This window comes from Acomys minous (genome assembly GCF_964271855.1).
Source record: "Acomys minous genome assembly, chromosome: 4".
NCBI classification, from domain to species: domain Eukaryota; kingdom Metazoa; phylum Chordata; class Mammalia; order Rodentia; family Muridae; genus Acomys; species Acomys minous.
In genome coordinates this window covers 122,133,407-122,205,495 of record NC_140486.1, presented here as the reverse complement: position 1 = coordinate 122,205,495, position 72,089 = coordinate 122,133,407, and positions in this window count along the sequence as shown.

The window sequence follows — 72,089 nt, the reverse complement described above, 5'->3', positions numbered from 1 at the left end:
AGAATTATCCAGTGTGTCAACTGTATTCAATTCAATATCAATGTACAAAGTTACTTTTCTAAGCAATATTAGATACAATGAGTTGTAAATATTACTATATATAAATGACGGTAAATTTGATACTTGTCTTGTAATTTTTCCCATGCTCTTGTAAATTATCTACTGATACTACCACTCCCTATGCTGAGCTACTTCTTCCTTTTCTGCAGTCTTTTATACTTAAGAAAGTTGACCCTCCCTCCTCACACTATTAGTAATGACATCTCACCTCTGCTAGGGAAGATAGTCTCAGAAATGCATACATGATTTAATATTAACCCACTCAGTGAAATCAGCATGGTTCTCTATGTTTATTTTCTGCTTTCACACTATGATTCTCAAACTGTAGACTGTGATCATTACTGATTCATCCAACATAATTCAGCAGAATGAAATGGTCCTATGTCATAAGTTTTGTTTAACTCAGATGCTCAACCTTGCCCAAGATTTTTCTGGAATGGTATATACCAGGGACCCTAAGTTGGTGTGCTTGATAATCCTCAGCAGTTAAGAAATAGAAAGAATGTGCTGTCCAGGACATTTCCAGGTTTCATTTTGGCTAGTGGCTCAGCTTTTACTTGGAAGTCATACAGTAAGAGATTAAAAGTAATTTATGAAAGCACTACAAGAGGAAGGGAACGCTTCTAATCCTTGGGTGCCTTTGGTACAAGAAAGCTTTCACTGCATGGAATATGCATACAATTAATAAGGATGGTGACAGAAGTAAGATTGTGCTTGGCATAACCATTTTCCCCTTTCAGTAATTAGAATAAACATATTTTCAACAATTAAAAAAGAAAAGAAAATGGTACCATATCTTTAAACAATTTATACACGTATAACGGATCGTGAAGTAGATACAGCATAGTTCTCAGGGGCTTCTTCGCACCAAGGTAACAGACAGGTGATGGGCATGACATACAGTTCAGCACTAAGGGGACAGGTCTGATGGATCCTAAGTTCTAGGGCAGCTTGGTCAATTTACGGAGATACTGTCTCAAAATACAACCAAAGGTAACAATAAAACATGGCTTCAGCAGGAATAATGAAATTTACACTCTATTGGAGCAACAAATTCCTACTTGATTTTTAAAAATATATTTTCCATTGCTCACTAAATATCCTGATTGTCGTGCCTCCCCTCATGGCCTTCAGATTCCATCCTCCATCCATCATACCCTCTCCCTCCCTCCCCTTGTCCTCAGAAAGATGAGCCCTCCTCCCCTATCATCTGACCTCAGCCCATCAAGTCTCATCTAAACTGCCTGTATTCTCTTCCTCTATGACCTAGGAAGGCCTACGAGGGGGAAGTGATCAATGTTTGGGGGCAGAGCCAGAGTCCTTTTCAGAAGTAGTCCCTATTCCCCATATTATGGGACCCACAAGGAGACTGTGCATCCTACCTATTACACCTGAACAGGAAGTCTATCTAGTTCCTCACCAAGCATGGTCCTTGGTTGGTACATCAGTCTCTGCAGTACTCCCCTCCTCTACTGGGATCTACTGGCTCCATTGGTCTCTTTGTGGAGCTCCTGGCCTCTGTAGGTCCTTCTACTCCCTAACTCTTCCACAAGACTGTGTGCGCTTTACCCAGAAGTTTGGCTGTGGTCTTAGCATCTACTTGGATCCCCTGCTGGGTGGAGTCTTTCAGACCTCCATGGTAGGCTCCAGGCAGACCTCCATGGTAGGCTCCCTTCCTGTTCCTCTTTCTGCTCTTCAGCTGCTTCTGTTATCTTTCCCATTTGTCCTTCTGAATAAGAAGTAAGCATTCTCCTTAGTGTCCTCCTTGTTACTCGGTTTCTTTAGGTATGTGTATTGCAGTGTGGTTATCCCGTATTTTTGGCCAATCTCTGCCTATAAGTGAGCATAAATTATGTGTCTTTCTGGGTTACCTCAGTCAGGATAGTCTTCTCCAGTTCTATCCAGTTTCCTGCAAATTTCAAGATTTCCTTGTTTTTTTAATATGTGAGTAGTAGTCCATTGTGTAAATGCACCACAGTTTTCTATCTGACCAAATAATTCCATTAAAATTCTGAGGTCTGGGGAATAGTTTAGGCATGTAAGGGAATATCTGACACCAGATAGCCAGAACCCATGTAAATTGCCACGTATAGCTGTGCAGAAGGACCTCTCGGACTTACATGCCAACCAGGCTCACCAGAATAGAGTAAGCTCCAGCTTCAATGACAGACGTTGCCTCAAGTGGATAAGAGAATAATAAAACAGCACATTCTACATCCTCTGCACATGCACAAGTGTGTAGGGCCTGAGAGAGATACAGAGAAAGAGAGACGGGGGGGGGGGAGAGGGAGAGAGAGAGGGAGAGGGGGACAGAGAAGAGAGAGAGAGAGAGAGAGAGAGAGAGAGAGAGAGAGAGAGAGAGAGAGAGAGAGAACTTTGGGAAAACACTCTTTATGAGCTATAATTCCACTCTATGGCTTTATGAGAGATTTATTCCATGGTTGTCACATAATGTGCAAGTTAATTCTTTGTGCCAATTTGTTTTATTATAGGTGATGAAATAGTTGCTAGGTTAAAACAGAGTGGTCAATACCATTTTAAACCATTTCAAAGAGAAGTAAAAAAAAAAGGTGGAATTGAGGAATAAGGAACAACTGCACGCCTGTGTTCCTAACTGCACATCTGTTACCTCCCCAGTCCGTGTAATGTTACTTGTGTGCATATGAGTTCAATATATGGCTATTTGGTATTGGATAAGCAATTGTGTCTTCCCCTTCCGGTTGCTTCTCCCACTCTCAGCACTCCTTAGTTGCCTGGACTTCCATGTGTATGTTAGAGGATGCTGAGGTCACTGACAATGAAATATACACTTTATGGACGACAAGGAGGGACATTTAGACACTTGGGACTCACTATGTTAGAAACTCCCTTTCAATTTGAAAATTATTTCAAAATTACAAAGTTTTTGAAAATATGTTGATGAATACATTAGCAAGTACAGTAAAATTTAGGAAAATTACAGACTGGGTACAAAACACCATAAATGTTATGGATCTTAACATACATATTTTAATAATTATTTTATTTTGTATATATTAGTATAATTGAAATAAACAAAAGTTAACACTAATTAGGATGAGTTTTTTTTCAAAAGCAAACTGAATAAGAGATCCTAATTTCTCAACCAAATTGTGCTAATTTGTGAAATGGTGAATAATTACATTATCATTTTAAAAATATGAACTTTTCAACAAACAAGAATATATCATTTTGGTATTCCTGTAGCAAAATTGTAGAATATGATGGATCCTTAATCAAGTTGAGCATGTAAACCTGAAACTATGGAAACTAAAATGCTCCAAAGACCAAACTAGTCTATACATAGTGAATTCCACACCTATTTACATGTCAAATGTAGATGTACTGAAAATCAAATTATCTAAAATTACTTTCAGTGTATCTATAACATGTATGTATTCAAAACGAATGGATGGTTCATTTAGTCGTAGGTCACATTTTAAAAATAACTCATTATTCATATGCAAATGTCCAAAAATCTGAAAAAATAATTTTTTAAATCTGAAGCATTTTTTATCATGAGCATTTTGGATAAGAGCTTCCCATCATATAGAGTAGCTTCATTCCATTTTTGTTTATAGTTATTATAAATGTAGAGAGGTGTAATTACAGCACTGGGAGGGCACAGGGTGGCAGTACAGCATTTGAACTTTCCTTATTACTACTTTTGCTCAACTGCATTCATTCTTTCAGATTTTATTACAGGTAAAATGAGAAACATAAATAGTAAAGCAAAAAGCAAGACACTCAAAACATTTAAATACTAGTTTCCTTTTGTTACAAAATTCCTCCTATACAAACGGAGATTGTAAGTTATATTGAATACACAAGAATTATGCAAATGTCTTTAATTAGAATGCTAGTGAAATAAGAAGGCTAAATTTGCCTACAGAACAGCTCCTCTCCGAGGGGGGAACTGGCACCATATGTAAAGTTCTGGTGGTGGGGCTTTCTTTATCCTTCCTCTTATAGGAGTTCTAAGAAGTTTTAGCTAAAACTAAGTGTCATGTTACTCTTTACTTATGTGAATGTATGTACAGAACATGGAGTAAAATAATGTCTCTGCAACACAGCTATCAGTGGGAGTTCTATGCACTTTCAAAGCATAGAATTTCAAGGCTGAAGTCAGCTACACTCCAGGAAAACAGACAAAGACCTTTCAAGAGAATTTGACAAATCATCAAGTGTTATTAAAACAATAAATCACCAACAGAAAATCTGAACATTTCTTTAAAGCCAACACTCAAGGCATCTTTTCTCATAACCTTCATGGCTATTTATCTTTACTGTACACCAAAGACGTATGTATGAACTGTGTGAGTGTTTCCAAGGTGGTGACTAAATCTACCACCGATCTCACCACTGATCGCAATATTCTCAAGGGAAGTTCAAGTGTTGCTCTCTGGCTCTCTCTTAAGAAAAAAAAAAAAAGCTTGTACTGTAAATAGTACACTTACATACTTTTAAAAATGAACACTGGAAAATAAATGTCTGTTCTAAGAAGAGCTTACCCATCATTCATTAAGACACAAACATATTTGTAAAATATAATTTTCATTTGTTTGTTTAGACACAGAGTTTCTCTGTGTAGCCTTGGCTCACTGGGATTAAAGGTCTGTGCCACTATGCCTGGCTTTTAAAATATAATTTAACACAAAGCATTTGTTTGTTCTTCAGCTGTACCTCTGTGGATATCTTTCATAGAACTTCTGAGACAAAACGCTTCTTGTGGACAAATGTTTTCCTCAAATGTTAGGAGAGTCTAACTTCCTGCAAAATCCAACTTAGTGTACAGGCTGTATCTGGTTTTCTTCTTTATACCTCCCATTGATGGAACCCAGTTTTTGTTGCTTTATTTTTATTAACAGCTTTGTAATTTGTTTAGTTTTGCTATTATTCTGTTTGGCATTCATGTAAATTTCTTATTTTTCTTTCTGTTTTCTTAAATATAAAATATATTCTTCTCTCATATATTGCATCTCAGTTTCCCCTCCCTTCTCCTGCCTTCACTTTCCTTCCCCTCCCTTGCTCTCCCTTTTCCCCCAGATCTACTCCCACGCTGTTTCCTCTTCAGAAAAGAGGAGACCTCCACGAGACTATAACCAAACAGGACAAAAGAAGATACAATACGAGAAGGCAAAAACCTTTACATCAAGGGTGGACAAGGGAACCCCAACAGAAGGAAATGAGCCCCCCAAAAGGCAAAAGAGATAGAGATATACCTGTTGTTGCTACTTTTTAACTCTATTTTATTTGACTTTTCTTATGCCTCAATCTCCCATCTCCACCCCTTATCTCTCCTAATACCTTCCAACCCCAAAAACTAGGTAGGAAATAAAGGAAGTTAATGGGGAGAGAGGACGGAGTTCTCTTTAGCTACTTCTGGCTGCTTTGGGTTGTTGGGTTCTTTTGGGTAATACCAATCAGTCTTCAGATTAGCCAGCAGTCCTCTCTGTCTGTCTCTGTCTCCTTCTGTCTCTGTCTCTCTCTCTCTCTCTCTCCCTGTCAGGAGCCTGTTGTAAATGTTCTTTGTCCATATGCATTGCTCTCCTGCTCTCCTGCTCTCTGCTCCAGCATAAGATTCACACAGATTGCTGAGACCGTGATTAAGCAAGATATTCTGCCATGTACACTCAGGGTCTTCAGATTAGCAGAGAAAGTCCACTGTGGCCTCAAAGCTGAGAGTTGATTTAGATTACACTGCCTGTCCATTGAGAAGGTCTGCATTGTCTCCTGAGAGAAACCTTCCGCTTTGATTCCCCATGCCTGAGATGTGTATCATTTGAACTGATGAATAAAGTTGAGGTGTCCTGTGGTATTGACAGCAGGCCCTCTCGAGTCTATCCTGTTTTTCTGACTATTTCTTGCCTCAGTTTCTTATGTCTGATCTTTTATTTCTCAGCCTCACTCCCTTCTCTAGGACCTGTTCGATATTGTACAGAGCAGGCTCTGGCACTAAGTGTCCTTCCTCTGGCGTTTATCCTCTCTCCCCTCTCTGAGTCCTCAAAACTGAACTAACTGCAGCCGGCAAATACCAAGCCCCTCTGGTGAGCCTCACAAGCCAGTTATTAGCTGTGGGTAAACTAAAAGAAGCTCCATATCCTGCACTTGGGACTAAAACAAAAACATATTTACATAACATAACTCAGTGTTAAAGAAACCAAAACTTCCTCTACACCCCCACCCACCCACTGGCTCCCTCTGTTATGAGTCCTGCGAAACCACCATGCTAAGAGACATAATACATATGTAGAGAACCTAGTGTAGACCCTTGATGAACCAGTGCTTGCTGCTTCATCCTCTATTGTTCGTTGATTCTGTGGGCCATGTTCTCTTGGTGTCCTCCATCCCCTCTGACTCTTAAGATCTTTCTTCCCCCTCTTCTGCAGAATCCCTGGGCTCCAAGAGAGGGAGGGTCCCAAGGAACTCTCTGTCTGCACAATGCCTGACTGTGCATAACTGCACCAGCTCCTATCTGCTTCCAGAGGAATCCTCTCACTAGCGTGTCAATTTCAAGTCATCCTCCCACCTCCAAATCTTCCAGTGGTCATGAGCAGTGCATTGGATGAAGTTATTCTTGAATAACTTAAATAGAATGATCCTTTTTTAAGCCTATCACTGTGGTTTTGCCCCTAATGCTGCTCATTGCTACTTCTGGGAGCCTAGACTAAAAACTCTGAGTACTACAACAGACCCTGAACATACATCACACGGGCTGCTGCACGTGTTGTAGAAGTGAATGCTTTTTCAGGAATGGATTTACAATTACGAAGCACTATGTGCTTGATTAAAGTCAGAAAGTAACAAAAGTAGCTTAGTTCTTATTTTCTGAAAGATGTCAGTGAATATGAAATAACTGTCTTGCCATATTACAACTTGAAACTGTAATTTGTTTGGAAAATAATATATGCATGCATGTAGACCACCTATATAACTAAAAGACTTTGCCTGAAACAATAGGAACTATTTCCTTAAATCACAAACTATTTTTATTGAAAGAAATTTGATTTATTTTTAAAGGTTAGAAAATCATGGGACACATATCCAGAAATGATTTAGACCATAAAAAAATGGTTCTTAAAATGTTGAAAGACTGTCATTAGGAAGAATGGCAGGGCGTACATTGTATATTGCCCAAGATTACCAACAGAAAGGAAAAGGCACATGCCTTTTATGTCAGTTTGAGGCATGCTAAAGTCATCTGAGAGGAGGGAACCTCAATTAAGAAAATGCTTCTATAAGATCAGTGGCAGGCAGGTCTGTAGTGCATTTTCATAATTAATGTTTGATGGAGAAAGACCGAGCATATTGTGGGTGGTGCTATCCCAGGACTGGAGGCCCTGCGTTCTATAGGAAAGCAGGTCATGGGGAGGAAGCCAGTAAGCAGCACCCTCTATGGCCTCTGCTTCATTCCTGCCTCCAGGTTCCTGGCCTGCTTGAGTCTCTGCCCTTCCTGCTTTTGATGAGGCTCTATTACATGCAACTCTGAGTGAAGTAAATGTTTCCCTCTCCAAGTTGCTTCTGGTCATGGTGTTTCTTTATAGCAATAGTAACCAAAACTAAGACAGAGTTGAAGGGTTACAAAGATCATTTTCTGCTTCACATGAAGAAATACACCCTAATAATCAACATTTTATAGAAGGTGAACTTCTTTTCTGTTGTTATTTTTTTTTTTTTACATAGCATGTCCCTAACACAATTTCCTCCCATCCAGATCTACTTTCTTTCAGTTTCTCTTTACAAAACAAATAGGCTTCTAAGGGATAATAAAAACATATAACAAAATAAAATGTGAAATAAACCTTAAACTATCACATCACAGTTGGACAAGACAAACATAAGGAAGAGAGCCCAAAAGAAGGCACATGAACCAAAGATCCACTCATTCTCACATTCAGGAATCCTGTAAAAACCCTGAGCTGTAAGACATCACATACACATTAATGACATGTAAGAAAAAAGAATTAAAATACATGCAAAAAATGAAATGAAAAAAAAAAGAGAATAAAATTAACAACAAAACAAACTAACTTCAAAGTAACACGCAATAAAAAGCAAAGCCTTGACACCACATTGTGAGATGAGGGACTTCCAAAGAGGCTGCTGAATTTGTCTTAGGTTGACCATTTACTGTTGGGCATGCAGCCTAAACTTAACAGTAGTTTGTTTTCCAAGTGAGACTCCTTTAGAAGAAACTCAAGTGGCTTCCATTGAATATGACTTCTAAGTTAGGCATAGACACATGAATGTACTTCCCCTTTCAGCTGTAAGACCTCATCTGGTGCAGGCTTTTCTTTGCTGAATGGTATAACTTGTTATGAATGATTTTGTATATGTATACAGTCATAAATATCAGACACTATTCTAAATGGTAAAGGCATAAAGTATCTCTTCCCTTAGAGTATGCATTGTAGAGAAATGCAGTAGAAATAATAAATATTTTATTAGGTCTAAGGATGAATAAATATGTCACAAAATAGAAAAGAGTTACTCCACATATCTGACAAAATGATAAAGCCCACTAGACAATATAATTTACATTTACTTGTGTGGATTGTTACTAAACAACAACAGCTTTACAGACTTTCAGATCTTTAATTTGTAACTGTTAAAACCTGTGTCACCTATAATTTGCTCCCTTATTTAAATATATGCCATGATGAAGCCACTGTCCTCTAGAAGAAGTAGCAAAAACACTGGCCAACTTATTTCGGGCTTTATTAACCACACAAAAACACTGTTCTCTTATACCAATGAAGAAAGAGTAAGGGCTATTAGGAGTCAAATGTTAAAGGGAGGTTTTTGCTGGACCCATGTCAGTGCTGAGGATTAGCACAAATTCTCTGAGTCACAACGTGAATGGTTAGATTGCACACTTTTCAGAATACCTACGCCAGCTTATAGTAAGTAAAATGGGAGTTATTGCTATAGGAAAGGTTTGTTAGTCAGGGTTCTCTAGAGAAACAGAACTCGTAGAATGAATATATATATATTGGCCATCCTAGACTTGCTTTGTAGACCAGGCTGGCCTCAAACTCACAGAGATCCTCCTGCCTTTGCCTCCCCAAGTGCTGGGATTGCAGAGGTGTGCCACCATGCACAACTGACCCTCTCAATTTTTTGCCACTTTATTTTTTAAAATATTTTTAACTTTTACATATATTTATATTATTAAACGTATATACAATAATCTGCCTATGGCAAGAAGAACCATGAAACAGTCAGGAATTATATATATATATATATAACATTCATAGTGTTTTGGCTATTTTTATTTGGTACCCTTGAAGAAAAAAAAATTTCCTACATTGGTACATCTAAAATTCTGGATATAAACCAGTGTGTATCATATCTTATCTTAATCAACTTAAAAGATCTACCTACAACTAAATATATCTTACCCCTTAAACAACTAGGCTTAGCTGTAGGACTAAATCTCTGGTCTTCAACCCCATCAGAGACTTAGGAAGGAATAAAATTAATTATCTCAGTAGGCAGGAAGTGCAGGTTAACAGCTTCCAACATGAGAAAATGACAGGGACAGTTTGCTGCCTGAACAGTCACCTAAATCTTTCTTTAACATTAGCCCACCATGCTCAGTCTTCTGCCCCGATATATTTGACAGACATATTTATGAGGTGGGAACTACTGAACACTTGCTTATCTTGTCTTTGCACCCATGCTTGGCCATTTTTAGGCAGAATTCTGTCTAGTATGAAGTATTGTACTCATACAACTCAGCTATAATAGAAGGTTGACTTTCAATACTTTGAAAGTGCTATTGCAGGCTGCTTAAGAAAATTAAGTAATACCAGTTGATCAAATCATGATCATGTCAATTACTACTCTATTTTGCCATAAGAATATATATCTTAGGTATAACACATAGATATTATTCTATAGAGAGAGAAGGTAAAATAGTCAGGTAAGGTCTTCAAAAATATCAGAAACCTATATAATATGGCATTTAAAGATGTTTTAATATTTTAAAGATTCATTGACAATAAGACAGTTTAACTCTTGGCAACATCCAGCCTACCTCAAAGAAGCATTAATGAGTCTTCTTATGGAGATGGCTTCAAAAGTGGCAAGCTAGCCACTGGGAAAAATGTCCTCATTTATGCCACAGACCCTCCAAATTTTAAAAGCAATTTATGTCACATTTAGTGAGCTGTATAAAGATATTTGATGAAAAACCACTACACAAAAGAAGATGAAAGAAAGTAGCTTCTGCCATGACAAGTCTTGTAAATATAGTCAGGACAGATGGTAATAAAAATTATAATCTAAAACCAATATGACATATATTGTTTTGGACCTTCTTTAGAAAATGACCATAGAGACTCATACAGTTTTAAAAGCAGCTATGCTTTCCTTCATCTTCACATTATGCTTTTCTAATTTTTAAAATAATTCTTTGATTTGTTTGATATTATAATTACATTATTTCCTATTCCTTTTCTTCCTTCCAAATGCTCTGAATGTCCAAACTTTCCTGTTTTTTTTTTTCAAATTCATGTCCACTTTTTTATAATTGCTGTTACGTATATGTATATATACACATTGTTAAATATATATATTCACCATGAAAGATATTATTTGTAAGTATGTTTTTAGTGTTCACTATATGGTACTGGATAAAAAATTGTTGTGCTTTTTCCTGAGAAAGCATATTTGACTTCTACATATCTTTTTAAAAGCTATTTAATCACTTTTCAGCCTGTTCCCTGCCCCCTCCCTCCTCTCCTTCCATTCCCACCATCAACCCTCTAACTCTATTCCCCATTCTCCATCTTCTCAGAGAAGGTAAGGTCCACAAAGAGTACCAACCCACCCTGGCATCTCAGATCATAGTAGTACTAAGCACATCCTCTCCCTCTGAGGCCTGGCAGTGCAGCTAGATAAGGGAAAGGGATCCAGAGGCTATCAACAGAGTTAGAGACAGCACCTACTCTGATTGTTAGAGGACCCATGTGTTGACCAAGCTGCAACTCTGCTACTTAAGTGAAGGGAGTCTAAATCAAGCCTGTGCACGCTCTTTGGTTGGTGGTTCAGCATCTGTGACCTAACCCCCCTTGTGCCCAGGTTGTTAATTCTGTAGTTACCAACAAAAACAGATAGAAAACAAATTACAACGTGCAAGCACTTTAGCAAAAATATTATGTGAAAATGTGTATGACTATTACATTATGGCAATGGAGATAGATTTACATTCAAAATCATAGACAATTACTGGGATATAGGAGTGAAATTTCACTGTCTACTGAAGTTCAATTTATTAAAAAAAAATCATATTTGTATATGTGGCTAGTTGGTAGTTACTTATACTCCAAATGGGTTGGAAAAGTATGCAGATTTTTTTCTCAGATGGTTCTACATACAATATTTTTGTTTCATTCTGAAGATAACAGCTGAAGCAATATAATGTCTTACTTTGAGAATGATTTACTCCCAGTTCAGAGACACCAATTTGATGGGGGAGAGACAGAGACAAAAGGATCCACAGTGTTTCTTGAGCAACTGATAATGATGTGGCATTCAAGAGAGTAGCTGTCCTACAAATCATGATCTTGGTAACAAGATAAATGGAAACAAACTTATTATTGAGGACGGCAGCCCATTCTCCTTCTCGACTATTCAATTAATGAAAAACAGTCATGCTATTATTCTCACAAAGAGTATCCAAGTACTGAGTTAAAAAAAAAAAAATCAAAATCACACTCTGGCAAGATAGAAATATGAGTGGTGATTTTTTAAAATGGGAAAATCTTCTAATAGGTAATAACTAGTTAGGCTGTTTAAAAAAATCATAGCAAATAAAGAGTTTAGCCAGTACTAGCAAAGCTACAGCATCTGCAAACTATTGAAACTTTTAATTGTATAAGTACTTACTGAGAAGCATGTCAGAAAATCCCTGCTTGAATTCAGGTATGTTGTATATTTATAGAGACACTTCAGACTTCAGGTGACATAGAACATCTTGAAAAATACATTTCTGATTTTCTCACTGGGTCAACAGACGTGATAAGTACATCAGCTAAGTATAACGAAATCGTGGAAATAAGGGTAAATAGGAAAATAGAAAAAATAATGTGTTTCACCATCTGAAATTATACAAATCTTGAATATTTTTCAGCTTATTTGAAGTACATATGTTGTGGTTAATTTAAAAGTATTGCCTATTAAATGTTTATTACTGGGTTATAGTTCTTATATTACAATTTCCTTACCCACTATCAATCAATAAAAACACAGACACCTGTTATATTTTAAAACAGCCTTGGTTCATCTTGGGTGGGGCAGATATTAATCTCCTAAATTACCTCCCATATCTCTGTCAAAATCCCATGCCATCTGCTTCTAATGATTTCTATCGAACAACTTCCCACCCATAATCCCAAATATTTGTTAAGGTTCCTCATCTGAGCCAAATACTCCTCCCATGCCAGCCGTGTGCTTCTTCCTCCACCTAGCCTGTGGCAGCAGCCTTCCTCTCTTCTTCTCACTCTTGTCTCTGTCCCAAGATCCTCCTCTTCCAGTATCTGACTGCTTCTTTTCCTGAGAACATCTCTGTCCCCAAAGCCTGCAAAACTTAGCCACGCCTATCCCACTTGCCTTGCCTGTGTGTGTGTGTGTGTGTTGGCTTTTTATTGGTCAAACAGAAGTAAGTTTTTAGGCAAGGTTACAAACATGTTGGGGCATGTGAGTCTGTCTGTTCATTTGGGCAGCCACCAGAACAACCCCCAACATAGATGTGCTACCCCGTGATCTCGCTCAGCTAGCTTTCTTATGCATCCCAAGGCCAGTTGCCTAGTGACAGTTCTGCAAACAGTGAGGTGGACCCTCTCCCATCAATCATCAGTGAAGCTAGAGGCTCGTACATATAGTCACAGGCCAATCTGATTGAGAAATTTCTTCAATTGGATTTTTTTTTCTTCCCAGATGACTCTCGGTAGTGTCAAATTGACAATGAAAAATAACCAGGCTACTCCACCATTTTTCAAGTTTGTACATAAACGTTAAACAATGATCTTTCCTTTTTTGTTTGCCCTCAAGATCTCATGTTAATTATTGTAACATAAAATGTAGCAAGTCATTAAAAATACCAATACTTTAATAGTTCAAAGTATTTTTCAAAAACCTAGTCTTTTATCCATGGGTCTATTCCTAAAAATAAAAAACAAGTTGAATATCTCTTATTCAAAAGAGTAGAACAAGGGCACAGAAACAATCAGATCAATCAAAAAACCATATTGATACTCTGTTTTTCTTCTTGGAGTCACTTATCTTGGTGGCCCCAAAGGCTATGGCAGTGTCTCCATCTCTGCTGTCCACAAGGGATGCAGCCAGTCCAAGGTTCCCAATCTTCTCACCAGAAAATCCTACCTACCAGCCATCTCCAGTGTTTGCAGTCCACTCCTGTATGTGTGGCTGCACTTTCACCAATGGTTCCTCTGGCTTCTTTAGGTATCAACACCCCAACATAGTGTTTGTCTTCTGCTGTTCTCTGTAACCCCTTGTGGAGATCAAACAAAAGCCATCTTGCACAAATTCTCTGTCTGGCCCCCCTATCCCCATGTTCCCCAAGTCTCAAAAAGCCCACAAAAGTAATCCTGGTAACATCTCCATTACACTTCGGGACCAATTCATAAGGTGAAAAAGCCACAAAGTTACAGTAGATAAAAAATTAGATAAGATTCCCACTGCAGCTTGGCCTGAAACCCCTACACTATCATAACCTATCAGTCTTAAGGCCTACCTCACTATAACTCCCTTACCCAATCATGAAAAGCCAAAGCTTGGAAAGTTTTGTTTGTGGTTTTTGCCTTTCTAAACCCTGTGCCCCAAGGTGACGGAGCTGCCACCTTCCTAAGTTCCTTGGGAACTGATGGTCCTTGTTCCAGATCTTGCTCAATAAAAAGACCTTGTGTGAATTGCATTGGGCTGGTCTCTGGTGGTCTATGGGGGTCTCATGACTTGGGCATAACACCTTCAACCTTGCATCTTCTATATCTTGAAAACCAGATATGCTACTCCTTCACCCATTGCCAATATCTGCTACAAGCTGGAGATGCAACATTGACACCCACTCCACTCCCTCAATGACCACTGCTTCTTTGTGCATTTTCAACAAAATGATGCTGTCATCTTATTATGCATGACTCTACCTGATGCCTCATCCCCACTGACCAGCATACATTGTTTTTCCAGTAAAGAAAATACTTCCCTTCAGTAGTTCTTACTTTTTGCATTCATAGCTGACTTTTTCAGCCCCAGACTGTTTTTAATTGAAACTATCACAAAGATAAGTCAAGTAGAGTATTAACTTCTTTTTGAGATATCAATAATGAAGCCTCCATGGTCCACTTTTCCCTTAAAATTATTATCGTGCAGTGTCCCACAGAACAGCTCATATGTTGTTTACTTTTCCTCTGCTGATGTATATATACTGATATATATTCCAATGTTCCAAAGTACTGCTACTCAAGATTTTACAGAAATTATTGTGGTGTAACATCTAACTCAAGCTCCGTTTAATTCTAACGTGACTTTAAAAATTTTTTTCCAAGTAAGTGGAAGCTTAAACTGTCCACAGGATACAATGAATATGCAGTTTTAGACACCCATTAAGTTGTGTCAGATTTTGGTTGTCTAAGGTAGCATTACTGTTGCGTTGAGACACCATGACCAAAACTAACCTGGAGAGTAAAGGGTTTATTTGCTACTTCTTCTGCATCATAGTCCATTGTTGAAGGGTCAGGTCAGAAGAGAGGAGCCTGGAGGGAGAAGCTGATACATGGAAGACCATGGAAGAGTACTGCTTACTGGCTTGTTCCTCATGGGTTGTTCAGTCTGCTTTCTTATAGAACACAGGACCATGATTCCAGGGATGGCCCTATCTTCAATGATCTGGGCCCTCTAAGCAATCACTAATTAAGAAAATGGTCCACAGGTTTTCATGCAGACTGATCTTGTAGAGATATTTTTCAACTGATGTTGCCAACTCTTGGATAACTGTAGCTTGTGTCAAGTTGACATAAAACTCGTCAGAATGCAGGTACTCAAGCTAATCTTAGAAAGTTGAAATGGGTCAGAATCTGAATCCATGCATCTAGAGCCTGTTTAGTACTGAAATACTCTACATGATATATTTTTCAAATTTTACAACTACATTATTAATAAATGAAAACAGCAAACTAGAAATTGATATTCTATTGTAAATATATCTGGTCATAATCAGTGTGATTTTGGACTTGCTTATATGTGAGACTATTCTACTGTGAAGTTGAATTAATCTGTGCTGTTCTGGGAGTCCCATAGCGGCACTCTGATCAAGTATCTGATGGGGTTGAAGACCAGAGACTTTTTTATAATTTTTTTATAATTAAGATTAGTTGTTTAGGGGATAAGATGTGTTTGGGTGTAGGTAGATCCTTTAAGTTGATAATGACAAGATATGATAGATATTGATTTACATTCAGAATTTGGAAAGATGTTTTCTTCCAGGCTGCCAAATACAAATAGCTGGAACACAAGAATGTAACACTTGTATAATTCTGGATTGTTTCATGGTTCTTCTTGCTGTGGGGAGTGCATAGTATATGTGTAATAATATAAAGGTATTTGTAAAAAAAATAAAAATATTTAATAAAAAAGGAACAAAAAATAAAGCAAAGAAAAAGAAGGAAGAAAGAAAGAAAGAAAAAAACTAGGCCCTGATGTTCTTCTATGACTCTAGAAATATCATCTGCCATCATTTGTGTAATTAACTGATAACATAGACAAAAGATACATGCAACAACTCTGAGAGACTAATGTATTAAAATTAGAAAACTGTTGCTCTAATATAATGTGCAACACTTATCACGATACTTACATTTTTAGTCCCTTTCCTGCTTATATCATAGTACCTTTTCACAAACAAAGTTACAAGGAAAGTTAAACTGCAATCAGAATTATCACTTCATTTTAAGCAATTATAACAACAGGCAGGTTGTTTCTTCTCCATGGTTAATTACATCAAGTCATGAACCCTGGTTATATCCATCTATTACATTTTGGAAAATCTCCTGCATGACCTACAGAATATTTTCATGAGTCTTGTCATTAATTTATAAATTTCTGTTCCAGAGAGTGATGGACACACATTGCCAATTTTGCTCTTTTTAAATTGGTTGCCTTTAAAACATTGTGCATAGCATGTAGCATCTGCAGTGCATTCTTTTTTTCCCCCCTGGAGTTCCCTCTTGGGTTTAAAAAATATTTTATTAATTTATTCATATTACATCTCAATGGTTAGTCCATCCCTTGTATCCTCCCATTCTTCCCTCCCTCCCAATTTCCTCTTACTCCCCTCCCCTATGACTCTGACTGAGGGGGACCTGTATATGCTCATAGGTTATCAAGTCTCTTCTTGGTAGCCTGCTATCCTTCTTCTGAGTGCCACCAGGTCTCCCTGGGTCTGACTTTCTGCAGTACATTCTATCATCAACATGGTAGCTTGCATATGCAAACCATCAACCCACACACCTTGCTTGCCTTTTAGGAGATGTGGCAGGTGTCTTGTCATACCTCAATGTAAGTAATGAATTCTTATTATAAGCTTATATATATTTCAGAATACATATATGCATTATATATATATATATGTATATCAATTGTTCAGTGGCTGAACATACTGATTCCTTATTTTTTTGTTTAATATTTGTTTATTTTATTTTGGGGAGTTAGTCATATGATGAACTTTATAATCATAACAATTAACATATTAACATAAAACAATTACATTATTTAAGGCTAGTTTTAAGTTTAAAAGAGATATTTCCTTCTTGTTCCATATTAAAGTAATAATTTATGATAGTAATATATGACAGGAGAGTTAGTTACAACAAATGGGTTGCAACACTATTAAATAGCATTTACAAGCATATTATAGTTTTACAACTAATTAGCCATTACAAAATTAATTGAAATTGCATATTTTTAGAATCAATTTGCATGGATGATACATTATTAAATTTTAAGCTTGTCTATTTTAACATGTTATCTTTTAATTAGAGGTCCTCTCTAAATTCTAGAAATAATGGGTCTATATCATTGGAATAAGTACAATTGTCAGTGAAATTGCCATTTTTAAAATCCTTAAGAACTAAATAGATAAATACAATGGAATGTTTTCTTCCTTCACTATATTGCATGGGAATTGTCATTGCTTTTGGAGAATTTCAGGTTCCACTGAGCTATAATTGAGATGGTATGGGGAATGCTTGGGACTGAATTTCCCAAAGTTTGGAGTGCCCCTATTTTGATGCTGTCAAAAGAATACCTTTAATACCTCTAACAGATATGCTAGACTTTACATTTATGGAAATATATTAATTATTTTTACCTTTTCTGAGTATGTAACTAACTCCTAGAAAATACAGGTATCTGTAGTTAATTTCCATAGGTAAAATCTGTTTATGATTTCTGATTTTGGTGTGTGTGTGTGTATGTGTGTGTGTGTGCACGTGCGCGTGTGTGCGTACATTCTTCACATTGATAATACTTCATGAGAAAAAATACTTAGCAAGAACATCTAAATTCATTGTTTCCCTGAAAGTAATACACACTTGGCTTTCTAGAGGTTGTGTTTTAAATACAACTTTAATTGTTAGTTTGACAAAGCTTATAAATAAGATCTCTTATATGATATAAACAAGTAGTCAAATGTTATAAATCGATTTAGGACCACAACATAGCATACCAAAATGAATAGGCATAGAGCCCACTGTACAACTTGTATTCATCTCATATCTGTTAGGACAATTTTACAAGTACTATTTGAAATTATATTATACAATCTGAAAAAGTTTATATATTTTGCATTGTTCCTCCAAAAATTATTCTAGGAAGAAGTCTAAGAAGCCCTAACAAACATTCAAAAAATGTAATCGCTCTAAAAATTTACCATTCAAATAATCATATAAAATAATCATCCTGTCTGTATAAACTCAGAAGAGAAAAAATACTAGATGAAATAGGTGAGAATATAAGACTGCTTCTCCACATTTACCTATTATTCATTTTGCCCATATTAACTATGGAGATTAGTAGCCTAAGAATATGTTGATTAGGACTAGTAACAAAAGCTCTGGTGGTTTTATTGAACGTCATTAAATTTTATCACCTCTGGGAAAGTAATGCCTTCAGATACGTCACAATTTGTTATTCAATGTTAATATTTAATTGAACAATATTCTTCATTAATTAATTATGTTTCAGTTCAGTTGTTCACTATGGAAAATATCTATGTAAATTAATAAACTTTAAAAGTAGTTTTCAGAGCTTCTTATCTTTCTCACTCTGTGTTCCATCTATGCATTCATTGAAAAGAAATAAGATCTGTATGACTCTAATTAATCTCATACCACACTAGAACTGTTAATCCAGATATTGAAATTCTTTTCTGATTCAAAAGCATTTTAAAGCTTTAAGTTATTACTAGTAATGAGTAATTTAATTTTCTTAATTTAATTAAACTGTTTAGTTACAGGAATACATTCTAGCAGGCTTTGAAAACACATACGATGATAATATCCATGGATTGAAAAAAGTTATGTTGCAGATTCACTTCATTATTTTGTAGAATCATTGAGAGATAATGGTTCTTGAGTTCTGAATGAAATTCCAAAGATGATGATTAAAAACAAATCACAGAACAAACAATAGAGTAAAATTACCATAAAGTACAGATTTTGATTGAACAAGAAAACCTAGATGACACTTAAAACTCACCGCAGAACACTATCAATGGGACGGAAGAAAAGCTTTTCCAACAACAGGAATAAATTAGAAGTCAGTAAAAGTGAAACAAAAACCTAGCAAAGTCAATGTCAGCGTGCTTTATTCTAATTTCCTCTCAATGAATTATGCATGGTGGCAACAATACCCTGTAAAAGTTTCTACTAGGTTCCCCTCTGTAGTGTGTGCATGTTTTTTAAACACATATTATTGCCAAGGCTTATCCATATTCATGCAGGAAAAAATGATAATGGCTTTTTATGCTTACATGGAGCTCACTCACTGAGTTTCTCTGTGATACAGAACACTGAGGTTACTTATGAATAGTGTCTGTGTGGTGGCCTCTGGGTTGAACACAGCGTGTAGACTGTGAGCTGCCAGTTCCACTTCATCTGCCGAAGGTGTTTAACACGCAAAACTCTTGGGGGACAAAGTCCGGCTGAGCTCATGGGCAGAACAGTCACGGCCTTCAATGCCTGAGAACGGCATCTGTTTCCAGTATTTCTCATGTCATTGTTCACACGCCATTTTGTATATTTGGAAATGAGTTTTCTGTCCCACAATAAGGAAGGATTATCTTGCATTTTTCTATACTAACTTTCACTTATAAACTATACTGTATATCCATTCTCCCATTTTGCTGTTCACCTGCCCTAATCTCTTCAAAGTTATTTTTAATTTTTCCTGTTATTCTTATATTATTTTACTGTACTAATACATAATAGGCTATTATAATATTTTTTTAATTTTACTAATTCAAATGTTTTTTTTCCTCCTTTATTAATTTATTCTTGTTACATCTCAATGGTTATCCCATCTCTTGTATCCTCCCATTCTTCCCTCCCTCCCATTTTCCCCTTATTCCCCTCCCCTATGACTGTTCCTGAGGGGGATTACCTCCCCCTGTATATGTTTACAAGGTATCAAGTCTCTTCTTGGTAACCTGCTGTCCTTCCTATGAGTGCCACCAGGTCTCCCCTTCTAGGGGACATGGTCAAAGGTGAGGCACCAAAGTACGTGAGAAAGTCATATCCCACTCTCCACTCAACTGTGGAGAATGTTCTGACCATTGGCTAGATCTGGGTAGGGGATTAAAGTTTACCACCTGTATTGTCCTTGGCTGGTGCCTTAGTTTGAGCAGGACCCCTGGGCCCAAATCTGCCTATCATAATGTTCTACTTGTAGGTTTCTAGGACCCTCTGGATCCTTCTATTTTGCCATTCTCCCATGCTTCTCTCATCTAGAGTCCCAATAGGATGTCCTCCCCTCTGTCTCAGTTTCCTGGTAAGTGAAGGCTTTCGTGGGACATGCCCCTTGGGCTAATATGCAGATATAAGTGAGTATATACCATTTGAGTCTTTCTGCTTCTGGGTTAACTCACTCATTATGATCATTTCTAGCTCAATCTATTTATCCACAAATTTCGGGAATTCCTTGTTTTTAATAGCTGAATAGTATTCCATAGTGTATATGTACCACAGTTTCTTTATCCATTCTTCTACTGATGGACACTTAGGCTGTTTCCATGTTCTGGCTATTATGAATAAGGCTGCTATGAACATGGTTGAGCAAATTTTCTTGTTGTGTGCTGGAGAGATGGCTCAGCCGTTAAAGGCTAGGCTCACAACCATAAATATAATATTTTCAAAATAAATGCAGCAAAGTATCCTCAGTAATTCTTATCAAAGAACACTATAGTTATTTCCTTCAAGTACCTCATAAAGGAACAACACTGAAAACAGAAGAGGTACCAGCCTAAGACCAGTCTGTCATGCTTCGGCAAAATGTACCCTTGAAACTTCAGTATTGTTAGAAGGTGGGTGGTTGGATTGATGGGGAAAAATGATTATAAAAGATAATTCTGTTCTGCCATAGTTTATCAAAAATGACTAAACAAATAACAAATCATAAGTTAAAACACATGTTTGGGCACAACAGAAAAAAAATGAAATGATCTATGTTCAGGAACAACATGCACCTATGCCTGGCTACTGAAATCTGTATAAATAAAGAAGCACTCTGAGTGCCGTTGAGTCAGGCTGCAAATGTCCTCCTGATCCCCAGACCTGGCTCATCCCTCCCTTTCCTCCCTTTGTCCTTCACCATTCTGTGTCCACCCTTCTTCAGGCCCTGACCCTCACCGAGAGGATGGACCCCGGTATAATACATCCTGGCAATTTTTCTTTAGGCCACTCACACCACAAAAGTGAAAAAAAAATCAACACATGGACCTATAAGCAAATGTTTGTAGTAGTTTTATTTATAGTAACTCAAACTGAAATAAGAAAGATAGATGACTTTCGATTGGGTAAATGTTAACAAAATGCTAAACATAACTGGCAAAAGTCAACAAAATGATTCCTGATGATATTCTGTTTTATTCATAGAATGGGGCTTAGCCCAAACATTATCAAAGATGCTTCTTCCAGCAGCTAATTGGAGCAGGTACAGACACCCACAGCCAAACAGTAGGCAGAGCATGGGAATACCCACAGTGGAGGTAGAGGAAGGATTATAGGAGCCAGGAGACTTGAGAACATCAGGAGAACAAGGCCCTGAATCAACTAAGCCATGCTCATAGGGGCTCACAGCGACTAAAGTGGCAATTACGGAGCCTGTGTGTGTCTGCACAAGGCTCTCTGCATGGATGTTTATTGTTATTAGCTTGATGTTCTTATGGGACTTCAAACAGTGGGAATGGGAGTATCTCTGAGTCTTTTGTGTATCCTTGGGACCCTTTTCCTCTTATTGTTTTCCTCACCCAGCTTTGATATCAGGGTGGGTTTGCTCCTAGCCTTGCTTGCCACATTTGGTCGACATCCATGGAAGGTATGGTGTTTTCTGAAGGGAAATGGAGCAGGAGAGGATCTGGGGGAGAAAGAAGATGGAGGTTGAACTCAGAGGAGTGCTGAGAAGTGAATTGTATTATGAGAGAAGAAAATTTTTTTAAAAAGTAGAAAAAACCTTACTCTACACTTATTTGGATGTTAAAGATTGCTTCTGGATGATTCCTGGGTCCTCAGGGCTACACATGGATAATATTCTATCCATGATGTAAGCATAAAGGAAGTAAGTAGGGTAGTGTATTCTAGAGACTGGGAATGGTGGAGGCTGGAAAGTGTAGCTGAAGAAATAACCTGACATGGATCAATGTGTTCTTAACTAGCTATGTCTGGACTGGCTATGTTTTCACAAATTTGTATGTATCACTAACTTCAACACAAGAATAAAAATACACTGCTTCAGAACATTCCTGGATCCATTATTATACTATAATCATGTGCCCCATGTAAGAGTTCTCTATCATATTTACAATTCCCCAAGATAACTATATTTTCATGGATTTAAAAATGTAGAATAATTTTCAACCTTTGTAATTGTTAACTGAAGGACTGGACTGTAAGGTACAAGTGCACATATATGCATAATGATTCTCATGAATTGTCCCCAATGGGAAATAGAGCCAGTCAGGTAACAATACATCTGAGGAAAAGAAACCTGAACTTTCAGCAATCTTTTATATAATATCAGTTCATACCTTATAGAGATTCCTAAACCTGATACATCCTGTGCTCCTAAATAAGATGAATCCTACAAGAAAAAGTAGACAGTGGCAACTTGGCTCAGGTCTAACTCACTTTAGACTGGTGCGTATACATAATGTGTATTACTTCATATTTATTTAGATGATTTATTTAGGGTTTCAATTAAGATCTTTTATTATAGGGAAAGCCATTTGGAAGCATTGAAAACTCTTTTTTTTTCTGGATTTAATGGTAAATGGGTATGGTATTGTGTACTATAGATGAACCAGAACACACAACAGCCTCTTTAAGAATCTCAACAATGTAGGAATACTGATCCCTGCAATGTATCTCGTCATGTTTCTCTTGAAATATCTGGAAACTGATCTGGAAACATCTGGAAAATGAAGTAGAATTCTGTAACAATTTACTAAATAATGAGTATACTTGAAGATGCTGTGGCTGCTCTGTCACTTTGTTAGGGGAAACATGACAAGATCTTGGGGAGTAGGGCTCTTCAGATATTGATCTTAAAGATGTTATTTCATGTCTTTGTCAGAGTATGAAATGAACTATTTCACATTGATTTGGAATATAATCTGCTGCAAATTTCTGCCTTTTGACTGAGGTTCTCACCTCCTTACATTAGTTGATTATATAGCAGTTCAGTTGCTTGGATATGGATCATTATTCATTCAGTATAAAAGATAAATGTATTTTATCCTCTCACCTGAAAGGATGCTATATATTTTTTATACCATATATATATACACATACACAGACACACATGTCCAAAGGACTGCCAAAATAGTATAGACTATTGATATTGTCCCTGGCTGTCCCCCAAGAGGGGGAAGGTAAGTATGTACTATGAAAGACACTATGCACTTCAGACAAAGGGCACAGAGATTTGGAACTGAACTGAGTACCTGCTCCCTGAGCAGTAACGTTTATGGTACCAGAAAGTGGCATGCAAACTTCAAAAGGAGGGAAGCAGCTACCAGTGCTACCCAGATATGACACCTATAGAAAATAACAGTCAGTAGAATGGCATAGTAACCAAAAGGCTATAAGCACATATCATATAACTTGACACATGGTAACCTACAGAATACAGGCAAATATACATTGGCATTAACCAATCGCTCTCATATTGGATTGAAGACCCATTCAAAAAGATGGAAACCAGGCCTGGTACTGGAAACCTGGCAGATTTAATACCCAGGGCTAGTGAAGTTGTGGATCTTGGAGGAGACCAACAATGTACTAAGCCAGCATAATCCCTAACTACATTATAGAGTGGTTGGCTTTATACTCACAGATACATGAAGTCCTTATCCTTCTCAAGGATATATCTCTTTGCAACAGAGAGCAATAGTTACAGAAAACCACAGCCATTGCGAATGCAAACTGTACGTCCTAGTCTCTACTGGTACTTCGAAAACACAAGCCACTCCTAAGGATCAGAGGTCATTTCAGGAAAGCTGTTTGAGAGATTATAAGAGACAGGATCAGGGAGTTTGCTGTGAGATTTATGAGTCCTGGTAAATTTAGTAGCCACATACACAAAGTCTCACTAACATGATCGTCCAACTTAAATGGAAAAAGATTGACATGAGTAGACATGCTAATATGAATGGAGGCGATCCCAGGAGGTGAGAAAATGACCCAAAGAAATGCTGAGAGTTAGGGAAATAGTCTTGTCCAGGGAAGAGCACACCAAAAGGTTACCTAGTATCAAATGGTCAGCCCTGAAAACATATATACACAAGTACCATTACATAGACTGAGTAAAGAGTAAGCATTTATGTGTTTAGGAATACACACACACACACACACACACACACATGCACACACACACACACACACACACACACGTATGTATGTAATAGCAATTAATTGAGGTTTTTGGAGAAAGGAAATGGATAATGTAATTATATTATAAAGAGAAGATGTATTTAAAACATAAGAACATTTTTTTGCAAACTTGAAAAATTGAAATGATAAATGTACTAAAATATTCCTATACAGTGAGAGTGTATAATACATTTCCTTTCCATTGATTCCTTGAGTTGCTAATAAATATAGTTATATAAGATGATTAATTGCTGATTCTGAAGACACATTCATGTATGAAGTTTAAATATTTTCCTCTATTATGTGCTAAAATATAACATTCAGTTATGTATGCACATATCTGTATAAAACAGTTATCAGTGATGTTTAACATAATTATTTAATCAATATTTTATATTTAAAAAGGGATAAGCTATTCCATAAACTAACTATTCAATACAGTATTGATTTTTGTATAAAAGTCCTCAAGACAGCTTTTATTCTTGATGATGGTGTTAAGAATTTTGCTTTTTCTGATTAAAAATAAATCATATTCTTTTCAGATTTACTGTTCTTATCAAGATACAAAATCCTTAAAATAATCAAGCATGAAGGGTCATGTTGCAGACTGTTTGTGAGATTATAGCAATTGTGTACTCTGTACAGTCTTGGAGTTTGAATCTCTGTGTGCTGTGGTTGCTATGGTAAGTAATTGTGAGCATTCTTTTTCATATTAAATGAAAAGGAAGTTAAATAATGTGAAGAAGTACATAAAATGGTCACAGAAGAATATTAAAGTACTGAGACATAAAAGCATGTTTTGAATAGACATTGATTCACCAGGTTATTTTAACCTGAAGACTCTTTGATAGCATAAAAAGGAATGAACACCTTGTCCAGCCCGACTATTTATTTAAAATATAGAGACAGTAGAAGTAGAAATGGCATCTAAGTGTGCCTTCTCCTTAGACACCTCAGAGTAAATATCCATAGCAGAACAACTCTGAGAAAATAAAATCAGAGAAAAAAATGAAGTCCTGAGATATAAAATATGACTACATTTTTAGCAATTGTTTCTAGTATAACTCAGCTTTGCAAAATTTCTTCAAATAATGTGTCACCTTCAATACACTTTTCAAGGTGGATTTTGCCCTCACTTAACCAACCAATATCAATCCAGGACCATCATGGAGCTTCCAGATTGCAAGTCTCAGTTGGCTGCATGGCACCAATTACTTAGACATGGACAAAGCCATCTTCTAGAGTGAAAATAGCTTTCTATTATTATGGTCCAATAAAACCAGGAGAGGACAAACGAATGACAAAAGGTTTATCCAGCACACAATATAAGATTGTGTGAAACCTGCATATGTACCTGTGCTTGAGCGAATGGCCTTCAAAATCTTTTCCATTAGAATTTTACTAATTGTTCTTTTATTTCTTATTTTGTTCCTCTCAATGTTAACAGGCTTGGCCCTGTTTCCTTGAATAGAAGTTAATTGTTTAAGTCTCATGTGTGTTTAGAAGGTTAATAAATAAAATGATTATCATAATGTGTCAGAAATAAGGATTAACCTATAAACAGTTATGCACTATCAATTTTCAAACACGTTAAAGGCAAAAAAACATCACATTTGAAAATCAATATTGCTAGGGGCTAAAATATTTTCAAGAAAAATGGTATCTAAAACTGGTTTTGTATTTAATTTCCTCATAATTCTTACAGGGATTTCTTCAACTACAAAACTTATCAATTTTCACTGACAACACTGAAAACATGTAACACATAATAGTAGCTGCAAAATTTAAAGATCTAAAGTGATAAAAATATTTTAAATTTCTAAACATTTTATATTTTTAGAGTGTATTGCCTGAAAGCATGTCTCTTCACCATATGACTGCTGCACAGTGCCCATGAAGGACAGAAGAGGGTATCACAAACCCTGCATGGTTGAGATATGCCTTGACAGTTTCTGGGACTTGTACGTTAGTGTTTTCTTAACTACTGAGCCATCTCTATAGTCCAAAACAATTTAATCTGTGGTGATTTTTATAGGAAATTACAGTGTCCCTGGAGCAGAAACTGATATACAAAGTTTTGCCACAATAAAGAAAAAAAAAAGAAAGGAAAAGAAATGGTTATTATCACAGGTTGGTTGCTAGAATCCACCGACCTTAGAAAAAGGTGTTTGTTATCTAGTTTGTAAAAATGTGCAATCTGGGTAGAACCTGACTGTGCTATTATCGACATACAGAATAATAAAGATTAGATTTAGAGAACGTATTGTGCATGTTAAAAGTGCAAAAGGTATGCATAAATTGTACAAGGCACAGGGCAATATAGAATGAGAAGAAACATTTTTGTGTGTTTTAAAGATTCCTTGAGACCTTATTTATCTGCCAAATCTCATTGCTCTAGTTCTTAATGCATCACTTTTGCTTTTGTGTCCATCTGATATTTCATGTTGTTATCAGTCACCTTTTAAGCTCTGGTACAAAACTGAGAAAACAAGGAAATCATACTTTCTTTAATAATTAACTTTACAACAGAAATAAAACATGTCCATCACAGAAATTTTAAAACAGTAACTAAATCGATGTAATTTTTTTATTGAGTGAGAAAGATGTCAGGGTTTGCCATTTGCATTATGAATATCAAGCCAATTATCATCGCAAAGACAAAAAAAATGCTTTTAAAAATATTTTTAGGGAGTGACAGAATTCCAAATTCATTGTCTCTTAACAGGATCAGGTCACTATTATTACTTGATTTTCTTTTGTTAGTAAAGATCCTTTATTTAGTTACTGAATTTATGAGCATATACAGGGGGAGGTAATCCCCCTCAGGAACAGTCATAGGGGAGGGGAATAAGGGGAAAATGGGAGGGAGGGAAGAATGGGAGGATACAAGGGATGGGATAACCATTGAGATGTAACAAGAATAAATTAATAAAGGAAAAAAATAAAAAAATAAATTTTATTAGAATCTCTCTTCTCCCCCTGTCTCTTCTCTCTCTCCCTCCCTCCATTTCTTCCTTTCTTCCTTCTCTTCATTTTTTCTCTTCAAAGAGATATTATCTGAGGATAAACTGCCAGGTAGCCTTCTAGTGGCATACAATTATTTTATGAAGGAAGGGAACGGGGTTTGGAAAATGGGATTAGGTGGAAGTGGTAATGGCTAAGGAATCATGCATACTTAATTTAGGGTGAAATATTCAAATGTGTATTTTCATTTACATTCTCTGGGTTGATGGCTTCATAAGAAGAGACATTTTATACATTTTTGGATCACATTTTTTTTGGTCAGTTAATTCAATCCACATTATGAAGGGTAGACGAAAATAAATGAATGGTTTAGTAACTCCTCAAAATCATAAATGCTAATATTATATTTTGCCATGTTCTTTATGTTATTAGTGTACAAATAAATATATGTATATTTATAATTTTATATAAAATTATAAGCACATTTTCATGGAAATTACATTTCAAATATTTTCTTTATATCTTTCTTATTAATTCTATATGGAAAATTAAAATTTCATTATATTTTATTTGTTGTGGAATATTTTAAATATAAATGAAGCAAAAGTAGTCAAGTATGGAGTTTGACAGGTTGTAATACTCACATATTCTTCTACTAACCCACTTTCTAATAAGGATATAAAATATTCAAAGACCTTCAGAAACGCCCTCTGTTCATGTTGCAGCCTGTCCAGTGTCTTTCTCCACACACCACCATCTGGTCTCCACAGAGATAAAGATTGCCTGAGTATAAAAAATTGGAGTTTTGGGGATTTTATTTGTTTGATTGATTAATTGGTTGATTGATGGATTGACGGGTTGGTTGGTTCCTGGCTTCTTTTTTTCTAAATGGACGATATTTGTTTGTGTTTCAAAATTAACGAGGTGCTACTTTCTTAATTGCTGATGTCTATAATATGTCATGGGCATTCCGAAAATTTTAAGCAATTTTTTTGTAATTTTTTGGTTTTGGATTTTTTGAGACAGGGTTTCTTGGTGTAACCTTGGCTGTCCTGGACTCGCTTTGTAGACCAGGGTGGCCGTGAACTCACAGTGATCCACCTGCCTCTGCCTCCCAAGTGCTGGGATTAAAGGCGTGCACCACCATGCCCAGCCTAAGTAATTTTCTATCGGTGTACGTGAGATTGTCTACACTTGTGTGATGATTACAAAGCTTCTAGAAAAAATTATGACGTGTTTTGGGTATAAAATCTCATTCGCACCAGAAAAACATGCATATTTTTTGTTCAATATATTTATATATTTCAGTAGAAAGTTTTAGGGTCAAAAAACAATTTTACAGTGCCTTCTTAAGTATGATAGACTACTAAGTTGCTCCATGCCTTGCTCAAAATATATCTCTTTCTATTAACTATAAACTTCCTATTTGCCATTTTGTGGTGTAGTGTAACCAATGTTGGATAATATATAATGACTAGTTGTAACAATACTGAACTAAAATTTCCATGACTCATATCACCTATTGTAATATGCTAGCTGAAATATTTTGTCTACTTCTTTTCTCACTCAGCAACATGTTCTTGATTTGATTCGAAGCTATTATAGAAGATTTTTATTTATTGTAAATGTCCTTTACTATAGACTTACTGTTTATATATCTTTAATAAAACTTAATTTCTGAATGCTATATTGGCATTATTACATACTTTAGATACACCTCTACAGAAAAACTTCTGTTCATAGGTAGTTTTTATCTTTATACTTAACTGAATCAGATGCTTTATGGAAAACTTTATAATAATAAATTCACATTTTTAAATTTTACCTGTTTTTTAAATTATTTTAAATATCCTTTTGTAGGAATACTTGACTGAGGATAACAAAATTATTTTGAAGGTAAATAATATGCTAGCATCATACCATTTCTCATTTTCCTTTCCTCCCTCCAAACCTGCCCATAGGCTCCTTGCTCTGTTACTAGTCTGAGGCCTTTTTTCATTAATTATTATATATATTGTACAATTATTCTATATATATATATATGTACATATAAATAAATGAAAGAGAGAGAGAGAGAGAGAGAGAGAGAGAGAGAGAGAGAGAGAATATTCCTAGATATGAAAGTTTTTAAAACAGTGATCACATTAACATACCCATTATTTGGACCTCTTTAATTTTCTCATTGCTTTGAGTATCAATTTTATACATCTTATACTATTTACTTTATATACAGTATATTACTAAATACTGTAATATACTCTTAATTGTTTTTAAATGTAATCTTTGGTGAATCTATAGTTATTTTTATGCTAGACTTGCATATAGAGCCTTACTAAATTTAACTAGTTTTAATTATATGGTGAAAAAGTATATTCCAACCATTTTGTGTCATGTTTTGTACGGCCATTATGATTTTGCAAGCTTTCCAGTATGCTGAATAAATAAGTGGTGTTCCATGTCAGGTTTCATTAAATACTGTTAGAAAGTGAGTGAGAATTTTTATCTAATTTCAAACACAGTAACTCTTTACAAACTATTCAGTGAACTCACTATATATAGCCTTTATAGGGTGATACATATTTGTTAAGATAAAAATATTTCTCATATTTTTAGCACATTTTAAGAATAAAATTTATGTTATAGATTTTGAATTTGTGTAAAGTTTACAATTAGAGATCTTATTAATGGGGTTTGGTTTTTTTTAGTTCAAATTGTAACTATTCTATTTACACTTGTTTTTTGTTTTGTGTTTCTCTGTGGGTTTCTCTGTGTAGCTTTGGCTTTCCTGGACTCACTTTGTAGGCTAGGCTGGCCTTGAACTTACAGAGATCTACCTGCCTTTGCCTCCCTGAGTACTTGGATTACAGGCATGTGCCAATGAGCTTGGCTAATTTTACCCTGATTTTACAATATAAATATTATAATTAAAAGTGAAGTATTAAGTGAAATTAATGCCTGTGTTAAAAAGTACTAAAGTAAAATGATGTCATAGGCAAAATCAAAGTACAGTGGATTAAATATAGTAAATAATCGGATAGATAAGCTAATTATCTACGTGTTTTTAACAGTTATGCGCATGTACTCAATAAGTTTGTTTGTACTGGAACCAAACATGGAAAAGAATATTGAGTTATCATAAAAAATGTCATTTTTTCTATCAGACCTACAATTTTCAGAAGAAAGTTAATTATTATGAAATAAAAGTATTTAATATATAGGGAAGATTATATTTCTTCTCAATTATTGTGAATTTTCATTAAAAATCATAGACAAATAAAAGGCAAACAATAATTTTGTGTTACTGCCTATACAGAAAATTTCTATCACTGTACAGAGGGCAATGATTCCTGTTCACTCTAGTTAGGAAACCTCCATGGTTTTACTTCAATTACGATCTACTGAGTTCTCAAGTCCTTTCAGTCCCTTTATTCTGTGATCAAAAGGCCAGAACATACTTTTGAGAGTAACATTAAAGGTTTGTCTCTCTCTTTTTGCATCAACATTATAAATCACACTGAAGTTAAAACAAATCACAAAAAGTTGATTTCATTTTTAAAATAGCATATAAATAATGTTCTTGCAGCAATTCTTAATAACCAAATAAATGACTTACGGTACTGCCAGAATTGTATTTGGTGAGTACCTCCATGCACATTAGCTAACATCTCAAACGTCTTTTTTTAATTGATTTTCCTGAGATAGAAAAATATTTATTTTTAAAATGTGACCAAAATGCAAGGTTTAATGGCGATGCCATTTATTCTTTATGACTAAAATCCACCTTTAAGTTATTAGTGTAAATCACAGAAAGACAGATATCACATGACTTCATGCACACGTATTGTCTAAAAGGTGCCGTTACAAAAGTAAAGAGTGGACTTTATATTCCTTGGATTACTTATACCATTAAAAAAACATTTCTTCTTAGGAAATTATCAATTTGTTGCTTTATTTGTTTTATAGAATTTTTCTTTTTGCCAAATTTCAGTGGCAGCTTGAAGGCCTTGATAATCTCAGAAGGTCAAGTGCTAAGTCACGGTCCAGTGCTTCAGGTGTGAACTTAGATGAACTGGGTGGTTTGCTGCAACCTATTTCAGTTAGCAGTTAACTTATGAATGAACAGTCAAAAAATACCCCACAAATACTTCTAGTGGCCACTTTCCTAATACAAAGGTATGATAGTGTGCAGTAAGCCATGGTGATTCAACTTAAAGCTGCTATTATCAAATAGAAAACATGACGGTCAGCCGAAAGGTGCTGAAACTCTAAAGGGATCAACCACTCAACCATATATTTGCACTTTTTGTTTGTGATTTGGCCAAATAGATCATTTATATTCTTCCATTGAATCTCTGGTGTCAAAGATGAGTGAGCCCAATAAAAACAGAAGACAGCCACTCTGCCCCAATATTGTTAACTATCCTATTTTATCGGCAATATATCAGACTATTGGCTTTATATATATATACTGTCTACTGAAATCCCTGACTGAAAATAAACCACCATAGCCCTTGCACCACAGGAAAACATGACTTCAAACTGATGATTTAGAACAAAGAAACAACAATAGCAACAACAAAAACCCACAATAACTTAAAGAGGAAGAGAAAGATGAGGAGGAAATGAACTAATGTTATTTTGTGGGCACATGAATGGTTCCACAAAACTTAAATACTTGTTGAAAAAGTTAGTGTTATTGATGTTGAGGTCCTGTAGCTTCATGTTTAAGAAGGACTATTTTGTTATACTTTTTGTAGCGACATTAAACTTTTAATGATTACATATAGTTATGTAAAAGAATTCAAGGCACACATCTCTCTGATGTGGTAAATCTTCCCAGATCTTTTTCTCTTCTGGCTATCTGTTCAGGACTAAAACATTATGAAATTATATTATCTTGTGAAAATACATGGAAGTAAATCATATAATTCTCTGTGTTAATTTGGTCTATGCAAAGACTACTAAATAATGATAGATTCTAGTATAATGGACAAAGGCCACAGATAATGTGGAAATTATACTTCGGGTGGAGGCAGGAACTGTCCTTTGTAAATAAGGCTGACTTCAACCCTATAATCTTTCCACCTATCTTCCTATATATAGGATTGTAGGCATACAACACCATATCTAACACTCAGTTGTGTTTCTCTAGATAGTGTGCTGGCTAGGCTTGTCAAAGGATTAGTAACTAGAGTCATCTGGAAACACTGAACCTCAATTAGAAAGTGTCTCCATCAAATTGCTCTGTAGGTAATTCTGTGGGATATTTTTTAATGACTGATATGGGAGGCCCCAGCTCTCCATGGGTCGTGCAACTCTTATGCAAGTGGTCTTTGAAGGAATAAGAAAGGAAGTTGATTTAGCCAGGGATAGCCTGCCAGCAAACACCATCTACCTGCCATCTACTATAGCCTTTGTGTCAGCTACTTCTTCCTCCTAGTTTCTGCATTGCTAGGTTCAAGCCTTGATTTCCCTCAATGATGGACTGTGATTGGGACTTCCAAGCTGAAATTAATTATTTTCTCCCAAAATTGTTTGTGATCATGTTATTTATAACCACAGTCAAAAGCAAACTAAGGCATCTAGGTAGTTGGTATAAACTCTATAGTTATTAAAATATATGTATTTTTAAAACATATATGTAAAAAGAGTATAAACTATTTTTTAAAGAATGGTAGTTGATAACCAAAAAGACTTGATATATCGTGTTTTAATGAATAACACATCTCATAAAGAGGATTTTTCTTCCCTTCATGAATGGAATCAGCATCCTGGCATGGGTCTATTTCATTATATATGGAGGAATTTTAAATGACACACTATGACCATTCCTGTTAAAGAGAGTATATTGCAATGAGATTACCCTACAGGCCATTAGATTTCTTAGATAGCAAATGAACCGTGGATCAGAGGAGGGTATGTTTGGAGTTTTGGGTTTTTTCCCCTGTCAGTTGAGTTCTTAGCCATTGAGATTAACTACTTTTATAATTTTGAAAGTGACAATGTGAAACCCCATTAGCACTAATTGTTCTACTTTCAAGTTTAACTCACATATTATATCTGTTACTTTCTTTTGCTGAACAACATGACCAAAAGCTTTTTACACACACACACAAAAAAAGAGTTGATTTTTGCTCACAATTCTATAAGAGTGTATCTATCTTGATGAGGAGGTATGGCAACAGACAGGCATAGCAGCAAGGGCAGGAAGCTGAGAGACCAAGGAGAGTGGGGCAAGGCTTTAAGTGTGCAAATCCTGCCCCAGCTCTGTATGTCTTCAACAAGGCCCCACTTCCTAAACCTCTCCAAATATCACCACCACCAAGGAGCCAAATGTTTAGATGCCTGTGACTATGGTTGGTGATTGCTGTTTAAGCCACCTTTCATACACACACACCCAAACACACACACACATGCACATACACACATTATTATTATTATTTTTTTTTTTTTCTTTTAAGAATCCATTGTCACAAAGAACATGAGAAAAACTTAAGAGGAAAATTAAGAGACAAAATAAATATAAAGAAATTAAAAAAAAAACAGGAAAACTATAGATTTGTTTTATAAAATCATATCATCTTACTGTCCAGAAAGACTTATTCTTATACCTGTAGTAATGTATCTTTCAATGCTCATCAGAGAAGCTTGTTTTTTATGGTAAATGGAAATTTATACTGAGACTTACAACTAGTTATAGTGTAAGCTAAAAGAATCAGTCCAAAATTGCACACACATCCTTCGTCCCCACCATCCCAACAGGGATCATGGAAGAGGAGCCAGAAAGATTGCATAAGAGAGGGATTGTGGAGAAGTGCTGTAACCAGGGCTTTCTGGATATGACAGAGTCCTTGCACACACATACTCATAGAAGCTACTGGAGCATTGAAAGATACATTACTACAGGTATAAGAATAAGTCTTTCTGGACAGCCCACAAGAGCAAGTCAGTCAGCTAAGGAGATGCGGGCAATTGTTGCTTGCAATGCAAGGAAAGTCAGTTTTCTTCAGGAACATGCTATCTGTTAACACCCATGCTCCAGTCAAAAGCACTATATCCATGCTCATACTGACCTGTTAATAATGTTTTAAAAAGCTACATGATGTTGGGTAGAAAATGTGGTGAGGTTATAGGAGGGTATAGGAGAGGAGGCAGTGAGGGTGTGTTCGATCAAAACATACTATATATACATATATATATAATTTATAAACAATAGAAAAAAGAAAAAAGGTCTTCAAATGCAAATTGAGGTAATCAGAAAATATCTCATGACCAGAGACCTGTCACCCAGGTGAGTTTAGATTATGTCTAGTTGACAGTTAAACAAGCCATCAAACCCATCTTTAAGGAGCACATGATGATCATGATGGTTCATTATTCTTCCACAAACGACAAACCAAAATCAAAAGAAAAGCACTTCCATTTCCAAATAAACAGGTCTGTATTTAGATATCATCCTGTCATTATCACTATATTTTTCCTATTAGCCACCAAGTAACTACTTGTCAAGATTAGCATTAATAGAAAAAGTTTATCCCAATACATGCATAAATTAAAAAGAGTTAAGTAGTTATGAATGCCAACGTGTACTTTAAAAAACCTAATATTTGTAAAATTATAAGTTTAATTTTCAATTCATGAAAATAAAAATAAGGTATAATACTTTCACTTAGTAGAGAGCATTACATATTTACAAAGGGGAAACTGATACCAGAGAACACTTTTTAATTTATGCAGTTTTATATTTCATTGTATCAGTACTTACTACATAGAAAATACCATAAAATTTTTATTCAGTGTTCTTATGATTGCCTAAAATACACTTTAATTCATCTTCAAAAGACATTTTATCTTCTGAGTTTTAAAGAGAACATGAAATAGATTCTATTCCTGCCTGGCCCCCCTAATTTAACTTTTTCTTCTATTAAACGATTAAAATATAAATTTAAACAACAAAGAGGCATCAAGTTATTCATCTTCTAAACATGCCAAGGTTCTTTAACACTAAGTTGCTTTCACTTATAGTTGGTTTCAATTACAAATTAACTTTGATTTGTTTCTTTTCTTGTCTGTGGTGTTTTTCTTGAACTCGTGACTATGTTCTATGAATTCTAGTCCCAAACCTGGATCTGCTGGTTCAGTAGGGAACATCTTTGAAAGTCACAAGGAAAAAAAAAAAGAAAGAAAGAATAAAAAAGAAAAGAAAGAAAGAACAAATGAACAGAAATAAGTCTTCCTTGTAAAGCCTCCCTAATTAGAAAAGTGTAGTTCAAAACAAATTATCTATTTTCATATTTTAATTTGAACTGAAATGTGTTTAAAATGGAAACATTCAAATCTTATCCTTTTAAATGCTAAAATAGAGCTAAGCTCTTTAAATATACTAAGGTAAACGTTCTTTGCTTGACTGACAGGTGATTTTATGTTTTTGTTCCAGACCTTAGTGCTGGTGGTGATGGCACAAGTGGTCCTTGTGGGTTTATTTAGTGCTGTAGATTGAATCCAGGGTGTACCCAGAGGTCAGTGCTGAATAGAAGCTCACTATTCACTTCACCAAGGAGCTTCAAGGCCAGCCTCTTAACAGATATTAAAGTTTGGTATTTTTAAACATTTTCTATATAAATTGTTATTATCTGGCCATTCCAATTGCCTGAAGGAAAGTTAGATCTAGTTGGAATAAATGTGGCTGGATGGCAAATCACACCTTAACCCAACGATAGGAATATTCACTGAAGTTCCTGCCTGCAAGTCTTGATCCTCACAGCTTTAGTGTCTTGTTTTTGTCACCCACACACTTAGTTACCCACCAGATCAAGTGTATTTACACACTTATGTAAGGTGTGTAGCTTATGTTCTGTACTTCTATAAATTTTACTATACTGTGTCCCCCTAAAGAAAACCTTAGATTATCAAACAAGAGTTTCCAGACAGCCAAGTTAACCTTCGTAACAGAAGAGCTTCCTGTTAGCTGGAGGGCAGAGATTCCTAAGAAATCAGGGGTCCACAGTCACACGAAATTTTCTTCAGTTTTTTAAGCTTGTAAATGTCTTTATTTTTTCAACCTTCTACTCTCCTGAGGCACTGTATCTTTCGTACACCCTTCTCCTACCCTACTGCACATTGGAAATTGCTGAAACGCGCTAAGCATCCACTGCCTTCAGTCATCTATTGCCTGCAAAAGGCTTCTGTTACTTTTATTGTGTCAATCCTATCAAGACCACATCCATTGCCTGATTAGGATCATGAAAAGTGTGCCTTTGGGGTGCAGCTGCAGACACTCTGGGGAGATAAACAGGACTCCCTGAACAAGTGCTCTTCCAAGCAGGTGCTGAAGAAGGACAACAGCAGTAAACGTGACAATGTGAACAGAAGAAAGGCCAGGTGCCGCAATCCCACACAAGGAGCTACAGGCTACTAAATAATGCTGAGAGGGGGAAGGAAGTAGGAGAAGGGGGAAGGAAGAAGGAGGGGGGAGAGAGAGAGAGAGAGAAAGAGAGACAGACAGACAGACAGAGACAGAGACAGAGAGAGAACACATCAGTTGTCTATCCAATAGGAAATGGTTAGCCCAGAGAATATACATATAAGCAAACATTAGACTGAATGGTTATGTTTATGTACTTAAGAAATTTAGGCATATACATATATGTATGAAACAAAATAATGAGAAAAGAGGCCATCAATCTGAAAGAGACCAAGGAGAGTTTATGTGAGAGTTTGGAGGGAGGAAAAGGAAGGAAGAATATTAATCTAATTATATTTAAATCTCAAAATGTAAATATATATATATGTATAATTTTTAAAATTTTTGAAGTGTTCTTTCTGTTACAGGCACATTATAGATTTTCAAATGTAGCAAAGGAAACCTTGTCTACATTTAAGATGCTAAGCTGTGCTTAATCACACGCAAGGAGATTGCTGCCACTACTTATTTTTATACCCATGCTCACTGAATGAGATGTTTGCATCACCTGTCAGTCTTTTGGAGAGCTGTCTATCATCTTCCACTTCTTCTTGAAAAGTGTCACTAGATTAAAGGAATTGAGGACGGATTACTGTTCCTCGTCTCCTCTATACTTCCCTTGTATAAAAATGTTTACCATGGGCTGATGAATGCACACATATTCTACAACTTTAGACTTTTTGTGTCTTCCACTAGAGATGCTATCAATATTAGCTCCTAAGATTAGATTTTGCAAATAAAATTCCTACATTTGATACTAGCATTTTATATTTGCTAGCATTTAATTATCCAATCAAGTGTTTTGATAAAGAAATTTACAACAGCATTTCTCATAAAACAAGTTCAATTAGTGACACACAGGAAATATGATCTTATTGTCTAAGTAAATATTCCACTCTCATATTTACAAAAAGAATGAATGTGTCATTATAAAATTCACCAAACATTAGACATGAGTTAATGTTAAAGATGTGATTCTTAATAATTACAATTTCTCCACATCCCATATGTATATTTACTAATTATTACTTGAAAGTTTTAATATGCCTCCATCTGAACACAGTAACATCATTACAGTAGTCCCTGAGGAATACAACTGAAGCACACTACAAAGGACTTCAAAACAGAAATTATGAATACATTTCAGGACCGTAAAGAGGATATGAATAAACTCCTTAATGAAGTCTGTGAAAACACAAATAAACAGTAGAATGATATAATAAAAACAATTTAAGACATGAAACAATAAATAGAATAATTAATAAAAATTCACACTGAGGTAAAATTGAAAAAAAAAGTTTAGGTAAGCAAATAATGTCCTCAGGTGAGAGCCTCAACAAATATAAGACAAGGAAGAGAGAATCACAGGCACTCATTAAAGGTAATGGAGACTTCAGTCAAAAACAAAACATTAAATTAAAAACTGCAGGCACAAAACATTGAGGGAATCTGGGACACTGTCTTTTCTGTTATTTAGTGACATCATTTAGATTTCTCTCAATTATCTATAAATTTTAAGGAACTTTTACTACAGTATGTTTGAATATGACAACTCAGATTATTTGGGCATAATGAAACCTACTGTAACAGAAGTGGAGGACATGAGCTTTAATTAGAGCAGTTTCTAGAATGCTCAGAACAATAAGATATAATGTATTATATTTGTGGGTTTCCAAAAAGGAACACTAGTGAAAAACAGCCCAAACTCTCACATGTAAGAGTTTAAATGGATGACAATGAAATAAAACTATCTGCTTTCAAAGACAGCTCTGCTTAAATTCATCTGAATATCTGATTTTTTAAATTCAACCAGTCTAGCTAGAACATAAGCAAAGCATGCCTAGAGAAAGGGCCTACTCATTTAGAATAAAACATCATGTCTTTCAGTTTTCCTACAAATAAGTAATTCAAGTATAAAACATCATGCTAAAAATGAAAACAAAATAATAAAACAAATAGTACAGAAAGTCACGGGAGGTATTCATTTCCAAAATAACAAATTTAGGAAAGTCCAAGGAAACTGTTTTAACTAATTTACTGTTGCTGTGATAAAATACCATGACCAATGTAAGAAGGAGGTTATTCTGGCATATGGTACCAGAGAGATAAGGGTCTGCCCTTGTCATGAAAGAGGCAGCAAAAGACAGGAGCTTGTAGGCATGTGGGCTGGAAGAGCAAGCTGAGTACTTATATCTTGAGCCAAAAGCAAGATGCAGAGAGAGTAAACTGAGACTAGGGTAAGGCTTTAAGCTCTTAAAGCTTAAACAAACTATTGAACCCTTTAGATAAAAGCTAAAGATAATTAAATTAAAAGTATGAAGGACGAAGGGAACATCTTATCAATAAAACTATAACCACTTAACACATTTTAATAAATGAAGATACCACAAACAATGGAAACCAGACAAGACCACAATTGTCACACATCCACAGTCAATATGTCTCTTCAGGTGGAGAGAAATGGGCTCATGTGAGAAAATGAAGGTATTAAAAGAAGTATAGGAGCTATACCTGCTTATCAATAAATGTCTTCTACCTGCAACAGCGATAACATCTCCACATCCATACAGTCACCAAAACACAGGACAAAGCTGATAAGAGAAGTGAACTGGAATGATTTATTACATGCTTTACTGCTATTGTGGAAGTATAACATATGATCAAACAACACATCCCAGTGTATTTCCAGCTAGCATGAATGGATAACTTTCACAGTAATATGTGTATGAAACATAAAAATCCACAATTAGAATTAGAAATGTGTTTAACTATTTAAGTTAACTTAAACAAAAACATTCTCCAACAATGTTGACACTTTCACATGATTAACCAAAGGGAAAACTAGCCTTCTTACCAAAATTATGTTTGTGGTTTTCAGTTTTTGATAATTCTTGGGAATAAGAACTTTAGGATTGTTTAAAAAGTATTATAATGTATTCAGATTACATCCTGATTATTATCCCCTTACTTGTATCTTCCAATTCCCACCCTCCCTCCCTTTTCTGCCCTGTTCCCCTCCCTTAGACCTCTGACAGAAGGGGACTTCCTCCCCCCACCATATGACCACAGCCTATCAGGTCTAATCTGGATTGCCAGCTTTCCCATCCTCTGTATGCTTCCCCTTGGCCTTTCCACCAAGGGGAAATGATCAAACTGGTGGCTGCAGTGTTCATGTTAGAGGCAGTCCCCGTTCCCCCACAACCATGGAGAAGAAACTGTCCATTGGCTAGATCTGAAAAGGGGTCTATTGCTCAGCCATTAAAGAATTTTAGGTTTTAAAATTAACTGAACTATCCAAAAACATGAACTGGTACAGTTCTCTGATGAAACTGCTTTCCTAACCTAAAAGCGCTAGCAAACAAATTCAAGGATTCAACCACATAGTCATATTATAAGCTGAACTTCATGAAATGGGAAAACCTTTTCCCAAAACACAGCTTAATCACTGCTCTCCTCAATTAGCTTTGAATGGGACTCTAAATGTGAAACTTTTCTCCAAATATTCTTACACTTATATCTTCAAATTAAAGTTCATACCATTAATGATTTCTAGACTTTTTTTTCTTAAACTGAATTCCATAATCATTAGTATTTTTCAAGGAAATCACTAATTTCCTTGTAAAATATTATTTTGGAAATGCTTAAAATCATGTCAGGTTTATCAAAGAACACAAATTTTAATAGATTGCAAAAAATCAGGAAATACCATTTTTATGCATTCACATGTAAAATAAGTAAAAATTCAAATAAAATTAACTTAATCCTTAGGATTAGCCAATTCCAAGTCATTACAATTCTTTTAAGGAAAAGATTTATCATCAGCTAATTCAAGCGATAGAAATTATTTCACCTGTTAATACTATTTTATATCTTCAAGCATAGATGCTGAATATCATGTATTCTGCCTTTGTTGTAAAAATTATTCTGCAAATACAGGAAATTAAAATAGAATCTTAGCACTATATTCATGACAGCTATAACTATTCAACACAGTAGTGAATAAATGAAGAAAAAAATTGTATCCACAGCTCTTGGAAAAGTCTAAACAAAAGAGCAAAGGGCAGAGGTTCATTTTTATGACAGAATAAAACAGCATGGGTAAATTTTTGTGAATTATTCTAAATGTTAGTTGGAACTGCAACACAGCATATTTTCCTAGGAACTTCTACTGTAGTCAGGGTATCTTCTCAGAGTAAGAAATAGAAGAAGGGGGAGAAAGACCTCGAGAGACCTAATGACCTCCATGCCGAGCAGCGTGTGTGGGGAAAGATGCCCATAGACCTGCCCTCCACCACACATCATGGGTGGGCCCTTAGACACATAGAGCCTGGCCTGCCACCACACCACGCAGGGACAGAGAAGAAAGAAATCCAGAGACATGCTAACTGCCCATGGTATGGGAGACAGTTTAGGAAAGACACCTTGAGACCTGCCCTTCTGTGCACAGCAGGGCGGCCAGCAGGTACACAGAGCCCTAGCTGCCACTCTGCACAGGATGCTGAAGAAGAAAGATGTCTATAGACCTGCCCACTGCCATGTCACTTGTGCAGGCTGTATATACCTAAACGCCCACTTGCCACCACATCAGGCTGCACCAACAGAAAGGTAACCCAGCTGCATGACCCACCTGCAGAAGAAGCTACGACAACATGCAAGTAGATGATGGACAGGTGGAAGAGAATGAGAAGTGAAACAGTTTGAGGCATTATGAAGAGAGAGGGAACTGGAGAGGGACAGCCTGTTATGAGTAGCTTGCTCTGCCACCTTAAGCCATAATGAAGACCCAACTCTGCTGCCACTGATGGCCATGTGTGGGTCCATGGCTATGTAGCACCAAGGGTCAGTGTTAATGCCCGTGGCTCATATTACCACTAGAGACCATGAGGGACATTCCTGCTCTGAAAGGCTGTCACAGACAATATAGATAAGTCAAGTCCTGTGCAGAAATGGCTCTGGCCCCTCATTGGCAGCATCACTTCTCACCTGTGGCAGCACTCCAGAGAGTGGGCCCAGAACCTCACCTGGGAAGCACAGTGGATCTGGCCCTGGTGACACGAATACAGGAAAGCTGGCTCCAGCATTTGTCTGCTGTGAGATGACCTAGGTGCTAGGGTGACGTCTTTTCCCCACCTGCCTCCTTTCCGTGTGTAGTAGTCAGGAGTGCTAGCGCTGTCACTCATTGGCTGAAGCACTTGGATAAATGGGCCTTGTACCTCACCTGAGGCAAGGACAAAGGTGAGTCATCCCCAACAGTGTGAGGCTGGGAGAGCTGCCCAGCCCTTCTAAGCACTTGGGAGAGTGCACACCCACCTCAACCGCGGAGCTCAGTAGAACTGGGTCCGGAGGTATGGGTGCTGAGAAGTGGCCCTGATGACATGACAGTTGGAGAGTTGACCCTGTACCCTGCCTGCCTGTGGAAGCATTCGGTGGCTTAGACAGAGCAATGCTGTGGAGCTTGCCATGGTGGTGTGGATAAAGGGAGCCCACAAACTGACCAACTCAGCTATCACCCAGGCCAAGTTCCAAGGCTTTGAGTTGGCCCAGCCCCAAATCTACATCATCTGTGTGCTGCTGAAGTGTATGAAAGGGACAGTCCTGCTGATCCAAAGCTGCAGGGTCCTCCGGAGGAGGCCAGGTGAGGATCCAAAACTGAAGCCAAGACCCGGAAGCAGACCATTGCAATGAACATTTGAAAGTAAAGATATGTGGACAGAGGGGTCTACCGTGGGGCACACCGAGACGCTTAACAGCTCCACGATGAGGTGTTTTGTTTTGTTTATTTTATATTTGTGTGTTTTTTATTTTGGGGGGAGGTTGCATGTGCAAAGAGTAGATATGAGGGAAAAGGGAAATATGAATGGGACTGGGGGACATGATGTGAAACTCACAATGAATCAATAAAATGCTTTTTAAAAAAAGAATAAAAGAAGGAAAGAGTTGAATGCCAGCAGATGAAAAGTGAACTGGGTATTATATAAAAGAAAACCCACAAATTCACTGCATAATTTTACATAAATACTGCTGACTCTTGGAACATCGCCACATAAGGATCATTTTAATCGACAGTAAAAATAACTTAAGTTAGATTTGAGTTGCTTTTTACTGCAGATGCTACATGGTTATGAAAATGACTCTGTGACTTTAAGAGTACTATTAAACATTCTCTAAATGAGGTTTTAAAAAAAAGTGTGTTTACAATGAATTTAAAGATTGGAAATATGTACTTTAAATCAAGAAACTCCAGAAACAAGAACTAACTGCACTATGCAAACTACAAATTGAATGGGCGAGAACATATCATAATGAAGAGAAGTGAAAAGTCATAAAAATTTAGTAAACATCCACCAAAAAATCATGTAATTATAGGTATAATAATAAAAATTTCAAAATAGCTGTAGAAAATCACATTTAATTTGTGTTTACTTAAGGTTAAAAAAATTGGCAAGTGAAAGACAAAAGATGCTAAAAAATTTTATGAAAAAAATATATATACCCTAGTACATCTGTGATTATAAATGGGTAAATACAATAATATTCATATCCAGGTATAGAAGAACTGAACTTTGCATAGACAAAATGTGGAAATGAATCAAAGAAGCAATCTAGCACATATGTTGCAGGCTAAGATGTCCTAGTGAATTGAAAGTAATTCTCTAATTAATGAATTGGCAAAAACACAGAAGACAAGATGAACAAGAAATACAGTCAGAGATGCTCAAAATTCATCAAGTTACTGAAACTGTATTTGTAACAGCAACAAATATACAATAAATTATAAATACAATATTTTAAGTGTATATGGTATCATATTGAAAAAAGCAATGTTAGGATAGATTACTATACATTATATTCATAGGTTACAACATCACAAAGTACAGAGATACCAAAGTGTTCAAAGCACAGCTTTATACTTAAGTGCAGTCATTGTCAGAATTACATAAAAAGTATCTTTAAAATAAAAATTGAGCATCTTTCTGATCTTTGTAAAGAAAACAAAAAACTGCAATAAATGTTTCAAATGAGTACATTTACAAAGCTTCATAACTGACAACTACAATAGTCCTTGTGCAGAGTAATATATTTAGAAGAAAATTTGATAGAATTTCCATTTAGCAAAATAATAATAGTAATATCACTCTTGTGACCTGTTAGTTCCCCTGTTTCAGGGCTGTTTTACACCCCTGAAAGTTGCCAGTCAGGAGTATCTTGTAAACTTCAAAAGTAGTGCAAGAAATTAGTGTCTCTCTCTCTCTCTCTCTCTCTCTCTCTCTCTCTCTCTCTCTCTCTCTCTCTCACACACACACACACACACACACACACACATACACACAGACACACACACACACACACACACACACATATTCTTATATGAAACAGGTAGTTTGTACTGATGACAAATCTTCCTCCATTATGGCTAGATTTTATAGTTCTGGCAGGAGCTGTTCAGGTGGTTGGGGTGAGGGGCAGGGAGGTAATCAATAGTGATCTATCCACAAATAGTTTCCATTCTAAAGCTCATATCAACTCTTCCTGCATATTTTTTTAATTTTTTACTACTTTTATTTCAAATTCATCAAATGTCTTTTAAGATTAAAGTACATTTTGATGTGTTCCTACACAGCTATTCAATTGTTTTAATAAAACTTCAAATAAGAACATCCTTTTATTAATATATCATGTTCTGACATTTCTCAAATACTTGATTCATAATAAATGTGTCATATTTCAAGATAACATCTTACTTTAAATTGTTTTATAAGCTTAAGTCTAAACCATAACTTCTTTTACATATAGCAGTACATTTGATATGTCTATACATGAAATGTGTATAAAAATAGAATGATGTGATATCATTTAAACAGAAGTTATAACACCTACTTCCAAAATAAATATTAAAACAATTAACATTTACTAAGTGTGCCACTATGATAAATGTGTTTAGTTACTACACATATCTAATTCTGTACCAATGGCCAGTGGAATTATTTTTTAAAAATCACATATTTCACAATTATTGCCTCAAAAATATAGCATATCCTATATTGCCCTGGAATGCAAAAATAGCTGTTGTTACTTCAGTACCCAGATAGTTGAATTCACACACACACACACACACACACACACACACACACACACACACACACACATACACACACACACACCAAGCTAACAAAACCAACAATGCCCTGTGTACTTGAAACTAGAAAAGTAAATTGGACTTATGTTTTCTTTGGTGGCTCATGTGTCCTTTTGCCTATATTCTATGCTTTCTCTTTACCTAATATTATTGTCTCCTATTACCTTGCTCTGTAACAATGTAATAATAATACTATTTCAAATGTACAATCTTGTTCATGAGCATAAAATTAAAATATATGAGTTTTGATTAATGTTTTATTAATAAACACCACAAAAGAAATGAACAACCCATACAGAGAAGAATGTTCAATAAGAGTAGGGCAGTTCATACAATTAGTCTCTTGCAGGAAATTCCCTTTAGGAAACTTGTGTTGACAATAAGCAATATATATAAGCTAAAAACATAAAATCTCATGCTTTTTCCATATATAAACACCTGTAAATTATAGAATGCATTGAAATCAAAACAAGGATACTTAATATATTATATTCCTGTAATAAAAACTCTTGGAAAGAATTGAGAACACCTTAAAGCCTGATTTTCAGGAAATGTGATATTGGTAAAGAGGAATGCAGGCAAGTTCTTAAAAGTATTGATTGAAGAAATTCAGTTGTTAATAACACAGAAACAGAAGTATTTTTAAATTATATCAATTATAGCAATTCTATTTGTAATAAGATAAAAAGTCAATTTCAGCATAGCCTAATTTGATAGTATCTACATCAATACATTATTTAAAGGAATTATGTGGTATAGTTTGTACTTTGTGCAATAGGAGGTACAATTTCTACATCTTTGATCCTCTCTTTCACTGAATATAGTTTTACCCCCCCCCCAATTACAGTTACACTACTACAATGTTTAAGAAAGTGAAGTGATTTGTTTGTTAGATGTTGTGGGGAGGACAAAATTAATACTAAGAACATTTGCAATAACAGATGACATTTATTGGTGTGCATTTGGAAGTGCCCATACTGTTATTGGTCTGTGCATTTTACACTCTATAGTTTATATACCATGTATTGTTTTAGTTATCACATTAAATCTTTTCTGACTTTATTATAGAATTTATTTACCAAAATACTATGAAGATTTTGTGAGATGGCACTGGATGAAAGCACTTATCACCCAACATAATGTCTTGGAGTCTATTCCCAGGAGCAACGTAGTGGAGAAGGCAACTGACCTCTAGCAAGTAGTCCCCTGACCTTCTGAGACATATGTTCTGGCATGTACACATACACAAAAAGTAAACAATTAAACAAATAAATAGGAAATGAACGTACTTCAAAATACTATGAAATTTACACAAAGAAGTTCATGAGATGAAGAATATTAAGCAATTAATAATGGTTTAAATTTTATGTATTAATACTTATTCAAATTTTCACCCACATCACTTTTACTCATGGCTTTGTACCATGAGTTCTATTCTGTGTTTCTGTTTACTTTCCAGTATGCCACATACAGCTGATGTTCAGTTGTGCAGCTGTTCCAGGGCTAAAAGATACAATATTTGGCACAAGGAAACCCATATGTACAAGCACATTGCCAGCACCACCAGATTGTAGTCTGTGCTTGGAAATTTACATTGATCATAATTATTCTTTCACCTGTATTAAACAATAGTTCTCTGTCCTTAGAAACAAAGTAAATACCTCTATTGTGTATTAGGTACAGGTAACAAAATATAACAAATACTATGACATTTTCAATGCTCTGCAAAAGCAACATCAACTTGTTGGTATTTAAAATAGAAGACTAACATGTCTATTAAGATTTTTGTGCTTATTAAATTTACACCGTGACTTGAGAGTTTAGAAGATCTCTGAAATAAATTCTAGGATTATTTTCATAATCTTTTTTGGTAGAGGAGCCAGCATTGCTGTACTTTCCAAGGGTGACAGTGTACTAAAATGAGTATGGAATTGCTGGTTTGTCCCTGAGTGGTCGCCTCAATGAATAGAAAACTCACACATTCTTGTCTAAAGAGAGTAGCTTTACTGCATAAGCAAGGATATATTGTTAAAAACTATAAATGTGAAATCATAGAATGTTTTTATTGCTTTAATATTTTTTCTTTGTAATTTATGGAAAGACATATTTCAAAATATCAGTAATCTCTTAAAAGGATCTCAGTGAAAATAAGCTCATAAGAATAACATGTTGATTAAATTGCTCCTAAATTTAAAAAATTTTTTATTAATTTATTTCTTGTTACATCTCAAGGGTTATCCCATCCCTTGTATCCTCCCATTCTTCCCTCCGTCCCATTTTCCCCTTATTCCCCTCCCCTATGACTGTTCCTGAGGGGGATTACCTCCCCCTGTATATGCTCATAGGGTATCAAGTCTCTTCTTGGTAACCTGCTGTCCTTCCTCTGAGTGCCACCAGGGCACAACATTCACTACAGTTGAATGGAAATTGCTGTGCTTCCTTTGACCTGTCTCATATGAGTTTATTATCACAGTGGCTGATGGAACTTCTTATTATGTGATCACTTCGTTGACCTAAGAATGCTCTAACAGTTTATAACGGGCTTGACTTTCCTCTTTGGGCTCCCACAATACTCTGTACTTACCATTGCTATATGGCCACTGCAGTTGCACATGGCGTTATGGTTGATGTGTCTGCAGTTGGGGAAGTAAGCTTTCCTAACAGGCTGAATGGCTTTTTGTATATAACTGAATACATATTTCAGGATTATTCAAGTGCTTTCTATGCGACTTCCTAATAATTTATTACTTTGAAATCATCAGCTAAGCAGTAGATTGTATAAACTTGCAGCGCACTGGAGGTTGGTAACACCATCTGCAAATATGATTTAACTCTAGAAAATACATTAAAATTAGAATAGCTTAAGATTCAATCATAGCCATAATAATTCAGTATGTGTTCTGAACACAGGATTTAATTTAATTTAATTTAATTTAATTCCATTTATGTTATTTTATTTATTCATTCATCTTTACAAAACTGAGCAGGTGTTTCCACTGTTTACTGAATCTTGTACTGGTAATACAAAACTTACCTCACACGATGAAGATACAGTGTGAGAAGACAAGACAGGCTTGAGAGAACATGTAAAAGAGGATGCAACACTGGTGAGTGTGTGCCTCCCAGTGAGGCACGGAGGGATGGCATAGACTTCCTCTGGTCCAGGTGTGAGTACTGACTCTCTGTGGAAGCATGAGTCTTCTAGAGCAACTGACCACTATGTGAAAGTACCACATCAGCTTCCTCCTGTAGGATGCTTACAGCCTGATAGCTCTGTTAACAGAATCTAACTGAACCTCCTGTTCTATACCTTATAAAAACAGCAAGGTTCCTGGTTGTTGCTCATTGGTGCAGCTCCATCAGACCATGCACAGACCATCTGTTTCCAGCTTTCTGTATGAGTGTGTGTGTGTGTGTGTGTCTATTCTTCATTCCCCTGCTCAGGTTTCAAAGACTAAACCATGCTGGGTGCAGCAACCCACGAATAGAATTTTGTGGCTGTTGTGTAGAAATTCCCCAGATATATGATATTTTATCCTGGAGGCAAGCTCACTAAGACAAGGGATGTCCTAAAAACAGGTGAAAATAATTCAGAAGCAGGTAATTCCTTAATACATGGAATTGTGTGTGTGTGTGTGTGTGTGTGTGTGTGTGTGTGTGTGTGTGTGTGTGTGTGAAATATTCTATCCTTAAGACATGGAATTGGGTGTGTGTGTAAAATATTCTATCCTGCAGAGAAACTTTATGAAGTTCCTGCAACTGACCGGATTTATTAGACCCACTCAATGAGCAAGCAAATATAAGGGGTAAGGACTGCTGAGAGATGATGATCTCAGAATACCCTAACTTCCCGGAAGAATCAGATCAGCCAAGCTGTCTGGTATAGCTGGAGACTGGAGAAACAGCATAGAAAAAGAAGACAAGTTAAGCTTTTTGAAAGGAACTCACACCATTTGAGCTGCCTGAAAGAAATTCTCCAACTTGTTAAGCTGCCTGCAGGTTGTGCAATACACAGATTCCCAGTTTTCATGAGCTGTCATCCATGGCTTTTTGAGCAATCTTTGGGTGATTTTTACTCCTATAGCAATCTCTCACCCATATTCCTTTGCATAACCCCAATAAACATATTGGTTCACCAATTGCACTTTAGTGGTATCATTATTTTGGTCTGTCAGTGGTACCCTGTGAAGGATGTATAGATATTTGTGAATATCTCCACAGGAATGGTGGCCCAGTGAGAAGGTTTCTTTGGCAAGATAGAGGGGAGATTATGTTTAGAGGAAGATAGAAACAGAAAAGCCAGAAACCTTGTAGATATTTCTACCACATCCATGCTTCAGAACTTACTCTTTGTCTTAGAAAAAAATTAATATCTTATATGAAATGATAGTTAGTGTCATACAGACTCACCATTTTTCATACGAATACTCTTCTTAAAATTGTCTATGAGCAATGGGGCAATGCTGAGAGCTGAACAATTGTCTCCTCCAGGAAATAGTCCCCTAGTTGACTATTCAATATATATTATATTGTTATATATTGTAATATATATTACAATTAAAGAAAAAGGTCATAACTTTGAGTAGGAGCAGAAAGGGCAAGTAGGTGGTATGGGAGGTCTTGAGAGAGGAGAGGTATGAAAAAAGAGTAATGTAATCATATTACAATCTCAAAAATAAAATATTTAAGAAGTTCAATAGTACACAAAATTATAAAATTCTAAACATTATCATCAAAATCTAGGATCACAACGGACTTCTGGGTGAAGCTTACACAGTAGAATGTAGAAAAGTTAGCAGAGACTTGTGGTCCTGAGCAGGAAGAGAGCACAGCATCACTTTCTCAGGTGTGACTTTCCTGTTTCTCTCCTCCTCCAACTTTCTTCTGTAATGAACTCTGTAATGGATTCTAGACTATGAATCAAAGGGAAATGTGTGTTGAAGTTTGAGTGCTCAAAGACTGAATCACTCTAGTTGTGGTGGTGGTGTTTTGGCTTAATACCCACTAACTCATGTTCTTGAACCTAAAATGTTTTCTACATAAGTACCATAAATTTCAGAGTGGTAACATATTATTACATAGGTGAAATCTTAAAAAAAATTGTTATTTTAATTTAGGACTGAATTGATTATTGTGTATTTTAATTGAGCTAGGCACAAAAAATTACAATTCTGCCTTTTGGTTTTACGCCCCTACTGATGAAAAGCAATTGGGTAAACAAAATATGCATTTACATTATAAGCACTCATTTGCCCAAGAGATTAAGTGTAGGATGTTTGTTCAATTTTCTTACATTTATAATTTTTAAATGTCTTTTATTTGTTCAGATGAAAATCATTTAAAATAATCTTACTACTAATACCAACTCATCAATTAAAATAAAATCTTTAGGATGCACAAGGAGGAACTATGTTATTTGGCATACTCTCACTTTGCCACTTTTATCTTCAGACTAAGTTAAGTTGTTCATACTGAAGCCGTAGTGTGAATTATGTGGGGCCCTTCAACTCACAAGATGTGAAGAGAGAAAATTATATCTGTCTCAGTGGAATTGGTTAGAGCATACTGAGGAAAATGATAATTAATGAAGATGAATTCAAGCCAAACTTTAGTCTACTTAGATGAAAAGCTATTCCAAACTCATCAATACCTCCACTGTTAAGTAACTTCATTTCTTCATCTATATCAGAGATGTGCATTCTAAGAAATCTTTCTCAATATTAGCTTGCACATGTAAACTTTGTAGCTGGCCATGAATTTATATTTATGTAGGAAAAACTCTGCAGTTAATTGCTACACAAACCTATTGAGAGCAAGCTAGCCTGTTGGCTAGCCTGGAGATTTGTTGAACAGCTGCTCTGGCTTTAAAATTTGGACTTTTTGAATGTTGTTTGAAATACAATCAGAAAATACAGAAGATACAGGAACAAATGATTACTTAAAGATCATCATTTGAAATTTGAATTTTTTATTATAAATTAAGGGAAGGGAATGGTCATATGTTTAAGAAAGGAAAATAAAATTAAATTACCTGGAGATATTGGGTGTAATAATATTTAAAATTGTATGAAATAACTACATTTGCTTATGTATGAACAAAGAAAAACAGTAAAATTTTTGAGCAACACAATCACAAGTATTAGAATTAAATAATATAATCAGGTCTTACTAAGAAGATTATAAAGGTTTTGAAAAGAATGACATGGACTTTTTGCTCATAATAGTTGCACAATTTAAGGGTAATTTGGCTTTTACAAATAAGGTTTAGGGTATGTGTGGTCTAGTTAACTAGCAGTATAAATCTATGAAGTCTTGGAATAATTAGTAAATAAATAAGATTTTTTTCAAAAACATGTTGTTCAACCAAATTGATTTACTCTACATACAGACTATATATACAATCACACCTGTTAAACTAGTATTTAATTGATATGGAAATATCCTGAGTTGAACTGTTGTGTAGATAAAACAGTACACTTTTATAAAACTGATGCACAAAATCTTAAATAAAATAAATAAACTGCTATTGATGTCTTGGCATCTATATAATTATAGTAAGTCACGCTAAAGTGTATATATATATATGCTTCTGTGCAAAGACACAGCACACTAATTAGGTCTTTGAAATAAGAAAAAACCCACTTGTCAATGGAAGATGACAATATACGTCCCTTGCTGATGTAATTTGTTAGTGGTTGTAAGCTGGTAGCTGTGACTGCACAAAATATAATGCCATCCCTATGGTGGTTTGAAGCTCTGTTTCTTAGTTCACTCATATCTGAGTAATCCAGAAGTCCAGAAGACTCAGCTAGGATATTTGCTTAAGAACTTTTCAGTACTGGGTTCTGGCTAGTTTTAGTTTTCTTCTTGAAGCTTAAACAAGTCATATTCCAAGAGTATCCCAGATTATTAGTTTGTTTGTTTGTTTATTCTTCTATCATACCTTACATCCCAGTTGCAGTTTCCCCTCCCTGTACTATTGCATGTCTATCCCCCACATCCACTCGAAAGAGCAGGTCTCCCAAGAATACTATAAAAAGTTACAGTAAGACCAGACACAAAACTTCATATGAAGGCTGGGCTAAACAACCCATGATAAGGAGAAGGATCCCAAAAGCAGGCCAAAGAATCAGAGACAGTCCCCACTCCCACATGAGCGCCGAGCTACACAACCACCACATATAAGCAGAGGAGCGAGTGCAGACCCACACAGGCTCCGTGATTTTCCCTTTGGTCTCTGTGTGCTCCTGAGTCCTGGTTAGTTAATTCTGTGGGCCATGTACCCCTGGTGTCCTCGACTTCTCTGGATCCTAAGTCCTTCTCCTCCCTTTTCCACAGATTCCTGGAGCTCTGCCTAATGTTTGGCTGTGGGTCTCTGCATCTGTTCACATTAGTTGCTGGATGAAGCCTCGCTGGTGATGATTGGGCTAGGGTCTGATTTTGATCGAACCATGGAGTTTGTTTTGACATGTTTTTCTTATTGGCCCTCAGTGGTGGCTTATCCCCTAACCTCAACAGCTGTTCCTACACCCTTGATCTGTGGTCTCCTCCACTTTTGTCATAAAGAGCATTCTCTCCATTACATTTTTTTCATACCTTGAATTCTGATTCATTTCTATTTGATGTCTCAGTGTATAAAGCCATGTCTCACCATGTCAGACAATGTGATTTCAGTTCGAAGAATCACATTGTAGAAGGTAGGAATCAACTCCTTCAACTTATCCTCTGACCTCCACATGTTCATATGCATTCCATGAATACACACACACACACACACACACACACACACACACACACACACACACACAGTTAAGTAAAATTTTAAAAAGAAAAAATGTCATTTTTTGAAAAAAAAAACCTGATAAGCCAGGTATCAGAAAAGACATAAAGAAAAAGGTTTATCATAATGACACAGTAATAATAAGTTATAATAAATATAATGCTTAGTTACTTATCATGTGTTATTAAATTCTCTTCATTCTTCAAAATTATGTGATGCTTTAATAGATAAGAAAATAAACATTATAAATTGAGAGAATATAAAATATAAGCATTGATTGGATTCAGACTTTTCTAACTCAACTACACATATAGTTAATGAATATAATATTATAGACGCTGGATTGTCTACGATATCATTAGTATTTATATACTATGTTTTATTTGTTAAACATGAACTATGTTTTAAAACATAGCTTTAATCAACAATCAATCCAAAATAAGAATAATTATCTGTGCTTTACTTATTGGAGAAAGTGAGTGTCAGTCATACTTAATGTAAGTTTCATGGGCAGAATTAGAAGTCAGACTCTTTATAGGTTAAAGATTCTTCTTATATAATGAATATTTTATATAAAAATTAAAATACCATCTAATAAATAAGGGTATTTTCTAAGTGGTAGACTTTTTATAACACTCATAATTTTTTTGTCTCATAGGTTTATATCACTTAAAAATATACCACATCAACTGCATTATTACAAAATGACTAAAATATTCAAATGTTAACTACATTTTTCCTTGTACTTCAGTTAACTTAGAATGAAAAAGGACTTCAGTATAAAATTACTACCCAAATATTGTTATTAAAATGCAAGAAATTTGTTTATTATAATATTAAGAAGGATTTGTGCTTACGGATCATTCATTCAGACATAAATTCCTTCTCTTCTATAACTTCGTAATTTACACTGAGGCACTCTTCTGATACATTGGCAAGAAATACACATTTGCATCATGCTTTAAGCATATGATTTCCCTCTGTTCTGTAATCATAGTGACCTATATTCCTACCTGCCCTTGACCTTAGACAATTCACTAATTTGAGATCAACTGTGTGTGTGCGTGTGCGTGTGTGTGTGTGTGTGTGTGTTGCTAAATCTGAGGATAATGAGGATTGATGGTGATGATGGTGATAAATTCCTTGGGAAGTGTGAACTTAATTACAAATTCATCAAGCTTCTTGAAGACATATGAGAAATATGTAAATATGTTTTTGTGTGTTCGTAAAACTGACTGATAGAGGGTCCAAGAGAAATCTGAGAAATGGTGTAATGGTGTAACCGTGTATCCAATGGAGACACATAATGGAGTCTCCATGGAGTCTCATAATGGAGAGAAGAACAGAGTGCAGGAAGAGAGAGAGAGAGAGAGAGAGAGAGAGAGAGAGAGAGAGAGAGGGAGGGAGGGAGAGAGGAGAGAGAGAGTGTGTCAGAGGAGGGGGTGCGGGACAGAGGGAAACAGAAACAGAGAGAAGAGTGTTAGTAAAAAGCCACACTGTCATGACTTGGAAAGCCTGATATTATATGAACAGCTACAGGAAAAGAAGCTGTTCAGCAGTGACAAAATATGTCCAGCAGTCAGCAATGAGAATTCTTTCAATGATACCCCACCTGCCTCTCTGTTTTCACACCTCATTAACACAGCCATGGTAAACCTAAATCCTTTCAATATCTAGAAAATATTAAGGCTCCAGTTTCCACTCTAAAGTCTTTAATTCATGGAAATATGGCTGAGAAGAGGGCTTATCTCACTGGCAAAGTCTCACATTCCATCTCAACTCTCCAAAAATATTTTACCCCAATCCCTGTTGTTCAGTGTAGAGACAGAAGTTTTCCTAGTTGAGAATTTATGATGCTTTCATTCTTCACCTCTGAATAACACTTGGTTGCTTTCTTTGCAATAATTTGTCAAGACTGTAGGCATGGAGAATGCACTGGGCTTAAGTACTATTTTTTTTTTACACTTCTTTAGTTAGTGCTAATGTTTGAGTAGAATATAAAAGATTAATTATTTAGCACTTATGAGTTTAATATCTGAAAAGTACTTTGTTTTCACACTTATGTTCATTTTTATCATAATAAAAACGGAATAAAAATGTTTTGAATGCACAGAAAATATAATGCTATCCTTGCATTTGTGTGCTTTTGTTCTTTGGAGAGAAATTACTCTGTGATGAAAAGCCATGAGAGCATCTGGCTCCTTGGCAAGTCCCAACTACCGCTGGCAAACTAGAGACCGGGACGGCTGTCAGATGCTTCAGACACTGTGGATGTGCTCCATCACAACCCATCCACAGTTGCTGCCTTCCTGTATATCAAACAGACTCAGGCCCTATGTAATATGAATCCACCACTCATACATACACACACATTTAAACACCACACACACACACACACACACACACACACACACACACACACACAATTCCTAATATTTCCTAGTAATCAAGTTACTTACATATATCAAAGTAAACAAGAAAAATATAGCTCTAACACCCTATATTTATTTACAGGCCCATAGCATTGACATTTCTAGAAAAGTTTTTTTTCTATATCCCCAACAAAATCAGTATTTTTTTCTCACATTTGTTTATTTGTTGGTTGGTTGGTTTGCACTAGAGCGGGAGTTGATTATTTGGGGATAACACTGTCCAAATAAGGTTATGTCCCCCATCCCTCTAAGGACTCCAGGTTTGCTTTTTAAACATGTAATTTAGATTCTAAATCCCTGGACCAAGAAGAGCTTGACCTTCGAGCATGTATGCCATGTGGAAATCACTGCAGGAACAGACTGCTGAACCAAAGGCAAACAAACAGAGCTGGACTGCTGCCTCCTCATGTTCCGAACATCGGTCAGTGGGTAACTGCCAAGTCATGGTGAGCAGTATGATTGTATGCCTGGCAAGCATCTGATGCAAGAAGATGGTACACTCTAAATATTACTTAAAGTTTCAAATCATTTGCTGCCGTGCTGTTCGTAGACAATCTACAGAATAGAATACATGCTTGCAAACTTTACTTGGAAAATGCTTCATTATAATTGTTTTTAAAATTTACTACTGTTTGGTTTACATTGCCATGGCTTTAAGATTATACTGTATACTTTTTAAATTAAAATTATTATAGTTCTATGCATGTATTGTCTAATTCAGTAGTCACTTCTATGATAAGATCACCGTGTTTCTTTTGTTCCTCTTTCATCTTTATAAAATATGGTATTGTAGCAAAATGTTGCATTTTTATCTTTTCTTTTTGAGCTGCATATTTCCTCTTAGGACTGATCCATCAGCAGTGACTTGTAATGGAGCTGAAATGATACTGCTAAAGGAATGAGGATGTTGTTTGATTTTAGTTTTTTGAAAACAAAATTTTATAAAGGCTTTCAATCTCACTAAATAGGCCCATCAATCAACTTCCTGTAATAGTATTTGGAGCAGTAAAAATGTAATATTCCAGCTTAATTTATCTGATATATTTCAACATTACTTTGCTAAACAATTCAAATAGGTAGTTAAATATACTTCCAGTGATGGAGACATCAAAATTAGGTAGTCATCAGATTAGTTGGCTTGGTTACTTTCAATCGTAGTGGACTATCCCTTGCACAGTAATTGGTGTAATTTTGAATCATTTTCATCTTCTGGGATTATACAACCCAGTGGGGTTACAGGGTTTGTTACATTGGTACACTGTCTTCTCTCTGATACATACACAAGCACCAGGAAAAACATTTGCTGGAAAATCTGATTAGATAAATGCTAGGATTTGGTTTATTTATAAATTTTAGAATTTACTTAAAGACTTCATGATAAGAAAACAATGTTTGCTGAACTTGGTATTTTAAAATGGAATTGAAGATATCCTGCTGTCTAAACTGAGTACTAACTGGAAAGAAGCAAGTGATTTTGTTAGCATCTGGTTTGCAGGATTGGGATAATTGCATCGCTGTATAACCACTATTTCAGGGTTATCATTTTTCTCTTTAAATCGATGATCTGTAATTATCTTAAAGAACTCTCCTCTGGGCACATGATTCTTCTCCTAATTTAGTGCTAAACAAAGGGACTGTCACATGGGCTAAATATGAGATCATAATAGGAGTGACACAAGTGAGGACTCTATAGTTTATTACTTTTTTGGGATTTCAGTCTTTTAGCCTAAATGAAGAGTGTTTCCTGTAGAATAAATTGACTCTCACTACACAGAGACTCAGGAGTATAGGTGCCTTAAAAGATAAAAACTTATATGCTTTACTTCCAGTGTCCTCTATTATAAGCAACTAGTGGGAGTGTGTTGTGTTTTTTTTTTTTGTTTTGTTTTGTTTTGTTTTGTTTTAGAACAAAGAGTGACATATTTTAAGATTGCATTAACCAATTCTTGGAGAAAAATAAGCTGTGTGTTCAAACAAGGAACTCAATTGAAAGGCTAGTTAAAAAGTGTAAAGTCAGAAAAAGCAAGGAACCTTATTGAGGTCATGATAGCCAGCAAAACCCTAGAATCAACTTTAAGCCATCTGGTTACGAAAACGGAAGGCACGCTTGGGAAACCTACTGGATAAGTTTGAAGAAAGACCCTTCATAGCAACTACCTGCATATCCAAGAAGCCATTACTGTCCAGCTGATTCTGACGATCAAGGCACTTACAAGAAAACAACTCCAAGTCTGAGATTTATGATGTCAGAGATAGAATGCAACTAGGGTGATCTAAGGAGCTGAAAAAATCAGAAACGTCTCCTTCTGCTAAGGGCACAGCTGTGATACCACCGAGAGCAGCACCGTTAGGAGGAACAGAAGCCCAGAGAAAGGACTCAAGTGTCTTCTTTCCTCTCTGGACTAAGGTGATGTCAGGTGAAACTTGTGGATAAAGCCAAGAGGAAGACACCTGTTTCAACGAAAATTAACTTTCTCAGTCCAGCTGCAACGCAGAGTCACTAGACTGTATGGGAGGATTTTTGGACCATAGAGGTTGCAGTTTAATAACTGTAGCAAAGTTTAAAGTTTATAGCTTTCATTTTCTCTTATTTAACTTGGACAGAGCTCCCAAAAAGGGGATACAGAAAGATAATTCTGTCTGCAAAAGCAGAATTAGTTCTCCGTTGACCAAATACAAAGGGCCCTAAAAGCTGTGGTGTCAGTAGGGAAGAAAAAAGAATATTTGCTTTTGGCTGAAGTTTCAGATATTAGTAATTAAAGTTCAACAAGATAAAGGTCACTGAAACTTCTTCCTTCAAACACTTATAAATTTCCTGAAATACAAATGAACAAATAAATCTGTCATACAATCAACCAACAAGATAACACAAGAAAAAAGCACTAACAGCAACAACTGAAGGTTTGTAAAACAAGCAACTCAAAGATTAGATGACTTTGGGGTGGCGATAAGCATATGAACTCTGCATTATAACAGCAATAGCAATAATAACAACAAACCCGTCAACAATAATAATAAAACTTAACATCACAATGTACTATAATTTGACTTCTAAGAGTGACTAAAATTAAAAACAGCTACATAACAAAATTATTGTATTTTGATCCATTACAATTTTCAACTTTTGGGTGTGAAAAAGTTGAATGGGACAATTCCTTTGTAACTGTTTTGTTTTCTTATATTTTTGGTTGTGAGCCTAGCCTTTAACGAATGAACCATCACTTCAGCCCCTGTTTTGTTTTCTTATAATCACATATTTAGTCTGTGGCATGGTTATTACATTAATGTGTATTTGTGCTTAAAAAAGTAAATATTTAGCCACAAATAATTATGCAAAGATCATGCAAGGCTTTATGCAAGGGAGTTCATATTATCCTAAGCAACAGCAGCTGGACAACTGGAAATATCCCAAATTGGCCTACTCAGGGAATTTGATGTTTACATAATATACATGTATAAACAATTTACTGCTATTTATTTTGTGGTAGGAGGGAAGGAGGAAGAAGCAGCATGGACGAGTTGCTAAAGAAACATGCTTTTTAGAGTTCAAACCTTATGCTAGCTATAAGATCAACAACAGGCAGAATGAATGTATGGCCATAGATGTGTGAGCAGAGGTTGTCTCAAGATGAATTCCTGAGTTACATTCAAGAACTATGTACTAGAAAACTACCTGGGAGAGTAAGACACATGATAGATGCCTCGTTTATGAAGGTCTGTGCAAGTGTCACACTCACCAAACACTATAATGGAGGCTATTTCTGCAGTCTCATCTTACCTTTGCCTTGCCTAATGAAACACTTTGAATTACCTTTATGACTTCAAATCCATAGTCTTTCAGGCCGATATTTTACAAAGATGCCAGATGGAGTTATTTAATCATAAACCTTGCTTGCTCAAACCAAACAGAAATTATTTTCTTCAGTAAAATATTTTATTATTCTGTCTTTTAGCTGGTATTTTTGGTAAGCACTGTGTTCTCTGTGATGCTCTTGTTGTAAGTTTGCACATATTGCTTTTGTGGCCTGAAACACTTTCCTTATCTTACCCTCTTTCACCAGCATGCTTCTTGCTTTTGATGTGATTTCAGCTTAGACGCAACTTCTTTAAAATTTTTTTCTGCACCCTACAATAACTGAAAGAGCTGTTTCTATTCTCTATAGAAGTGTCCATGTATCATAAAACATTAGAGTAAGGAAGTGAAGAGCTAGTTTTTTTTTTAATCTGAAGAACTTTTACTGCATACATTTTTATTATCAGACTAATTAGGAAATTTATTCTCATTCACTGCTTAGCCTTTCAGTATATACATCTAGTTTAGTAAAATTAAAAGCATTAAACTTATGTTTGCCACTCTGCTGTGCTCTTGTATAGTGCCAGCATTCCTTGGAATCCTGAATTAATTCATTTTTAAAAGAGAGGCTGATGGTAGCCTGGCCTGGTGGTGCACACCTTTAATCCCAGCACTCAGGAAGCAGAGGCAGGTGGATCACTCTGAGTTATCAGCCTCCTTGGACTACAAAGGGAGTCCAAGATAGCCAAGGCTACACAGAGAAACCCTGTCTCAAGCAACCAAAAGCCAAAACCAAAAACAACAAAAATCCCACCACAATCACACTCAACCTCTTTTTTGGGGAATCATATAAGTGTTATTCTCAAATGTGCTCTATCATAGGTTATTTATAGTGGATCCTATTCTTCAGCCCTAATCACACAAAGCTGCATTTCTAGCCCCAACACTTATAACAAGATTCAGAATCGTAACAAACATATACTTAGATATCTTGGTGAGAAAGTGTTTTATTTTTTCATGTTAAGATAAAAAAAAAAATGCTCTGAAGTCATCCTGCAAATGTACACCACATGCCTAATTCTACATCCTATATAATGTTATGACACCATTTGTTAAAGTCAACTTCAGCAGCAAAAGTCAGGTTTCACCGGTGATGCCTGTCTCTGCCTTTGCTCCATTCTATGTACACTGTCTACAATCCAAAGTTGAAACTGAGCTATAGACCTCTGAGTCTACAGATCCTTCCGTTGTCCAAGCTACAGAACCCTTTAAAGAGACTGAAACCACCTTCTGCATTATACGTCTCTCCAAAAGCATAGTGACGGCTGGGAAATATCAAGTTACAATTAAACTTCCAAGGCATCAGTGTTTGCCTGCTTTTGATTTACCAGCTTCTCAAAATCGTTCTTTCTCTGCTCTTCTGAAAACATAACTTTCCTCACTCATTATATCAGTGTGAGATTTACTTTATTTATATCCAAAGTGCATTTTATCTTCTTGAGCTGGATTTTCTACTAAAGGTCATGGCTTTGACTGCTTGCATTTACCTGCATAGATGGTGCTATAGCTATGTCTACCCAAGGCAATGTATCTTAGTGGAACTTCTCACCTTTTGAACCAATCTACTAGTAATTTAAATCTCCTTAAAGTTTTGTATTATATGATGCTATATTCCAAGGACAAATATAAAAGCACTATTAAAATAATGCTGATTTGTAGAAATTAATAGAAAAGAGACTTAAACTTTTATACTATCTGTAGTTATTTTAGATACTTTGTAGTACATTACTCTAAACTGTGTATAGTATTATAGTAAATCAACATAAAACAGCTTTTCATGGGCAAATTAAACAAAAATTTTATTAGAAAAATACTATAGTTGAAGTTAAAATGCAGGTGAGATGGTTGTTTAAAGCAATAAGTTTTGGGCTTAAAAGCTCCAGTAATTGTTACCAGCTATTCTTCCAGAGTTGACCCTGCAAGTCTCAATACCTACATTGGGAAGATGGAAAAAGTGACACTCCTCTTAAAATTGCCAAAATCTTCAAATGGATTACAATTTATAAAACTAAACCATAACATTCATTACAGCATTGACAGGACTAGGTCATATTCATAAGAAAATGAATTTATTGATAATTTTGTTGGTTATAGAGTCAAATATTCCCTCAACTCTTTTAGGCTAACTCCTTCAGTGTGCTAATTGTTCAAACTTCCTAATATATATATATATATATTGAGCAACAAAGCCAACACAGCCTAACCATCCACATGAACAACTTGAAAAATTGAGGAAGTTTGGGTACTGCTCCCTTTGTGTTGAGTACAACCTTTGGAGACATATGGTATATTCTCCCAGAAATCTCACCTATCCATTTGCTAAAATAATTATCATTTAGCCTTTAGAAATAATATAGTATTATAAAAGGCAGTGTTATATAAGGGCTAGTAAATTGTGGCAGTGTTAAGTGCCAATTTGAAGTAAGACATTAACACATTACAAGGTCACAGAACTGTAGATTAATGTTTTAAAAATATCTGCACTGGGTCCCATATAAGCTGAGTACTGAACTGAGTTGTCTGCAAATCTAAGGAGTCAAAGGACAAAGTGCACAGTAAGCTATGGACAGGAGGAGAATTTCACCTAGTATGTGATGATAAAATGAAATCAATTTACGTGCAAATAATATACAATTTAAACATTCATGCTAATACTTTTGAAATATAAATGTAAGAAAATATAAGTATTGAATCTAGGAAGGAGAATTTCCACCAAGAATCCTTACATTATAACATAGTTCTTTTCTTTAATTTTTCTGCAAAAGTTGTCAAAAGAAATGAACTATCAGGAAGAAAGAACTAGGAAGAAGAAAAATTAATAGGAGGAATATAATTGGGAATATAGGCTGAATAAATGGTATGCCCTGTGAAAATTCTCCTTGATTATTAGGTGTAGTGTTTGTGTTGTAAGTGTGTTGAACACTGGAGATCTGTACCCAACAGTCAGCTGTTCTCTACATTTTGACAGGTCATATATTTCTATGATGGTCTCCACCTGCTAGAAAAAAAGAAGCATTTTTGATGAAGGTGAGAGCTACAGCAGCCTGTGGATGGACAGATATTTAGAGTGCAGTTAAGCATTATGCTGGTTTATGAACATGGCAGTAGTGGGCTCTCCTCCAGCCTTAGTGACCTCAACAATCACTGGCAGTTGGCTAGCTGACAGTTTACAGTACAAGGCTTGAATGTCTTCCTGCTTTCTGTTTAGTAGGCCTAAGGTGATTGGTGTTTAAAATATAAATGGCACTATTTCATCCTTTGGTACATCTTGCTGTGCAGGACATGGGTCTCCTTTATAGCTATGTCTTTTAATAGGTTTTTCTCCCTTTGGAGGTTGCCATACATGTTGGCTCTTAAAGAGGAGACATCCAGGTCAGTTCTACTTCAGTTCCTCCACATCCCATGTCTTCATCAGTACAGCTAGACTTCAGGCTCTGGGAGGAAACTCAAGCAATGGTAAGAGCCTAGATTGTTTTGGTGTCTCGGACACTGGCCACCAGCTGAAAGGGAGTTTCCATTGCCTCACACTGTGTGTGGCTTTTTTTGTTTGTTTGTTTTGTTTTGTTTTTTGATAGTCTAGAGTACTTTGGGGAAAGCATTATCACCCCAAGTTAAACTTAACCTATTTACACATCATTGAGACAAGTAACACATGAATTTCTTTAATGTTCACAACTTGTGACTAGAAATAAGATAATCACCCAGAGTATCAACAAGGTATCATAAGAGCATCTCAATGTTCAAAAATCTTCTACATACTAACTTTGAATCATAGTCTTATGGAAACTCTCATGTTTAAATAAAAAGTTAAAATTGCATATCGATCTCTAACGGGTAGAGTTAAAAATTGGAATCCATGCGTGAATGGATCATTTAGGTAGATTACTTAGGAATAATCCTAAAGAAGCTTTCTTCTGCTGCCGATAGAAACAAATATGAAGATCCACAACCAGGCGTTATGCAGTGAGTGAACAGCCTTGGCACACAGTTCTAAAGGGATGGCTCTATCAAACCCCTCCCTTCAGTGCTCAGAGAACCCAGTGGAAGAGGAAGTGCAAAGAGTATAAGAGCCATCAGGGATGGAGGAGCACAGGAAAACAAGGCCCCTAGATTGTGACCAAAGCTCATATCAATTTTCAGAGGCTGACACAGCATGCCCAGGACCTGCGTGGATCGGCACCAGGTCCTCAGCATATATAACATGGCTGCTTGTTTAATGTTTTTATTGGACTCCTGAGTGTGTGAATGAATGAGTCTCTGATTCTTGTGACTTCTCTCAAACTCTTTTCCTTCTGTTTGTTTTATTTTTGTCCAGTTCCTATGTGATAGTTTTTTTTTTAATTTTATTATATTTTTAACCCTTAAAATCCTGTTTGTTTTCTAATGAGAGACAGATAGGGAGTGAATCCAACTGGAGAGGAACTCCAAGGAGTGGAGAAAGGGGAAACCATAATCAGAGTAGAGTATATGAAGAAAAAATATTATTTTGAATAAAAGATTAAAGAACAACTCTACAAAACAAATGCATTATTTCATTAAGAAAAATAATTCATGATTTTAATGTTGAAAGGTGATAATATATTCAATTAAATTAGATTGAAGAGATTAATGCCTCTCTGTTGAAACAACTGTAAGACAATAAATAAATAATATATTATGTGAATAATTCAGGACTTCTTTTAACCACTGTTTATTAAACATCTACCCAGACATACTCTTTGTAAATCTGTGTCAGTCCGATTCTTAGTAAGATGTTCAAATCTCTTCTTTCAAGTGATTTATATCTAGTACAAGAAATAATGTGTTTATATTTATAAATTTTAATATCAATACAATTTATTATGTACGATAGATTATATCTTATTACAAAAATGGAAAGTTTTATCAGTAGGATATGTGATTTTTATTTTGTTCAAACATAATGAATGGAAAATTTTCCTTTCATTTTATATGACAAAGCAGAAAAATTATAATTTAAAAATCATAAATATTTTACTTGATAGTGATATATAAAATCCTGTACATTTGTAGAATTGGATATTTAAATATTACTAAATTACTTTCTCTGGTAAAGTTATATTGTTGAAACTCTCATAATACTTTTTGCAAAAATAACAATAAATGTTAAATTTATTAACAGAAATTTATAGTCCATAATGTAATAATATTTACATTATAAACATTTTTATGGTTTTGCTATAACAGATAGGGTTTTTTTAATCAATAGGTATCTAGGTAATTCTGATTCTAAGAAACCAGGAATTAATATCTATCAATTTCTTTAACTCTTTTTTTTCTTAGCCTTATTGTCATTACTACTTTGTGACAGGTTGAGGAGTCATGGGCTTCCCCCATCCCTTTTAGCATGTCTTTTGTTGATGTCCCTCTTCAGCTAATGACACTGCTAACAATAATACATCATTTGAGTTTTTAACTGTTTTTTCCTATTTAAGTTTCTCTCAAACAGAGACACAATACTCAGAATCTGTCATTTCCATTCTGGTATACCACTTCCCTAAGCTTTTTTCATACATAAGTGAATGAACAATTAATATGAACTTATATTATTTATATAAAAAATAAACTTAATCAAAATAAAATGTCTACGTTACTGACTTTTTAAAAGTGAACATTGTAAGCTTTCAGCACAGCTATTCAAAGGTAAAAATGTCCTATAATATTGAGTATGCTACAACTGAGGGACAATTCAAACTATACATATTCATTTCTACCTACATTTCTACTCAGGCCAAACAGTCTTAAAAATTAATCCATCTTGTCATTACAAATATCTTTGGCATTTGTACATAGAGTAGGTATATTTTCTAAAGAGAAATTTCAGACAAGGGAGGCACAGTTCAAAGGATATGTGTGTCCAGAAAACATTGTTTATCTATCACAGTCTTTTAGGGAGATCTATCTCAACAGACAGTGGTGAAGAAGTTACTGTGGCGAGCAAAATTAACTCACCAAATTAAAGAACACTTCAGAGAATTTCAGGCGTGACATTCTAACAAACCAAAATCTTAGAAGAAGGAGTTATAAATATGTTCATATGCCCTAGATGTTAACTGTGTTTAACAGGCAAAATTTACTCAAGGTCTTCCAAGGTGAAAAAGAGATCCTTCATTGTCAGTGAAAAGATACCTAAAATAGATGCCATGGCTCAAATCCACCTGAGATGAAAGAGGAAAATTAAACTGCAATAGAGAAATCAGACTCTCAAGTGAAATGTGGAGACTGTAGCTGATCCTATAGGTCAGTAGCATTTATTTAAGTCCCTAACATCTGAGGTTTGGCTTCCTTAAACAGTTTCTAAAATAGCATCAGATTCTTTCCCTGGCTCTTTTACTGGGACTCTTTTCTCTCTCAAACTCTAATTAATTTTACACACAATCTCTGGATTAATCTCTTTCAGGTTCTTTCTTTAGACTAATGTTCAAAATTCTACAATGGCTGTCCTTTGAAGAAGATTTAATCTTCTGTTTCTTTCAGATACTCTGCAAAGTTTCTGCCTCTTGTGTAGGACTATATCCCACTACTCGAAAACATGACCCTTGTGTGCCACTGAACTGGTTTGGTGTTTTGATGCGTCGAGCCTTTGGCAATCATGAGAACATTGCTCAAACTTGATTCTTCTTGAAAGAAAGTCATTATTATTTCTTTGAATGCCAGTTTAAATTCGGATTCATGGAGTGTATGTGTGTTGTTGTTTTCTTACTCTGACTTACAGAGTTCTGTTTGGTGTAAGTAATTTTCAGCTTAGGAAGCTATTGTGGTTTTATTATGAATATTCATTTTCACTGAGATTTAAAAGATCAATGGGAAAACTTCATGAAACTATGTACTGCATTCTATAGCTATATGCTTTACAGTAACTAGAAATGAGATAAATTGATGTATTCTATTTCATAACCTACAGAAAAATAAATTAAAAATAAATGATGTTAATAATGAAAAGCGTTGTTTAGTTTATGAGGTAGAATAATCTAAGGGGCTTAAAACAATAAAAATCCATCTTCTCTTAGCTCTAAATACTCAGAATCAGGCATCTCAGACTACATATATCCATAGTCTCTTTGGGTAAAATTCATCCATTTGTGTGGTAGGAAGCTCCACATACGCAAACTACTCTTATAACATGGCAGGATTTCACATACATGCCTGCATCTCAGCACCGTCCTCTCTAACTCACAACAGCACCAAGCATATTGGACTAACACCTTCTGCTACTTTGTGTTAATTTAGCAGATTCTATTCATAGTGTGCTAGCTTCCAAATAAGGTTGGATAATTTTGATCAATAACAGGCAGTGAAAACAAAATGCAAAGTGGCCCTGAATTTAATTCTTGAGGTATACTCTGAGAATCCTGGCTTGTTTTAATAGGTATAGGCCTTGGCTTTTATGTATGACAAGAAAATATAATCATTTAATCTGACTTTGGAAGTGTCTATTCAGCAAATTTACAATAAAAAGCATTGAAATTTTTCATTCTTACCAAAATACTTTTGAGAGAGTAATGAAATAGAAAAGAGAATGATTGAAAAATTATGTCAAATATAACTTTTGTGTGATACTGTCTGAGTTTTCATCGATGGCATAAAATAATGGTTTTCATTGTGATATTTTTTAACAGGCAGAGAGAGAATATGCTTAGTCATATTCATGCCCTTCTGTTGTTCTTCCTCTCCAAACTCACTCCACATTCTTCTCCCAAGTTTCCTATACCACAAATCCCTCTGTTACTTTACTGTTCTGCTATGATTTGAAATGATATTTAATGAATAACACAGTTTTATCCTGTGTTCTGCAACTAAAACATTCCCATTCTTCTCTATCATTCAAGGAGACTCCATAGTATATATGATATATATATATATATATATATAATATTTATTTATTCATGCACTGATGTTTGCATCAGCTAATTCAATAACATCATCACAGTGAACAGCATCACAACAGATATTTGCATGTAGTTATCTCCATAGTAAATTAACATTGGTTTTCTGTATATATACCCCATAAACCTTATAAGTGATTCACACTGTAATTCTATTTGGAAATTTTCAGTTCTCTGCTGTGCTTACTAGTTTTATGTCAACTTGACATAGCTAGAGTTATTGGAGAGAGAGAATACCAAATGAGAAAATATACTTACAAAATGTCCCATGGGTGATAATAAGGGGCACTTTGCCGACTGATGTTTGATGGGGGAGTGCTCAGCTCACTGTGGCCAGTGCCATTAAGGGGCTGGTGGTGCTGGGTGCTGTAAGAAAGCAGACTGAGCAAGCTAGAGCAAACAAGTCCATAAACATTCTTCTTCCATGGCTTCTGTCACAGTGCCTGCCTCCAGGTTCCTGTCATCGGTCCCTAAATGAATACCCTGGATGATAAAGTGGTATGTATAAGTTCTCAGTGGAAATGAAGACTTTTCTCAACAGGATGCAATCTGTGTTTTATCAGAGCAGTGGAAACTCTTAACTGAACACAAAATTGGTACCACACCGTAGGTTTGTTGCTGTGGCTAACTTGCGCATATTAGGGAAGAGGATTGTGGAAGGAATTTGGAACTTTGATCTGTCAAAGCTTGCTGAACTATTTTGGGGGCTTAGAAGATAAGAATTCTGAAAAGGATGCCTACTATGGAGGCGTGGCTCTTTCTATTTCAGAATGAGACAGGGACTCTATCAAGAATACTTATGTAATATTTTAAATTAAGAATGTCTTATTTTGGTTAAATTGGGTTGAGAAATCAGCTTGGATTAAGAAGATGCCAGCTTCATGGAAGACAAATCTTCTGGGAAGTGTTTCTTCAGGGTCAGTACACAGAGGTAGTGCTCCACGGTAGACAACAGCAGTCTCTTGTCTTGGGAGCCCATACTTCGTTCTCTGTAGGTTTCATAGGTGGTGTTCATTTTGAAGGCATGAAGAGATCAAGGAGAATAGCTGAGGCTTGGACCTACAAGGGACCGGAAGGAGCCTTTGGTGATTGTTCAGCCTCAGTAGAGGTGATGGAGAGAAGAGGGAACCTGGCGCCACGTGGCAGCAACAGTGTTCCTGAAAGGCTCAGGAGAGGATAGTGGTGAAGTTTCAGCATGATGGTATTCAAATCCCATCATTTGGTCATGGTAGTACCATACCATGACTGCCAAACTTGGCGGCCAAAGGCAACACGGTGAAAAAAAAAATGTTCACTTCAACGTAGAACTCACAGTGAGTTAGCAACTCAAGACAGGAAATTGAAAACAGGAACTGTAACAGAAGCCATGCAAGAATGGTGCTTCCTGACTTGATACTTGATACTTGGACAGCATGACGGTGGCAGCCCATGGAGTTTTGCCAGCCTGCTCCTAGGAGAATGCATGGGCTGTGAAGCTTTAAGCCTGAGAAATGTCCCAGGCCCTTCGCAGCACGGAGCATCATGGAAGGGCCACATCCATGAGGCACCACACTCGATACACCATTCAGCTTCAGATTTGATTACGACTGGGCCATGGTTCTTCCCTTGAGTCCTCAGACAGGACTTAACTCCTCTCCTGCCCAATGTACAAGAGCCCACAGTTAAGACACTTTAGAATTTTGAATAGACTTTGGATATTTTTAAAATAATTTTGGATAATTTAGAGAAATTGAACTTATGAGGAGACTTTGGATGCCTTAAAGAAGCTGAACTTGTAAAGACAAGATTGGGCACGTTCAGGGTGATATGTCACAGTTGAGTGAGGAGTGGGGTCTGACTTTCACACGAACTCTGGTGCCTCATATTTGACCACGTCCCCTGAATGGGGAGACCTGGTGGCACTCAGAGGAAGGACAGCAGGTTACCAAGAAGAGACTTGATACCCTATGAGCATATACAGGGGGAGGAAATCCCCCTCAGGAACAGTCATAGGGGAGGGGAATAAGGGGAAATGGGAGGGAGGGAAGAATGGGAGGATACAAGGGATGGGATAACCATTGAGATGTAACAAGAATAAATTCATAAAAAATTAAAAAAAAAATAAAGATGTAGCAGACGGGCAGCTCTGGTATCATGTGGGTCCCCTAGTAAAGGGATTGGTGGCTGTCGCCGACATGGACTCTGTTGTCTGTGTTTCAATTAATTCCCCCTAGCAGGACTGCCTTGCCCAGCTGCAGGGGAAAAGGACACGCTCAGCCTTGATACAACTTGGTGAGCTGAGTGATGGGATGGGGAGTGCTCTCTTTCTAAGGAACAGGGGAGGAGGATGGAGAAGAGGGAGGGAGGGAGGGACTGGGAGGTAAGGAAGGATGGGGCTATTGCCAGGATATAAAGTAAACTAATTAATTAATTAAAAGTGCTTTCCATAAAATATATTAAGGGCTTTTGAATATTTATGAGTGAAATTGTTCAATAGGTATGAGATTTAATTTTATTCTTAAGATTGTTCATGCTTATTTGCATTTGGTAACAGATTGACACTGGCTTAATAAAGTTTGTTTGACCATTTTTATTCCTTTTCTGATTTTCTCTGAAGTGTAGTGTGTGTGTGTGTGTGTGTGTGTGTGTGTGTGTGTGTGTGTGTGCGTGCGTGCGTGCGTGCGTGTCTGTTAGAGTGTATTCCATTTATGGAGGTAAGAGAAGGATTATTAAGACTAGGTTCTCTCCTTCACCATGGGAACTCCATGTCTCTAACCCAGCAAACATCTTCAACCACTGAGCTATCTAATTTAGGCGACCCTTCCCTTTCTGATTATGTATTAACTTGAGAAACACTATTAAATCAACTTTAAACAGTTGGCAGATTTCTGCAGAGGCTGTACTAGACCTTGAGTCTTTTTCTTCTGATTTCCCAAATGTTTATTTTGTTTATTCATTTTTCTCATGAATGTTTTATATTCAGTTAGAGTAGATCTTATGTATCTCACAATGTATCCATGATTCGTCCTATGTTATCCAGGGTTTCTCTAACCTGCTAAATTCCTACCAACCCAACAGTAGGGTGAGACAGTAAGGTTAGCTGCCTAAATTACAACCTGATATCCATCCTGTTTAATACTTTCACAATCTACTGACCTCAGAGATGCCTTCCTTCCAGTCCATAGGGCAAGATTTTCCCTGTTATGTAGTTGTTATTGAATTTCCCATCTCACTGTGAGTAGCAGGCATTACTAAAGAATGTTTCATTTGAAATCTGTCTGAAAGCCTATCTCTATGATCCTGGAAAGATTCTTTATTATTAAAAACACATTTATTTTAATTAGTTAGGCTAATGACTTGTCAGTGTTGTTTATCTTTACAAGAGAACCAATCCTTTGTTTCATTAATCTTTTGCATTGTCCTTTTAGATACCATTTAATTAATTTCATCTCTGATTTGTACTATTTTTTCCTTACACTAATTTCATCTCCGATTTTTTTCATAATCTTCTGCAGAGAAATTTATAGTTTTTATATTAGCATATTTTTATAAGTAACTTAACTCTTTTCTCTTGTAGATTTTCATATGCTTTTCTGTGCTCTAACAATCTTCCTTACCTCTCTTCTGAGATATTCTCTGAGACTTCTGTGGAACAAGTGGTCATCCCTGAACTCATATACAAAAAAGTAGCACTAGATATACTTATTAGGAGATCGATATCTTTATTATGTATGTCAGATGCAAACCAGACAGGACAGGAATTGTGTGTGTTGGGGGGTGCATTCCTTTTAAAATGTATCAACAGAGACAACACTGGACATGTCTCAATGTTCACTACATTACTTACTGTTCTTATTTTTCATTATTCAAATAAGTTGTCTGTTTTTCTCCCCTGTATGTCATGAAATTCTCTTTCTCCATAAGGGAGAGAGTGGTGTAGCAAGTTGCAGATGAGAAAAGGACCATCAAACACATTATTATTAAGAATCCAATAAAAACTGGATTTAGTTAGTGTCTTCATATATATTCTAATTTTAATTTTATTAATGTCTTATTTATACATAAGTATTATATATCAAGTACTATGTCCTTCAGCTAGATTGGTCTTTCATTCTTTGGAATTAGATATAGCTTATTGGTCTGTGTTTCTTTATATTTATCCTATTACAAGTACTGCCCGCATCTTATAGATGATACAGGAATCTATTGGTCCACATTTTGAATAGTTTCATTTTTATTGTGACTCTGAATTCTATTTCTGGGGCACCTCTTACACTAAATTTATGCACTATTTATGATGCAATTTGATTTGTTTTTATCATTTTTTAATGAACCCCACACTTACTTGTATGCAATTCTAATTTTTACCAATTGAATACATGTCCTAAAACAGGTCTGATTATATTTAGTCAGATGGGTGAGGTCTTCAAGACCTCTCTTTATACATAAGCATTCTATTGATAATACCCAATAATACCCAATATTTACTGTGAGTCTGAAGTAGGTCTTCAAGACTTCTCTTTATACATAAGCATTCTGTTGATAATATCCAATAATACCTAATATTTACTGTGAGTCTGAAGTTAGCTATGTCTACACAGCATATTCTAGGACAGCCAGAACTTTGTAGAGAGAACCCACCTTTAAAATAAAATATATAATGTCAAATAAATCTGATACACAGTATACATGGCAAATAAAATGTCAGCAAACAGACACTGGCAAAACAAATACCTAATTTTTTAAAAGAAAATCTTAAACCCATCAGTTATTTTTATTAGTGCTGAACAATTCAACAATTTCTAAAATAAAAGTAAGCTGTCTTTTCAAATAAACTTTAGGAGTGCAGAGAAATATAAAGTGTATTTTGAAATAAAGAAGGGAATAGATCAAATAGTACAGAGATTAGCATGACATTTTCCCCTAACAACATGCAAGTCATTCAAGTCATAAATTTTGCATAAACATAAAGCTATTACAATAAGCCGATACTTGGAGATTTTGTTAGGTAAACCATGGCTCTTGGGGAGCATCACCCCAATAATGTAACTTTACCCCCCTATTCTGTTGTAACTTTTGTTAAACTCCATAGATGTGTGTACATATACACGGTCCCTTCTCACGTTTTTAGTCTCTAGAGTTACTCCAGGTTATATATTCACATCTAAAGACATGGAGCTGGGATCCACAAATGAGAATATGTGGGTTTGTCTCTCTGAGTCTCGGATGTCTCACTTGGGCAGCTGCTAAGAGATGATATACCTGAGACATATGGAAGATTTAATTTTAATTTATGAGCATTCTTCACACTGATCTTTATACTGCCTGGCCTGGT